This window comes from Oryza glaberrima, chromosome 1 (genome assembly GCF_000147395.1).
Source record: "Oryza glaberrima chromosome 1, OglaRS2, whole genome shotgun sequence".
Classification (NCBI taxonomy): Eukaryota; Viridiplantae; Streptophyta; class Magnoliopsida; order Poales; family Poaceae; genus Oryza; species Oryza glaberrima.
Genome location: NC_068326.1, coordinates 14709051 through 14781139, shown reverse-complemented (window position 1 = coordinate 14781139; position 72089 = coordinate 14709051). Strand labels below are relative to the sequence as shown.

The following is a 72089-nucleotide window of genomic DNA, read 5'->3' as shown; positions in this document are numbered from 1 at the left end:
TCCCAATTATGAGACAAACAAGTTTTGGGAAAGTATCACGGGTGCAACATTCTGTAGAAGGCTAGGCGATTGTCGGAGGCCCAGTAAATGGTACGGCTGGTAATCTTGTTGCGGGGTGACGGAATAGCCGACAAGGGCCGAAACTGCTAATCAGCGCATGGGTGCGCGCCTCCCCCACGCGTGGCGAAGCCACGTGGCGTGCACGGAGAGGGGGCTACAGATCCGCGCGCGCCTGTTACCTTTTACATTTTCCTTTCTTTTTGTTTTTTTTCTGGTTTTTCCTGGTTTTTTCTCTCTTTTTTTATACATTTTGTATATGTACCTGTACATATATAAACTTTATATAACTGACCGCGCGAGTGCGTGTCCAGCCGCCCCAACAAGGGCGAGCCGGAGAAAGCACGGTTGGACGGCGAGGCAAGGACGGCCCAATCAACTGGCCAGGCCGTTCATCACTCCAACCTGTATGCCCGGGACAACAAGGATCAGCGCACGTCGACGGTACAGCGCGCAATTGGAGTGGTTGACACTACAACAGAAACAGCCTCTAGAGACATTTTCAAAGCAACGGCTTGGGAAACCGTCTTTGCCAAAGCCCACCTCCCATCCCACCCTATTACTAGATACAGATAGAAGAGACAGATGAACGAAGCGTCTCTATAGTTAAATTAATCTGTTTGATGAAAATTTGATAGGACGGGGGTTAAAATCCGTTGACACGATCCTTATGACGGGTGTTGAAAATCCGTGTCAAACGCGTGCAGAAAGATTTTTTTTGGCGCCCGTTTGCTAAATTTGTTTATCTACGCGCGTTTTCTGATGATGAAGTTCGCGGGATTTTTTTCGTTCACTCGAAAAGTCGGAGGTGATTACAATCCAACTGAGGTACAAAACCAATCTATTATCCACTTCTTTCAATCTTTCAATACCCAATTCCTGGGAACGCCGCCCAGCCACCGCCCCCCGGCAGGGCTCCAGCCTGCCGTGCGCCTGTAGCGTTGCCGCGCCCCAGCGTCGGTCCGGCACGTGCATCCTACCGCCAGCACTGGCGCGCATATTCGTGCAGCCGTTGCCCAGCGCATCTCACTGGTTGCCCAGATCACATTTGCTCCACCTCCGTCGCAGACGTCCCTACAGCCGTCAGGCGTGCGTCCCGGCAGCGATCGTCCAGATCGTATCCTGCTGAAGCTGTCCAAGGTAATTACCGCTTCGCAAGCTGCAGCCGCCGGCATCATCACTTGTTTGATTTGTTAGTAGCAAGCAGGCGAGGCTACCACTTTGTTGTTTAATCGGCTACCACTTTGTTTTTTAATGGCTGCACAGTGTGCACAACAATTGTTTGATGATTGTTCTACACAAGCAAGTCCAGAAAGAGGTTGACGCACTGTTTTTTAATTATTGTAAATCAAGTTTTGATCAATTTAGATGTGAACGGCATTGATGCATCGGTATGCTAGCACCCAAAATTTGGTTGCCAAACAAATTCTCGTTAACCTGGGCACTAATCATGTAGATCTAATTTAATTAGTAACGTAACCTTGCCGTTAATCACATTCTACGTAAATGATCGAAGTATGTGTACAGAGATGGCGGTGTATTTCACCATCTCCCATTTCGTATGTGTACAGGTCTTTGCTTTTGTGGATTTGGGCAATTCGATCCCAGTCAACTACTATCGAGGTGATTTACCACTGCTCGTGTGACTATTATCTGGAAATTGTATACTGCATATGCTTTTGTGATCGAAGTTGTTTTCTTTAAGTAGTAAAGACTTAGGCAAAACTATTCATAGATATTTTGGTTGGCTAAAGTTATTCATAGACACAGATTGTGAGTTCCTGTTCATATTTATAGGAGGATTTGCACTAAACCATAGAAAGGATATGACTTAACAAAGAAGAAAAAAAAACAAAGATGAGAATTTGTTATGAAGGGTAAATTTTCCACTTATCAACTTGATATATGAAGATTTGTATGTTCTCATTTTGGCATTTTAACTGATATGCAACGGTTTTGTTATTAATAACATTCTAATCCATTTTTTTTAAATATAGTGTAAATGGCAACAAGGTCCCAAAGATTACAAGGCTTGGAGCTTTTGGAGAATGGTGTACAAGATCAAGAACTAGTCCCAAATGATCATTATGTTGAAGAACAGAACATAACAAACGCAGATTGGCGCACAAATTGCTATGAGTATCGTAAGATGTATTTGTTTATTCGCTTCAAAACTTTTGCTTACAGAATAACTTTGAAAATTTTACAGATCCTGATGGCCGCATTAAAAGACGTCGAGGACCAATTAAATTGGCAAATGTTGAAAATCTTCCAGAGGGTGTTAAGATTATTGTCAAACTGGATCGTTTCAACATACCTTGCTCCCAATCTGCTATAGTTCTTGGATCCTATTTAGGAACACTTGTCAGGAAGCCACATCTAGCTCCACTAAACATTCTTCAATGGAATCATAAACTTTATAAGAGAGTATATCATCCAAAAATGATTTCTGAAGTAGAGGTATTGCTCTTTAATTTTGACAGCTTTTTAAATCATATTCTTATGGTGATTACAATATAATTCCATTCACTCTTTTTTTTTCATATGCACTAGAGAAAGTTTGCAATTGATGGAAGAGCTAATAATTGGATTCTCCACCAGTTAGATGGCAAATGGAGGCAGTACAAGTCAAAACTTAAAAAGGGCTATTACAAGCCTAACTTACCTATGGAACGAGTATTGCAAACCGTGCCCAAAACTGTTGCTGAATCTCAATGGGCCACCCTAGTCTCTTACTGGTACTCAGAGGACTCTAAGGTAAATATATGTTGGGACTTTTTAGTGACTGAATGACCATCATTTTGATTTATATCAGCTCATTAATACTATATGTTGTATCATTAGAAAATCAGTGACAAAAACAAAGAGAATGCACAGAATATTAAGCATCCACACACATTAGGAAGAAAGAGTTTTGCAAGAAAGAGGAAAGAGCTAGTAAGATTTTAAGCAATTTTCATATATTAATTCACTATTGCTTCAATTTCCTCATGCACTAGAGATGTATAATCTGTAGAAAGTTAATGGAGTGGAGGTGGACCGAGCAACCTTCTTTGATGAATGCCATAAGACGAAAGATGGCAGATATGTTAACGATGCTACTGAAGAAAAAATGGTATGCCATATTGCTTTTTTTTAATAAACTCTTTGTAAAACAAAATACACTACATTAAGAGTTTACAATTTTTTCCAACGTAGAATGAAGTATATATGAAATTGGCTCAGAAAAGAGTGGATGGCCAAGAACTCAGTGAAGCTGATTTTGAACAAACTATGTTCGAAGTGTTTGGAAAGGATCATAGTGGTAGAGTTAGAGGCATGGGTCCAACCATTACTCCAACAAACTATTATGGTGGAAGATTTTCGAATATATCAGGAAGCAGTGAAGGGAGTAGCTCCAGTAATGTAAATGGTTTCATTAGTTTTATAGTATCATATTTGGCTGAGAAATATCCAGAGGATAATTTGATTTCTAGGTTGCCACCATCACTTGCTAGGGTCATTCCAAGACAAGAGGTATGACCACAAGATTACTATTTTTAAATGTTGTAACTTATATAGCCATAAGCTTCCAGAATAACAAATTCATGCATGTATCTTCAGGTTGATCAGAACCAAGGAAGTCAGCCACCAAATACTGCTACATCCTCTCTTCCATTTGATCAGAACCATGGAAATCAGCTACCAAATACTACTCCATCCTCTAGTACTAGAGCATCATCTCAGTCTTGCAGTGAAGAAGAGTGATTTACAATGTCAGTTGTACCATTCCGTACTACTTGCTGCATTAGAATATAATTATTTTTTGAGTTAATTTGTTTGAACCTATTGTTTCATTGTTATATCAGAAAATATGTTGGAAGTATTTTCGTTGTGAACAATGTATAGATATTGCTTTTGTTTTAATGACAAGCTACTGGCTCTAAAAGTCTTGTTAATGTGGTCTGATGGTAATTCAATCTGTTGGTATTGTTTTATTTATGGGTTTTCTAAATGAAAGGTGTATTGATTGTTGGTGTGTGACCAATAGCGGGGCTATAAATAATATGTCAATTTCATAAAGTGTAGATATGGGCACAACCGTGTCTATAGAAAGTAGAAATTGTCTCTAGGAAAGAAATAAGTAATAAATTCATTATGAATAGAGACGGTTGTGACCGTTTATAGAGGAAATGTAGTATAAGCTAGGCACAGAAACAACCGTGGCTAAGATCATCAAGTGTCTCTACATGATCAATCCAAAATTTTGTATTTCAAATTTGACACGGTCATAATTTAAATTAGAGACGGTTTTCCACGTGTCTACAAATTTGATTTGAATTTTGAGTTATATGTGTAGCGACGGTTCCAACCGTATCTAGATATACACACGGCTATTTAAACCGTCTCTAATCATTTGACACGGGAGCTATGGCAACGCCTCTGAGACGGGTACTAAAACCGTCCCTACCTCTACTAGAGACAGGTATAGCTGTCTATACCGCATATAAAACCCGTCTCTACAGGCTGTTTGTGCTGTAGTGTGATTGGGTTGCAAAGTTTTCTGATTGGCTTGAACACGAACGTTGCAATGGTGAAATTAGTTGATTGGGTTGTAACATGAAAATCATGGTGAACTTGGATGGTTGATTGGGTTGTTGCATACGAGAAAAGAATTGAAATTGGATGGCTCATTTGGCTCATTTGGTTGTGAAAAGGGTAAGAATTGCTTGATTGAGTCGTAAACAAAAAAACGATTTGTGAAGTTGGTTGATTGGATTGTAGAGATGTAAATTATGGTGAGAATTGCTTGCTTGATTGAGTTGTGAACAAAAAAAAACAAAATTAACTTCAAAAATTCGCTAGAAGGAGGGCTTGAACTTGTAGAGATGTAAATTATGGTGAGAATTGCTTGCTTGATTGAGTTGTGAAAAAAAAACAAAATTAACTTAAAAAATTCGCTAGAAGGAGGGCTTGAACTTGTAGAGATGTAAATTATGGTGAGAATTGCTTGCTTGATTGAGTTGTGAAAAAAAAACAAAATTAACTTAAAAAAATCGCTAGAAGGAGGGCTTGAACCTCCGACCTTGTGGTTAACAGCCACACGCTCTAACCAACTGAGCTATTCCAGCTTCTGTTTGTTAATTTTCTTAAACTCATAATTTTTCTCTAGCAGCCAGAGGATTATGGAGTATGCAATACAGATAAGGCGGTAAATTGAAGTGAAACCGATTTGTTCTTGCAAAGAACAAGGTGAAGAAAAATAAACTACTCTACCAGTGGTTGAAAATAACATCTAAAATATGTTTTAGAAATATGGTAACCATATGAATAGATTGGTATTAAAAAGTACTTCAATAAAACTATATATTTATTAATATTTTTATATGTATTGTAATAAAAAGTAGTGGTCAAAGTTGTTTTTTAAATTATTATCGGTGTAGAGGGAGTAGCAACATCACCTATTTTTTTAATCTCATCCATTCAAAAATCATCTCTCGTTCTTTTTTTTTTTTGCGGGGATCTCTCGTTCTTATTTTTATAGAAAACTCCAGAAGTACATAGGCAAAGCGTAGATATTGAGGAACGCGGCCAGCGTATACTGATTGTAGCAATCCAACGAAATAGAATATCAAAAAAACAACTAAATCAATTAGAGGATATCCAGTTGCCCAGTTTCTCTTTTATTGGAGAAGGATATCTGGTTTTATTTACACGGTGACGGTACTTAATACTATTTTGATCATCTCTATTTATTATTGATTGAGATGGAGAAACTGGGCTAGTGGACTGCTCGCGTAGGAAAAATCAAAAATAGAACTACGGAAGCACCACCTAGACCTAGTTGCATCTTTGCAACCACGGTTCAGGGACGAGCGCACCTAGCGGGAAGATCGCTAATTAGCGGCTAGTCATGCGTGGGAGGAGATGCACAGTCAGTTTCCATACGGTACGGAATAGTATGTACATATACGTATAAAAGATTTGTATCTATCTTTACCTATTATAAAAATTTAAAAAATTCAAGATGTTTTTGTCAGATTTTCGTCAGTCGGCGAGCAGTTCAGTTCGATCCCTTAGAGCACGCGATTTTTTTACTTTGGCATGATTTTATCCACGTCCGATTCAGTTTCTTGTTCACGCTGGTTTTTTTATTTTGGCAGCAACAGAACCAGGCAATAGGCCGCACATGATGGGACACGTAGATAGATGGACTGCGGGAGACAAAATCGTGGCCCATGTGAACATCTCAACAGAATCTACAAGAAAAAAAATTATATTTCTCTATGTCTATCTCTATTTATTATAAAAGTTAAAAATATTTTCATTCTACTATTATAAAAATTAAAGATGCATGTTTTCACTAATACTTTGATACGTCGTCCGTATTTGAGTCTGTTTTTTTAAGTTTATTCACTTTTGGAAATACATAAGAAGTCGTATAAGAAATTCTTTTAAAAATCTCGCATGCTAACTTGGGACGAAAGTCGGACTCCTAATTGATTTATAATTCTCCCCAGACCATACGAAAGCATCGTACAGGGTATGATCCTCATCCTAATAAGGATTCCAAATTAGATATCAATACTATCAAAATAAAAATCCCATATATACTTTTTAGAAAAAAATCTAACAATAATACTATTAAAATAGCCTTCACCTGTTGCAACGCACGTGCATTTATTCTAGTAAGTATAAACTTTATCCTGTTACATATAAAGTTTGTACGTGTAAATACTTGTACCCGTATATGTAAAAAAATTTATACGTCGTGAAATTTATACCCAATGAAAAACTTTCTACTTGAAATTTAAAAATTTCAATCCAAATTTTTGAAGCTTTCAACTTACTATATATGGAGTAGATTCAAAAACTTTCAATCAATTATTATTTATAATTTTTATTTTAAATGTCGTGAAGCACACTAATCACTATGCTTAAAGTTAATTACATATTTATGTTAACTAGCAAAATGCCCATGCGATGCAACGGGTAAAACAATTCTAATGATAATATACGTTTTTCATGCATAATCATATTAACGATAATGTTTGTATGGATTGTTTGTAGCTAAGACAATCAGAAAATTGGAACATCTTCAATGTAATGGCCCAACCTCAACAATAGCAACTTACCAATGCTTGCTTTACCTAAAATAATTGGATTATTTATGTGACACCATGCATATAATTTAAAATACTCTTCCAATGTCATTCTTGCAACTAATAATAGGATCAATCAAAACCTACACCGCCTCACATGGTCAAGTCTACACAAAATAGAGTCATTGTGCACTCTTCTCTAAATAACAATTAAAATATGTTTATTTTTTTAATATTATTTTCATATAATATGTTATCAAAAATAGTAGCTATACTTAAAAAATAGTCTGATAATTGCCTACAGAATATATATGCAGGGTCCTCAATACAGGAGATGACGAAACAAAAGCCGCGTAGGAGATGGAAAAAAAAATCGATGGATCATATCCGACCCAAGCGTCCATCAATTTAACTTTTTTTTTACAGTTTTTTCAGAGCGGCTTGTTTTTTCTATAAACAATGTTTTTTTTTCTTTGCGCGGTATTTTCAAACCATTTTTTTAGAAATGGCGCGTTTTTTCTGACAGTTTTTTCCTCGCATGTTTTTTTTGCTTTTTTACATATGAAGGAAATATTTTTTTCTCGCGCTTTTTTAATGGACAACGGAAACTTTTTTTTCTAGCGCGTTTTCTTATGCTCTTTTTTATGACTTTTTTCTCACGCGTTTTTATTTTCTCAGGCATTTTTTCTGACTTTATTTTTTAAATAGTTAGATTAGAATAGAGATAGAGAAGAGATGTATAAGGACTATTAAAACAAATAGATATCGAACTTTTTTTTTTGCCACGTCTTTTTTCCGGGGGGGTCCTGCCTGGCGCGTACGCGCTGCTGGCGCAGATTTTTTCCGGACTAAGGAGTAGTTAGACTAATCTAACAATATTAGATAGTTAGGATTTTCTTTTTTTCTACGAGATTTTTTTAACTAACAAATTGAAAAGAAATCTATATTTGAAGTCAAAATTTCAAACCCAGATTTGCAAACTTTCAACTCGAAAATTAAATTTTTTTAAGTTAAAATTTAAAAACTTTCAACTTTTCATCTCAAATTTAAAACTTTCAACTCAACTTTGAAAACTTTCAACCGAGATTTGAAAACTTTCAACTCAGATTTGAAAACTTTCAACTCGAGATTTGAAAACTTTCAAGTTCAGATTTGAAAATTTTCAACTTAGAATTGAAAAACTTTCAACTCAAAAACATGCCAAAGATTAAAAAAATAAGTGGGAAAGAAAGCGAAAAAAGTCGATAAAAAAAGGGGAAAAAGGGCGTTGGAGGAGGCGCGCGCCGGCGCTGGGCGTTGTGGGGCCGAAACTCGCGCCCGCTAGAAGTTAGCTTTCACGCTTTTTCCCACCCTTTTACTTTTTTTTTTCTCGCTAGAAGTTTTTTTCTCCCACTTTCTTAGGGAGCCCGACCTTTTTTAGATTTTTTTTTTATTTTTTACGTTTTTTTTTCTTTTCCCCTTTTATAGGAATCGGATCTTTTTTATTGTTTTCCCCCATTTTAGGGAAAAATCATATCTACATTTTTTTTCTTTTCGCCACTTCTTTTTTCCTTTTATTTTTTTTGTTTTTTGCCATTTTAGGAGGAATCGGATCTACAGCATGTCTTTTTTTTTCTTTTCGCCACTTTGTGAATCGGATTTTTTTTTGCTGGTTTTTTATTTTGACGGACGACGGAAACACTTTTTATTTTATTTTTTACTAGCAAAAATGCCCGTGCGTTGCAACGGGTGAATAAATTCTAATAATAATATACGTTTTTCATGCATAATCATGTCAATGATAATGTTTGTATTTTAATGAGCGGCTTGTTTTTTTATAAACGGTGTATTTTTTCTTGTGTGATTTTCTCAAACCATTTTTCAGAAATGGCGCATTTCTTTCTAACAGCTTCTTCCTAGCATGTTTTTTTTTGAATTTTTTTACTGACGACGAAAACCATATTTTTCTCCCTTTTTTGCTTTTCTTTTCTCACGCGTTTTTTGTTTGTTTGTTTTAATGTTCTTTTTTTTGCTTTTTTTCCAATACAGGAGAATATATGACGAAATAAAAGCCGTGTAATAGATGGCAAAAAATTGATGGATCCTATCCGACTCAAGCGTCCATCAATTTAGCTTTTTTTCTAACAATTTTTCAGAGCGATTTGTTTTTAATAGACGGTGTTTTTTTCTTGTGCGGTTTTTTCATATCATTTTTTAGAAATGGCGTATTTTTTCTTACAGTTTTTTCCTTACATGTTTTTTTTAAAAAAATTACCAAGGATGGAAATAATATTTCTCGCATGTTTTTTTAGGAAGATGGAAAACCTTTTTAGCATCGTTGTAAGCTTTTTTCTCACGCATTTTTTTGAACTGTTTTTATTTTTCTCGTGCATTTTCTCTTTTTAAATAGTTAGATTAGATTAGAGATAGAGAAGAGATATATACTGATTAGAAATCGGAATTTGTTTCGCCCTTTCCATTTTTTTCTCGCATGCATTTTTTATTTTGTACGAACCAGCATTTTATTTTTTACAAACCATTTTTTCGCCACTTTCTTAGGGAATCGAATGAACTTTTTTAGATGTTTTTTCAGATTTTTTTCGCCTGTATAGGAATCAGACTTTATTTTTCTGTTTTTAAAGGAATCGGATCTAGCCTTTATTTTTCACCACTTTTTTTTTGCCTTTTATAGGAATCGGATCTACGGTTTTTTTCCACTTAGGGGAAACAAAATTTTATTGTTGTTGTTTTTCTTTTTCTCCCTTTTTTTCTTTTTTTTTTGCAGTTTTTCTTTTTCTTTTTATGCACCTTTATGCCATTGTTCTCTCCCTTTTATTATTTTTTCTTTTTATGCACCTTTACTCAAATATAAATATAAAAATTACAGGGACTCAAATAGAAAAGTACAAACCCAAAAATTAAAATCATATAAAAATGGAATGCTTTCGACAGGTAGGTTCGTTTTTGCAAACATATCTTTAATCCGGCACATCAATTTTTTTTCACCAAGATGTATGGGATATCACGGTATAGATTGAAACCGACAGGAGTGTCCCTGTAATCTTGGAGTCAAACCAAGACGGAGAGGACTGGTGTGTTTTATTTTCCGTTTTTAAGGGGGAATCGGATCTAGAGTCGGACTTTTTTTCGTTTCTAAGAGGGAGTCGGACTTTTTTTAAAAAATATTTTTCGCTATTTATTTTGTTTTGACGGGAGTCGGACTTTTTTTTTCTTTCGGTTTTTTTTTATCGGACAGATTTTGCTTTTTTGCTCGGTTTTTTTACGTTTGGTTTTTCTTTTCTTTTCCGGTTTTTTCACCCGTTTTTTTACGGAGACATATATTGGTTTTTTTCTTTTTTTTGCCTGGTCTTTTTTACGTTTGTTTTTTCTTTTCTTTTCCGGTTTTTTATCGGATAGATTTGGTTTTTTTCGCCCGGTTTTTTCTCGGTTTTTTTGACGAACGATGAAAGCCCCTCTTATTTTTTTTTTTAGTAGTAGAGATAAGTAGTAGTAGAAAAAGCGAGATACGTTATTTCACATTTGCTGGTGGCACAGGTTCACTGCCCCATGGGTCTATCAGGCCGTATCCCCATTGGCCTTGCAGCGCAGCTGTGCCAACTAGCTTTTCCGGCAAGCGGTCAGCGTGCTTTTGCCATAGCGGGGTGAAGCACATCTAGGTGTGGGCACGTGCTTTTGGCCTAGAAAATACGCACATATCTAGCTGTAGGCACGTGCTTTTCCGGCAAGTGTCTGTTTTAGCTAGTGGGTAATTCGTATCCACCTCCAAACCGTTTCCGTATCACGTCCTCGGGTTTGGCTCCGAAAAACGCATAATCATCTTTTTCAGTAGTACTGATGAGGGTGTTAGGTCCCGATCTTCCGAAAGATATTGATAAATAATCGATTTGGACTGAAACGGTTTTTCAAAGAATGAATCCTAGCAAACAGGATGAAGATGGTGGCAGCTAAGGTTACAAGGGAAAACACACAACTAGACTAAAACACGCACTAAACCAGCAACAAGAACTTAAAGTTGGACTCAAAACTTAAAGTTGGACTCAAACTCAACACTACGGACTCTGAAAAGGATCATGCAAAGGCTAAACACGGTCTGGGTTAAGGAGAGACTAACGACTACAATTTTTTTTGGCTTTTCTGTAGACTCTAGGATAACGGTGAAATAAAAAACTAAACTAGGGTAAAAAATCTGAGCGAACCTGACGGTGATTGTAGAGATTTTTTTTTTGAATTCTCTTTGCTCTGAAATCATTAATAGGACTTCAAGCGGAATATTCGGAGCATCGGAGTTAATGTTGTTAATTTAATTTGTCAAGATTTGAATTAATAATAATCTTCCTCTTCCGCCTTTGGTCGTGAATCGTGCCCAATTCACTCCCCTCTCTGTCCGTGGTTTCGTTTTGCATGGCGAACCGTGTCCGTTTTCGTTCGCAGGTTCTGTTTCCGTTCCTTTCGTAAAACGGCACCGCATTTGTTTTCCTATTTGGGAGAGTCCTAATCCTATTCTCCCAATCCCTATTTTTCCTCCCCCTCTCCTTCTCCCTCTCGGCTTGCCGCCACCCCTCTCCCTCCTGTCGCGCGCCCCCGACCGAGTCCAACTCCCTCTCCCTCACTGCCGTGCCTCCCCTCTAGCCACACCTCTTTTATTCCACCCCTATATAAGCCATCATACCCCTGTTTCTTTATTTTCCAATTTTATTGGAGCTCTAGCCGACTCCTGTTGCCGCTGCCGCACCGTCGCCTGCCAGTGGCGCCTCCTTGTCGCTCTTGCATCGCCGATAATCCGTTTCTCCTCTCCATGTCATGGCTATCGCCATTACCTATCCGATTCTAATTTGTTCCTGTCCTAGGTTTTGATCTAACGTCGCCGTCGCCTCCGCGTGTTGCCACCGGACCGTTGTCGTCGTTTCCTCCTCGCTGATCGTCTTGGCTTGGTGAGGAACCTATCCGTAATATCCTGTTTTAGGTGTTGTTTCTCTTTAGCGTCGTGGTTGAAACCCTAGTTGTTTAGCCCGCAAAACCCTAGCATTGCTACCGCCCTAGCACCGCCGCTGCTACCGCCGTTGCCGTGTGCCTTGTGCCGCCGCTGCTGTTCGCCCTAGCCGCCGCTGCCGTGTGCCTGTGCTGCCGCTGCCGCCCCTCTACCGTGCCGTCGGCAGGGCAAAGCCGAGCCAAGCCCGCCGCCGCCGCTCTCCCACATCGTCGTCGTAGTTCATCGCTGAGCCAAAGCTCGGTAGCCGAGTTGCAAAGCCATAGGTGCATCCCTAAATTCCTACCGGCCTATCGTTTGCCGTATCGAGTCTCTACCGCAAGCCGTGTCTAGTTGTCCGTAGTCGTTCTGAGCCACTGGTTCCGTTCACCGGTTCGGTTGAATGTTTGGATGGTCCCGTGTCATGAAGAATTGACTCGTTGAGTCGTTAATTCGTGAGGCTTGCATACCGGAGGTTTATTTCCATTGATCTATTTATCTATGGGCAATAATATGTAATAATTGACTAAGGTTTTTCGGTTATTAGTAATAACACAGCTCATCCTGTAAAATTCATAACTAAATAATCCGATCTCCGTTTTAACCCATTCAAATTGCAGTGAATCCATTAAAATGTATAGAATCCATTAAAATTGGTTTCTTTTGCTGTTTTAGTAGCCTTATTGCTTGTATTTTTGTGTGCTTTGTTTGTCGTTTAGATTCCGTCAGTTTCGGTGATCCAATTTATTTCGAAGTGGTTGCCAAGGTTTAGTCAGCTCAAGAGCAAGGCAAGTCATACATACATCATTGATCATATTGATCCTATTTTACAAAACCCCCTGCTTTCTATTAAATTGCAATGTTTTAGAATGTCAAGTGGGATAGATGCCTATAGTACTCAGCCTGTTGAATATCTTATGGCATTGATAACTTAGGTTATAATTGACTAGATGATTGGTTTAGGAACTTATTCATGCTTAGATCAATTAGCTCACAATGGGATTCATTATAATTTAGTCCTTAATTATATTATGATGTATGTTGGTATTTCTTAACGACATTACTAGATATATAATTCCCAGCAATGGCGCCAGAAATACTCCTGGTATATTATGGTTACAGAGTTCATCCGCAAATGCATGGATATACCATTGTAGCGTTTCACCCGAGAGTATTCCAAGGTATCATATTTATTTAATCCACTGGGAAGATCATATTAGAGAAAACCGTACTAATAGTTTATATGTTACTTGTAATAATCATAGTCTGAGTAGGGGCTAATATAATCTATAGGGTAGAGTGACACGCAAGCATAGAACTACTCATTCTCATACTAAATTATCTAAGCTAACTGGAAAGAAAATAGAAAAGAATCTATTCCTATACTTCTAGTATACATAATATACATACTTTCTAGTTATATGATTAACTAGCTAATACCCTCTTTCCGATACCCTCCTAGTACTTTGAGAAGCCACCCCTGGCTGTCGAGTTCCTTACGACAGCCCGTCATGACCATACAACCGGGGTAAATACGGAGGAGTACCCTCCCCAGGAAATTAACTTAGGACTATATACACACGCGGAGGAATACCCATACTGAGCTGTCACCATCAGCGGCTGTGGGCCCCCGGTTTTACACACCGGAAACCCCATGTGTCTTACAATACCATTCCCTGGATTAGTAGATGGTACACACATGGCACAGTTATATATCTCAAGCTGACATTGTTATACGGGTTGAACTGTGCATTAATAATACAAGGGTAATCCCAAATGGGACCCAAATAGACCCAACATGGTCAGGTACATTACAAAATACCAAAAGAAGTAGACGAGATAGCGGAAGCGAAGAAGCGGCGGTCCAACATACTCCACAGGCATCGACTGGTGAACCTAGGTCCCGACTCCACTGTCTTCGACATCTCTTCATCAGCATTGTTTACGAACAGTCGACTCCACAACTCCTTTCTAAAAGATTTAGTTAAGCAAGGGTGAGTACCAACCGTACTCAGCAAGCCACCTCTACAGAATGCATTTAGTGCACACAGGGGTCCGAGGATGGCTTGGTTTATTTGCATAAAGCTAGATTTCACAAAGCATTTCACAAACCCATGACCTAGTAGTTTTAACTGAAAAACATCGTTAAGTTGAAGTTGTCATTAATCCGCGAGGGTTCATCCACCTTCCCCAAGCCTCGCTTGGTCCGGTTTACCCTCGCATCCAGTTTTCCACACTTCCAACATCAACATGACCTTCCCGCCCATCGGGCAAGGTCACACCACTTTCCTCATCTAAGCAAGATTAAAATCTATGAGGCTAGTCAAGTGTAGTACAAGTCCCGGCGCTCAATAACCGCGAGCACGGCTATTCAAATAGATTTGATTTACTCACACTACAGTAGATGTACGCTTTTAATCCCGCACTCCGCGGCTTGTCCAACACATGAGCCTAGTCCCAAGACATGAGACTTGCCACGGCCTGGTTTTTCAGTCATTCTCGCGTTTCGGCACCCACTCCAAGGACTATGGATCCCCATTGCACTCCCGACACAACACACCACCTCGAGCCAGCAGTGAGGAGAGTCCTGGCGCTCCCGGGATCACAATGGGTTATATTACATATAGGTTAGGTGCATTTTAGATTTTTGACGTCATAAACCAATCCACATCCCTTCACCTTATCTCACATCACACTTCAAAACCACCATGACAGGGGTGCCGCCCCACGAGGATATCTTAGTCCACCGGGTTTATACCCACTCGAGAAGTGCGGTCGTACTCTGATCGTTTCCTGCATAGCTTCTTGACTCGGTCCTTAACTGACCAGGGTCGGCGACTAGCCGTTTCCAGAACCACCCATATTCTATCCATGCCACCCCAAGTCGAAAACCATTTGTTTCAATATGTTTTTGGTTTTCGCAAAGGTTTTTATGCTACGGGTGGTGCTCATGTCTCCACCCGCCTTCTGGCAATCACTCTCGACGAGTGACCGCCACCAACACATCCATATCCAACTACTATGGAGTGTACAATCGTCTATGAATATAAGCAGTACTAAGCAACGTCAATAATTGACCACGCATAAATAATAGACTCAGGCAACAGGGATATAATAAAGGTAACAATATCAAGGACGGTTCACATACAACTTTAGGTACGCATTTTATAATTAGCATGCAACTTTATTTATAAACAAAACATTTATAAACTGGGTTCGATATACTCAAGGAGGGGAGCGTAGTGACTTGCCTTGCTTTTAGTAATCGATCTCTTCGAGAAATCCGCGATCGACGAATAGCCGGAATACTCGATACGCACTTAGTATGAGAAAATCATATAACAACCTCCAAATAAAGTGCCAAACAGTAGTTCCATTGGATAGATCCCGATTTTAGAAAAATTCCGGAAGTTGAACGGAATCAATCAGAGTCACGGTTGGAAATATATGAACTTCCGAAGTTTATACTGTAGAATTTATAGATCGAGGGGAAAAGGATACCCAAAATAGGATTCCTTTTATTTTCGGAAGAAATAATCCCCAAGGTTACCCTCTGGACATGAGGAGGTAGAATGAACTTATACTTGGGTGAGCTTGGGCTTCACCCAAAGGATACAGGAGGTCGGGTAGGGAAGTAGATCAAACTTCAAGAGAGAAGCTTGGGTTACAGAGGAAGGTAATATGAACTTTTGGTGGATACAGAGGCTGAAATTGGTCTCTGTCCGGAGGTATCAGAAGGACACGAAATAGACCTTTTGGTAGTAGACAGGGTCACGAGAGAAGTCAACACGGTGGGCTCCACTGGTGGGTCCCACGGTCCTTTTTCTCCTTTTCTTTTGTTTTCTCTCTCTCTCTTATCTACTCTCGGCTTCTCCTCCTCACGGCTCTCTTTCTCTCGATTCTTCCTCCTCTTCTCTCTGCTCTCTCACCGTCTCCCGCACGCCCCAGAGACGAAAGGCACCGACTATGGTGGGCTGCCGCAGGGCGCGCGCCGGGGAGGAGGAGACCGGGGAGGAAGGGAGCAGCGCCGGTTGGGAAGAGGAGGCCGGGGCGCCAGCGGCTTGGGCCGGGCGGCGCGGCAAGAGGCGGCACGGCGTCGCTCGGTGCGGCGGCGTTCGGCGCGCGGCGGCACGGCCGGCGTCCGGTCGCGGTGGCGCGGAGGAGAGGAGGAGGTGACGGTGCCGGGAGCCAGGGGCGATGGCGACGGCGGAGAAGAGGAGACTGCCTCGGCGCTGTCGGTCGGCGGCCGGCTGGAGAAGGGAAGGGGGCCGTCGGCGACGTCCGTGTGGGCCGATTCGGCCGCGCGCGGAGTGGGCGGCGCTTCACCCGGAGCGGCGGCGACCTGGATCGAGGCGACGAGGGGGGCGAAGTGACCATCGGTCACTAGGTTGCCCCGGAGCACGTGTCGGCGGTGGATGGGATGGACGGCGATGAAGTGGGCCAGGATGTCGACATCCGCTACAGAGGGAGGCTTGCAAGGTAAGCCTCGTTGAATCTCGTCTCCTAAATTTCGGTGTGGACTTGCTCTTTTCTTTCGGCGTGAACCCGTCTCACTGTCGCCGGTTTTCATGGGGGAGGGCTCCGGTGGACTGGGAGCATGCAGGTGTGCGGCCAAGGAGACCCAGGTGTGGAGCGGTTGTGGCGACGAGGGGGAACGCGTGCACGGCGTGCATCTCGGTGCACGGCGCGGCGCATGGGAACGGAGCACTGGAGCGGCTTCCTCGGCGTGCGTGAGTTGCAGGTCAGGTTGAGGCGGCGCACGGCACTGTACGTGCTGCTGCATGGTGCGGCGCGTCAGCCTGCCTGGCTCGGCATGCCACACAGCCTGGCTCGACATTTCGTCGAGCAGGTGGTGTGCATGTGCGTGCCGGCTGGGGAAAAGGAAGGGAAACAGACTTGGGTCACAAGGGGGAGAGGGAGTAGAAATAGACTTTTGATGTGCTGGGCTGAGAGGGAAAAGAAAAGCCCAGTTGTAATAGGAATATTCTGTAGAACTGCAAATGGAATTTGTGAAGGGGGGTTTGTAATTTGGAAACTGTAGATGGACTGTATATTCGGACATTTAACTTTGGGCTGAAATTTGTAACTGGGAGTTGGAACTATAAATGGACAGTTTAATTTGGGTAATTGGATTGGATTCAATTCGGCCGCTCAGTCACCCGAGTATTTAACTTAGGATGTCCTTTGCGGCTGCTTGAATGAAAAGACGATGATATCAACGGATTTTAGAAACGACGCTTGGCATAAGAATCCATGCGACACGGTAAGGTTTCAACGGTAGGGATGATACAGACGATAGGTCTAGGTGCGGCTTATGGCATATAAATCCATTTGTCGCGGTGGGTTCAAAGGTAGAATTAGAGTCGAGAATATACGAGTCGACGCACGACAATTAAATCCGTCGAGCGATTTTAGAGTTTCAAGCGAATGGCCGAACTCTAGGATTTTAAGTAGAAGGAATAGGGGAGAATGGAATCCGGGGAGAGCTGAGTTGAATAGACGGGACAGCTCAGGCTCGATTCTAGTGTTCAATTGGTCCGAGGAAGGAAGCGATGTTATGACAAAGGAAAGGGTTTCGGGGCTTTGATTAGCTTCACCGAAACGCTTGGCAAATTAGTCAGAGAGGAAAGAGGGCAAGGAAGGATGTCGATTGGAGAACATCCTTTAGGTGGATCGATTTAATCGCGGTATTCCAACAATTCAAGGAAACGACGGGGTATTACAATAACTTGGGAGGGTTGAAAGGACAGAGAACGGATATTACTCTGAGAGGCGGTTCTGGGGGAAATACTGAGTTCGAGCAATTCCAGACACTAGAACAAATTGGTTCGGGAGGGGTTCAATTGAGAAGGAGGATCGAACTACGGAATATGATTCCGGAGGAAATACAACAAGGATTGGATTCACAAGGATGGATTCATCGAGATCTTGGCACAAACAAACAGATGCACACAAATAACACAAATCCCATTATGCGGGTCGGCTAGGCCTTTCAAGGAGGAAGGCTAGACTTTTCCGTGAATTCTTTCGAAATAAACTCTTTTAAGATTTTAGGTCGTAAATACAGTTTTGCTAGTAAACTCCTTCTAGTCTTCATTTGTAAAATAATTCCCAAACACTTATAATTTCAAAATAGGGTTTTCAGAAGTTAATTAATATTAGCCCTCATTTGTAAAAATAGTTTTCTTGGGAAATATCTCTCAAGATATGTTTTCTAAATATTTAGTATTTATTTTTATTTACAGAAAAAATACCTCAAGTAGGTTCTATTTCAAAGAAATGGTTCCCAGAAAGACAAATGGCATTTACAAATATTTTCTTAATTAATATATTTCATAATCATGGTTCTTTTAGCAAAATAATATTTAAATCAAAAATAGATTTTGTTTCTAGATTTCCGTCCTCGTGATCCAAGCGCAACCGAAAAATGGGAGATAGAATCCAATAAAAGCCAGCATGATGGATTTTGGAAAAGATTTTTGATTAGCACAAAATTTTAATTTCGCAAATCAGGACAGAAATTTTCAGGGTGTTACAACGGCCCACCTCTCATCCGCAGCATATAACCCCAAATAATGATACCCAATAATCTAGACACCACGCTTAAACTACCAGATACTACTCTAATATCATCGTCATGAGATAGAGTAATTGCAATAGCAAACATTATACCCGTACCTATGCATCTCCCAGATAAGCTAGAAGCATAATCAGTCTAACATGAACATATAGTAAAGTTGGCATTCATATACTCGGAAAGTCTTTCAATACAAGAAATGTATAAAGAAGAGTATTCTAAATAAAGTACAAAGCTTACAAAAGAGAAGATGAGAGCTACTAGAGCCGTACCTGAACTCTTCAGAAGGCTTTCCGACTCCGATTTATATTCTATTCCTACTCCAATAGCTTAAGAATACTAGACTAAACTTAAGAGAATATGAGAGAGCTCTTGCTTGAAGTGTGTGAAGAAATGAAGAGAGTAATCTCCATAAATAGGCAGGTAATGACGGTTATGGCGGTTGGAAAAGTCGGTAATACCCTCCAACCGCCATAGAGAGGCAATTTGTCATGCCCAGAAATTTAACCCAAAATTTCAGACTATTTTGTGTATTAAATATCTGTCCAGGACCAGCCAGGGTACACAAAACGACAAGTAATATATAGTTCCAAACGTAAATAAAGCGTAAAATACTTACAGAAGAGGCTCTTAGTCCTCACACCGAAAGAGAACGACACCAGCGGAAAATGGTGATCCTAGCAGGGCTTCAGCTCCACTCCACAGGCAAAACTCAACTGGGGTCTGAGCCTTGGTCCTCTAACTTCATCTTCGGCTCAGAAGCACTACACTTCTGAAAAGGGGGAGCAATAGCAAGGCTGAGTTCAACCACCATACTCAGCAAGCCACACCAATGATGCAGACGTGCAAGGGGATACAAGGATGGTTTGTGGCTATTTGCATAAAGGTGGTTGTAAAACATTTATTGAGCAAAACGGTAAAACAGTTGACTAATTAAAGTAACATTAAATCTCCACTGATCAATGCTACACCACATTGAACAGGCCCAACCAACCGACCTGAACTACAATGCATTGGGTCGATTTATTAAGTGTGAGACTAATCACGGTGAATCTGGTCGATCGTCCATAACCGAGGGCACGGCTATTCGAATAGTTTTACTCTGGCCAGAGGTGCACAACTGTACCCACAAGACACAATGCACCGGCTTGTCACCACGTCATCATGCGCCCATGATGAACACGTCACCATGTCGAGTGATTGTGACAAGACCCTTCATATAACCTCCTCTGACCAATCGCACCACACCTCAGGTTTCACCCCCACCCCCAGCAGGCAACGGGCAGCCCCCCTCATGCCACGGTGAATCCGAAAGCTGATCAATCGAACACCCCGGCTGACCCAACTCCATCACGCCCACCCTAGCCTGGGAACGTTAGCCAAAGGAAATCTATACTTCAAGTTAGGTAGTTACCCATTCCCGCTTGTGGCAAACGATGTATGTCTTCCAGTGTATCCCGCGAACCGGTCCTTAATTGCCATGGGTGCGACCAGCAAAATAATGCACCCACAGCCCACCATTGAGTTGTATTTTAGTTGGATAATTACGGCCAATGAAACATGGCCGGATCTCTCGAGCACATAGCTCGTTCTGATACTAAAGTATCTAATACTGCAATTATCCCATCGACTGAGCTAGTGGTAATTAAGCATGGCTAAGCATATAGTTCTAGCTAGGTCATCATAGTAACACAAGCTAGTTGATTTAACACCCAAAGTCGACAAAGGACAGATATCAAATAATATGGCACAAGCAAGCAGATAGGTAAACCCTGATCCCATGTAATTAGCAAAACAATGCATGTTTATTTGCTAACGATAAAACATTTGTAAAGTAGGCTTAAAATGCTCAAGGGAAATGTGTGACTTGCCTTGCTTCTTCACTTTGATCTTCAAGAAAACAGTACATAAAAAGTAAACAAACATGTAGAGCTCAATTTTAGATGAATTTTGCAAGTAGAATGGCCTAATTTGGAGTTCGTATGAATTAGCTATGAATTTTAGAAGTTTTGAGCCATTTAAATGACTTTGTATAATTAAACCGAATTTATGATGTAATTATTAATTATTTTATCAAAGGAAAAGGCTCCTGCTGGTGTCATCAAAGGGCAGCGGCGCCGACGGGCGTGCCCCACATGCCAGCGGGCAAGGGAGCGGTCCACCGTGGACCGGGACCACAAGGGTGGTCCACCGCCTGGCCACGGGAACCGACGGCCTGGATCAGCCCTAGCCGATCGGGCTGCCACGGGGCGGCGCAGCTGGGACACAGGCACGGCACAAAGCCGACCCAGCCGAGCGACGACGTGCGGCCAGACGACCGCCGGCGAAGGCGGCATGTCGGGGCAGCGAGCACGGGGAGCTGTGGAGGAGGGGAAAAAGGAGGAGGCAGAGGAAGAGCTCACTGAGGGCTGCGGCGGCGAGACGACCACGGGGAGGCGACCGGTGGCGGAAAGGATGGCGGCGGCCGGCACGGGAGGCGATGGGAACAGCGTTTCGATGACACCCGACCACGGCGGAGCCGCAGCCGAGGGTTGGCAAGACTTGGGGAAAATATTGGAGCGGTTAGGGAAGGAAATGGGCGACCGAGGTGGCGAGACAACCATACCGTAGATGAAGCTCGAGCGAAACTCACCGGGTTGCGGGGCGGTCGGAGCTCCGATGGGTTCTGGCGGAAACAGAAGGGCGGCCGAGGTGTGGTGGGGTGTGGCGATGCTTTTGGTGGCAGCGGCACGGCCGAGCGAGGCGGCTCTCGCCTGCGGGGAGCGGCTAGAGATGGTGGTGGCTCGGATTGGTGGTGGCGGCGGGGTTTTGGCGGCGGTTTGGGGAGGGGAAGTGGTGGCCGGGCTTCGGCTCAGCGCGGCGGAGCCAATGGTGGTGGTGGCGCGGCGAGGGGTGGACGGGGACGGCGGCGAGAGGTGGTTGGAGACGACTGTGGCTCAGGTGCACGGTAAAAGGGGATTTTCGGTGGTGGTTTGGGGAATAGAGGTGTGGGCCGAGGTGCGGCGCGTGACGACGAAGCCGTCGGTGGTGGCGGTGCAGTGCAGCGACGACGGGAGCGGCGGCGGCGCATGGCTGGAGAGCTCCGGCAGGCGTGGCGAGCTCGGGGTGGAGGGGGAAAATGGAGAGGGAGGTGAAGGGAGTGTTTATATAGGCTTGGGAGGGTGAAAGGGAGCTGGGACGAGGCGGATTTGGGCGGCAATGGCCGGTGGAGTGGTGCGCCGACGTGGGCTTGAATCGGCGCCGATTTTCGTGGGGTGAGTGGGGGAAGTGGTGGAGGACGAGAAGGGGACGCGATTCCCACACCTGAGCACGCAAGGGGGCAACGGGGTGGCCTGAAAATGGAAGAGGGAGTGGGCGGCATGGCGGCGTTTGTGGCAAGCTAGAGGTAGGGGATGACCCCGACAGGTGGGCCCCACATGTCGGTGGCTCGGGAGAGAGGAGGGAGCCAATGGGGAGGTGAAGCGAACTTTTGCAAGGGCAGGCCAAGGGAGAGAGAAGCCGGCCCGAGAGAGGGAGGAGGCGCGCGGGCTGCGGGGAGGAGATGGGAGAAGGACTGGGCCGGGCCCAAGGAAGGAGGGGAGGGATTTTATTTGCTTTTCTTTTTATTTAGTTGATTAAATGATATTTGAGACATTAAAATTAGATATTGAGCTCCGAAAATTCACGGAAAAATCCGGAGAGTATATTAGGGCACAGAGAATATTACAAAATATTTCCAGTCAAGATTTTTAAAGGAAAATTTTTATTCTCCCACTATTTCACTTGATTAATTTGCTTTAGATTTTAATATAATTTCTAGAAATTATTTATTAATTGATTTTTAATCCCGAATGAAAATCAGGGCGTTACACAATCCACACCATTCCCTCAAAACCCTGCATCCAACGGCGCCGAGGAGGGTTCGGGCGAGAACCCCTGGTTCGGCCGAACCATGGGCTGGCCCAATCCAGCCCATTTTTGGCTAGCGGCCTCCTCTTGTGCTCTTCTTCGCAGACTTGTGAATTTTGGCCCAATTCGTCGTGTCATTTCTGAGTTCTTGGCCCATTCATACATAAGTCTGTTTCTCGACATCGTCCGATTGACTAATCATCTGATTTGATGTCGATTCTCCTCCACTTATTGGTTATTCTCTGCAAAAGATTAGTAATCCTAATACTAGTGGAAAATTATTATTCTAACTCAAATATGCATTGCAAGCATAACTAGTTCTCCTCTATTTTAGTAATATTGACGGTCGAAACTGATCGCTAACAACCGTAAAAAATGTACTACTATGGTTATGGTTAAATTAAATTAAAATATGCTTTAATGGTGGGTTGTGGGTACATGCATGAGTTTGGAAGTCGTGCCCATGACAATTAAGGACCGGTTCTCAGGAACCCCTGGAAGATATACTCGTACTTACCATAGGCCAGATGGGCTCCAGGCTAAATCTAGAGTATAACTTAATCTAGATAACATACCATGGCAAGGGTAGAGGCGATGGTGCAGTTCAAACCTGGATATTGGTCTCTGCTATAGCCGGATTTACCTAGGCACGAGAGGGGACTGCCCGACTTGGCATAAGGAGGGGGTAAAACCTGAGGTGGGTATGTTTGGTTACGGAGAGTTATATGACGGGTTTTGTCACGATTTCCCCCCTTGCAGTATCTCGGTGGTACTTTCGGGCATGATAACATGTGTGGAATCATTTCTTGTGGGTAAAATTGTAGACCTCTGATCAGAGTGAAAACTATTCGAATAGTTATGCCCGCGGTTATTGGGCGGTCAACCAGCTCACCGCGATTAGTCTCACTATAATAATTTGACTTATAGAACTGGTGTAGTTCAGGTGGTTTTGGTTGGGCCTATTGCAACGTGGATTTAGCGTTGGACAGTGATGATTTAAAACTGCTTAATTACATATATTGTTTTTTACTTCTTCAAATTATGATTTTTAAATGCTGCTTTTACTGCAAGTTATCCTATGAGTCATTCCTTTGTCAATACCTTGCATCATACCTTCCCGTTGGTATGATTTGTTGAGTACGGTGGTTGGTACTCAGTCTTGTTTTATTTTTCCCCTACCCCGAAAACAGAGATTGGTTCAGATGGTGAGTTCTTTGAGGATTGAGCTTGTTCCGGACGTCGTGGATTGCCTACCGATTATGGAGGAAGCTTTGCTTTGGTCGTGAAGATTAAGTCTAGTTTATTTTGTTTTTCCACTGCGTATGAGTTTTATTTTGTTATTTTTGTAAGACGTGGAACGGTATAAAATTGTCATTTGTATACTCTGGCTGGTCCTGGACAGAGATTTAATACAAATTATGCTTGAAATTCAGGATAGCGAATTTCCGGGCATGACATTTTCACTTCTCTACGAAACCCCATCACTTGTGTTATCGGATTGAATTGCTTTATCTTTCTCTTGCTAGTTCTTCGATTGCTTGCATGAATAAATAAAGTTCATTGTGAGGTTGATCGTGCTTCGTAACGAACACAATCATCTTTCCAGAGTTGGTGTATCAATCATTTACACACAACACTTAAAAAAGATTGTAGTCAGGTCGTCAAACTTCATCTTGATCCAATTGAAATTACCCACTATAGTAAAAAAAATAAGGACACCCAAGGTATCCATTGGAGTAAATTACACTCACGGTACATGAACTTGTGTGTGGTGGGTGCAAATAGATACAACAACTTGCAAATTGCTCACTTTGATATAATAACTTGGCTAGTTGGTGCGAACCAAGCCAAAATGATCCATACAAGTAAAATTGTTCTAAATTAGCGCACAGTAATGACATAACAGCATATACGTATAACTATGATTTGGAGATCTTATTTTGAATCCAAATAAAAAGAGGTATTTTTAATTATTTTGTTTTTTCATTGGTCTAAATCTTGAAAGTATCATGCGAATAATAGTAATAATATGTGTCAGTATAAAATTTTGATGTGTAACAACAATTGCACCAGTAGTATGTATCATATTAGATCAATTTTACTTTTGTGGATCGGTTTGGCCCAAATTTGCACGAACTAGCCAAGTTATTGTACCGGAATAAGCAATTTGTAAGTTATTGTACCCATTTGCACCCACCATACAAGTTTGTGTACCATGAACGTAATTTACAATATTTGGAAAACAATGATTCTATTTGGAAATTGAATGTTTTGCAAAAATTCCATAATTAAAAGTACAATTACAAAACAAACATAACAGCATATTTGTAGAATAGATCCTATGAAATCCTTCTGATATAAAAGAGCATATAGAAAATTATCTAAAAAATGAGCATATAGAAAAGAATGAGAATCCCAAAGGCACCATAAACCGGTATACCAGTGCACACATAGTACTTTCAGCTGTTTATTTCACCCTACCTGGAAAAATGTATCAAATACAACAGATGAAAAATTTTAACGAGACAGAAATAACATGGAGCACTTAGAACAAGAGGTACTTTTATTACATCATGAAACGCTGAAACCAACAAGGATAGAATCTGTCCACAACAGACGACTTTCACACACATAGTTCTACTATCATATACCATATATGAGATTACATATAAAACTTCACCAACAAAATTATTTAGTATTATTGCAAACTACTACATAAGGGTGTTTGGGGCTCCATCAAATAAGGGATGGTAATTATGGCTCTGATACATCTTGATCTTTATCGGTTTCTTTGGCTGGGAACATTGAGCAGTTCGGCACATAGTACAGGTATCGCCTGAGACCATCTCGGATTTTCGTCAGCTTCCCTGTGCTCAAGGTATAGGAGAGGAGTCTTTCTGCTGCGAAATGACAAAGGAAAACAAGCCCTCTCTCCAAGTCAAGAGATTGAATGTCGTAATGACAAGACAAGAATCCATCAAAATGCTCATCAAGAAAGATATCCTGCCCAAATGCATCGCTCATGCTGAGACGGTGCTTCAAATTCCAGTCACCGTGAGGATAGCCGTCTCGAGCCCAGACTAGAAGCGTGAGACCACCGGTGTCGGGCTGCACATAGTGTAGCACCCCTGATTTATGTCCAAGATACCCAGTGAGACAATCAACCATGGGGGAGGTGGGCTTATACCCTGGTAGATCAAATATCCAATGAGATGGCTGCTCTGTATTGTGAAATGCATCGATTACCAAGACTCGACAACTTGATGTCTGAAGAAACAGCTTTCCACCAAGAAGGACGTGTGGCTGACAATCGACACTAATCTGATTCGAAGGTTCCCACTTATCATCCATAAACCACGTGGAATTTCTTGATGAAAATATCGCAACTTTAGATATACAAGCCCATCTTTCCACTGGGTTACGTTTCTCTTCAAAGTTGAAGACATAGAAGTACGGGGATCATGATGGATCGAAAGCTAATTTGGTTGCATAACTGTGACCTTCTGGTTCTATAAGAGTTTCAGGTAACTCCATCCACTGACGTGTTGCTGGGTTGCACACCACAAAGTGTGCAACGGATGGAGAAGAAGTATTGCGCCCATATTTGCATAGAACCAGTCCATTGCAAGAATCCGTTAGTTCTAGCCACTCATAACGTGGCAAGAAACTAAGAGAAGTATCAAATGATCCATCATCTGGGCAGAGGCTAGCAACCTCGATGGCAGAGCTATCACTTTTTTGGTAGAGAAAACCAGTAAGGGGTTTGGGAAGCTTGTCGCAGTAATGTGGATTAGAGGAGAAAGAAAGCCACCCTGTGCAGGTACATTTAGCCCGGCAGAACGACTTGTATGGAAGACGAGAGAGGACATCAAAGGTCAGATCATCTGGTAGCTTATTACCACTTCCAAAATCACCGGAATCAGCGTCCATCTATCTTGTGAAGTTGAAACCCAAAAGTAAAGATTTACTTATCTAACAAGGCAAAAAAGTATCAATAACTCAAAATTCCTATGATTTATTTCAGAAATGAATAAAACTACAAAGCACCTTTTCTCATCTAGACAGATTCATGTTACTAGTTTATCCTAAACTAATAGCTTGTTGTGACATAATTCAAATCCATCATATGTCTATTACACCTAACAAACGGCATTCATAAGATGTGAAAAAACGAATTAACCAGGCGATGTTGCTCTATAAACAATGAGAATTGTTTTCAAGTTCCGCCATTATTTATTTGAGACCTCTAACCATCCAACATTAGTCAAGTGCCAACTAACATTTCATTCGTACTTGCCACATGAATTGTGCCAAGTGAGTATCAAATAAATTGCCCCAAGCAAAAACTGGATCCTTCCTTAACGGATCCGTCAGTTTCCCAAATAAGTAAGGAGCTGATGGACCATCCACTTAATGAAGTCTGTACGGTGGGGTTTCACTGACATATCATTATGCCATTAGTCACAGTTTCAGAAGAACCTAATTAGATAAGGTGCGATAGTTTAATAAACCAAACCAACAAGTCAATTTGTCGTAAACAATGGAAATAGATCTGCAACTCTGCACATGCATAAGTAACAACACATTCCACATAAATTTTGGCCTGTTCCTTGTGAAAAGTACCAGACAAAAGTTATGAAAATCGAGACAATATTGTTAATAAAAAAGAAACTTGACTGGTGGGGGACACCCCCACAGGTTTTCATTAACAAGAAAAAGCCTCAACCAAACTAGCCAAGAAAAGCCATGAACCCTGGCTCCCCACACGTGGACTCGTCCCCTATAGATCGGTCCATAACCCATGTTTTTACGAGGGACCAAAGTGAGCTCTTTTAACTAGGCCTTCAATTTGCTAGCGTGGGGAGTCGAACCCAGGACCTAGAGGTGCTACTTAAGTCTTATAACCGCTAGGGTACATGCCCTTTCGTGACAATATGGTTTACAACAATATGACTAAATTATAATTACTCTTTATGAAACTTAACGGGACGGCTATTTTGCACTGATGAAAACAACATGAACACTTCACATAATACAGAACCACGTTGAATTTACTAGCAAAGTTTATTTCGAATCAGGACTAGTTTTTGTTTTCTTGAAGGAGTGGCAGGAGCTCTGCCATTTTATATTAGAAGGAGAACAGAAAAAGAAACAGACTCAAGATTTTTGGGTACAGAAGCAGCAAGAGAGTAGTTACGGTGTAATAGAACCACCAACCACCACCAGGTCCTTGCAAAAACCCACAATACTATTAGCTATTTGATTTCAATCAATTCTTACATGTATAGTTCAAGTTATCATGTGGGTGCCTTGTTTATTATTCAGTTATGTTTTCTTTTGTTTGTTTGCTGATGCATGCATCATGGTCTGGTTAGCTCATAATGGATGCAACACCATTGAAACATAGTTTGCTTCTCAACCAAACAACTAGATTGCTTATAATAAATAAGCACAAGGGCTTGTGGTGAATCTCTCAATTTGTCAGTTAATTCAGTATCTTATCTTCAGGCCATCTTGGCCTGTGTGTATCCATAGGCTGCTAGAGACTAGATTGCTAAATATGTGTATTCACCCGACGCGCTGCAAAAAATAAAAAATAAAAATAAAAATAAAATCATGCACTACTAATAAATCCCACGCTACTAGGATCTTAGCAGTAAGTGCATCAATCCAATAAAAACTTCATCACTTCACTAGAAACTTCAAACACGCCCAAGGCAAATCTACCCTATTTGCATCTATTCTTGTCCTTCCAAATACCAAGATTCACTCAGGGGAAGGTTTGGTTTGATTAACTTACAAGCAAATAACCAGAAGTAGTCAAGATTCGTCGCTTATTCCGTCATTTAAGGCAAGCAAATTTCAGGGGGGCACAATTTCTTTCCTGTGGTAAGAAAGAAGGGAACAGTCGATGAGTGGATCGGAGAAAAGGAGGATATAGTAAAGATAAAGAGAAATATCGTACCCTTTGGGTAATATGCAGGAGGCAGCAGCGTGGCACCGCCGTCGACGTCGGCGGCGCGGTGATGGGGGATGTGTTTCTGTCTATGTGTGGAAGTCCCACGGTGGGGCTATAGGAGGCGCAAGGCACCGAGGGTAGAATTATAGAAAGACTTCCTTGTACACAGCTTCTCCCCTGGGCACCTCAATTTATACTAGAGGAGAAACACTCTCATATACAGTATGTATTTATCTTTGATATATTGAATTAAACAATGAGAAAACTCGAATTTCTCATGAGATACTCATAAATCTGGTATATAGGGTAACCAGAAAACCATCTCCTGATTTATGCTAGGATTAGACCATATCAGACAACGAGATGATCCGAGTTTCTCCTTAAAATTCTGGAACGAAAGAGAGTCCACGATTAATAAGGAAGTGAGAAAAGCCAAATAGTGGACAACCGAAAATGATAAATACCGTCTGGGTTCTTCAAATCTGTGTGTCGCCCACTGAAAATAATAAACATTCATTTTGCGTGGTGTATACGCATACGACGTCCACTATGATATTCATAAATTATGTTTACACAGTGTATGCCACCTAGCATGGATGCTAAATGTCCGTCCACGTGGTGCATTTGGGTGTGCCGCCACTGGAAATAATAAATGCTGACTAGGGATGTTATACAGCTAAAAATAAATAATAAATGATGTTCAAGCGGTCTATAGAGGTGTGAACTTTACCAAAAATAATAAATATTGTTTAGGTGATTGTATACACGTGAATCGTCCGCTCTAAGTGACAAATGCCATTTGAGTGACGCAAATTCGTGTTCCATTCACCAAATTTCAAACGTCTTATTGTGGGTAACACCATAGCCTACGTATGGTAAGGTAATATGATGCCACCGAAGACAGGTGGTAGTCTCCTTTCATGGCTGGCTTTTCAAAGTATATAGATGCTTATGGAGAGCGTTTATTTTCTTTTTGGTAAAAAAAATCAATGTCATTAACTATCTTTAATATTTTCCTACTTTGGGTTAGTGGTAGATTTGCCTAGAGAAAGTCAAGATCAACTTGGGGGAGAAGATCCAAGTTGTTATTAGTATCAAATTCTTTTATAGAAGTCCACGCAAAAAAAAAAACTTTTATAGAAGAACCCCTGAGATTCATTATATATTACAGGATTTTCAAACCGCAGCAACACTCATGTGAATATTATTTTTGCCTAATATATTTGAACTCTAAATGAAATGAAATGCCTTGATTGGGATGTCTTTGCCTGCAGATGGTGGCCTGCTAATACAGGACCATTTGGCATTTTGGCCCATGCTGTGGAGACCTGATTAGTTCCACGTAGAGTTTAGATAGGTTGGAGTCTACATATAAATTAATACATTGGTAATATATTATATCCAGTTAACTTATTTACATGAAGCGATGAGGAAAGTTCAAATGGGCTGGGAAGAGTTAGGCTCAAGAGAAGATGTAATGTTAAAAGGAAGAAGGTCAAAGTTTGTCATAACATGTTCAAAAAGAATAACCATAATTAATCCAAACCAGTTTATTATCGGAGAAATGTGTGGAGAGGTGACTGTGAGGGCGATCTAGTGGCGACTTCGGCGATCCTGCCGGCATGGTCCCTTCTCAACGATGACAGATCTCTCCTATGCAGTCAGAATGGATTTCTCCAAGGAGTCTTCATTCGCATAGAAGGTTCCTGTTTCTCGTACACGGTACATTTCTCTCCAAGTTTTTCTTTCCAAAATTCATCCAAGATGGTGGTTTGTTTCTCCCAGTTCAACTTTCAGTTGACGAAGCAATCCGTAGCCTTGGATCTTTTCTTCTGTTTAGGGGGGGGGGGGGGGAAGCAGGATGCACTTCAAGGTCACAGAGAATGGGTGGTAAGTATGTGCTTCTCTTGTTCTTATCCGTTACCTTCTACTTCTCCCTATCCAATCTGATTTGCTCCTCTCAACTCTTCCACCAACAGCAACGCCCGTGAGCTAAGAAGATCATCCTGTTCGTCTCCACCGCGACCCGAGTCTCCTCTTCCAGAGGTCTCTTTCGCCGTTGGCGCACTCCAAGAAAGCATGTGATTACATGGCAGAACTTTCTGTTTAAGTTCTGTTTAGCCTTGGATAAGTGCTTCAGTTTTATAGTGGTTAATAAGAATATTTGCTTGCGTATTTATCTTTTGAGATCTTATTCATGCAAACAATTTAAATTGTTCTTCCATAATTGGAGGGTTCTGGATTGGTATAAGAAATATACTCAGTAGGTTAATTATTGAGAACAACAATGAGTGGACTCTTGTCACTTCGAAACCTAGAAAGTATCAGCCTCAGAATTCTTTGCTTCGTCCTGGGTTTTCTTTCGCCGATGCTGTGAGTACTAAACAATCAGGCCATGTTAACCCTCCCATGGTTTCAGTTAGTTGAGCGTTTTAGATACTTCATGAAAAAATTGACAGATGCCAGTCCCAAAGCTTCCATCCCTGGTAGAGTACGTGACTGTGAAAGATCGTTGCCGTTTTGATGTGCCAAATCTTACTTCTGTCACTACTACAAAAACACAAATAGGTGTCGTCATTATAGGTGCCGGCGCACAAAAAACCGGCACCTATAATACCTTCCCCGCCCGTGCACCCACCTTCACGCGCCACATATTTAAAAACCGGCACCTTTATGTCCAAATAGGTGCCGGTTTTTAAATAAAACCGGCACCTAAAACCTGTGTCAGAGAAAGGTGCCGGTTCTAGACTTAAAACCGGCACCTTTAATCTTCTCCCTCCCACACTAGCCGTTAGCGGGCTCCACACATAGGTGTCGGTTTTGGGTTGAGAACCGGCACCTTTGTCTTAAAACTAGCACCTTTGTTTTAATAGTGCTTTTCATGTTCGGCGGTGGGCCCTACACAAAGATGCCGGTTCTTGGTATGACAAGAGAAAGGTATCGGTTCTCAACCCAAAACCGGTACCTTTAATATTCTCTCTTCCACATTAGTCATTGGTGGGTACTATATATAGGTGCTGGTTTTTTAAATGATAAGACAAAGGTGCCGATTTTTAGTGTAGAAACAGCACTTTTGTTCCAGTAAAAGGGGCGCACTCTGCAGCCGCTGGACAATGCCACGTTAGAGTGGTACAGTACGCGCGCCGTGCAATTTTGCGAAAAAATCCTCCTGTTTGCACGTAATTCGATCGCAGTCCCTCACTAACAGTCCCTCTTAGCTGATTTTATACGTTTAGGCCCTTGTTTAATCTGTATATTTCATGCGAAGAAGGATAAAACACCTGGTTAGGACCGGTCTGTAAAACTTGAAATTATAGGGGCTTTATTGCAAAACGGAGGACACTAACCCCGCCCCTCCCGCCGCCGCCCGCTCGCCCCGCCGCCTTGCGCCGCCTCCGCCGCCGTCGCCCGCTCACCCCGCCGCCTCCGCCGCCGTCGCCCGCTCGCGGCGCCGCTTCCGCCTTCCACTCGCGCCGCCGCCGTCGCGTCGGCGTCTGCGAGCGCCTCCCCCAATCCTAGCCGCCGCCGCTCACGCCCTCTCCTCCCTCTCCTTCTCCCTCTCTCACCGCCACCGCTCCGCGCCGCCGTCCCCGCCTCCGCCTCGCGCCGCCGCCGTCCTCATCTCCGCCTCCGTCCCGCACCGCCGCCGGAAGGACCAGCTGCCGGCCATCTCCTACTGCCTTACCAGCCCTCCCATGGCGTCCGTGCCCATTCCCTCGCTCATCCTCTCTCTCTCTCTCTCTCTCTCTCTCTGTGTGCTGCATTCCAGAAGTGGATCGATGGATCGATCTCCATGGTTGGCTGCTTGACGGAGCCTTCATTTTTCCTTTTTTGGCAGCGGAGGCCATCCTACTCGGATTCCAGCGCGCTCGTCCCCCAGATGGGCGGTGGGAATGTACGTTCCCTCCCGGCCCTTGCCGCTGCCGCCGCTGCTTCGGAATGATGAGATACCAATTTAGCTATTTCTTGTGTTTTTCCTTGTGTTTTTCTTGGAATGCCTCTCCGTGATTAGATGCCAATTTAGCTTATTTCTTTAAATTACAGGAAGGAATTGCCAACAGAGCTGTTGGAGAAACACGTATCATCTCTTTACAATTTTACTTCTGGAACATCTGTAAATATCAACATTTTTATCATTCTTAATGTACATAGAAATGAACCTGGCCAGCAGTAGAAGTCACTGCTTATACATTTTTTCAGTTCAACAAGGATCAACTTCTGATGAGAGGTATGCTTGAATGAATCATAAACATCAGCAATTAGTAGTTCAGTACAACATACTTCCCCTATGTAGATAGGTGTTCCATATTCCCTTAATTGTATTGGTTGTAACTAATTATATATAACCTTAAAATTTGGGTGTCCGTTCCGTTGTGCTATAGACTGATGTAGTGCTGTGATATCGAAATGCTGGATTTTTTTTGCTCAAATTGTAATCTGGTTATGCAAGGAAAGCTTCGGAGTAGTGTTACTCGAGATGTTAACCGGTAGACGATCAATGGACAAGAAGCGGCCTGCTGGGTTTGGGTATGTATTCAAAGGATGGATTGATCCAAACAGCACATCTCCTGCAAAACTCGGTACTGATCTTACAGTTGTTGTCAGAAGTTTGGAGCAGGATGCACTTCAAGGTCACAGAGAATGGGTGGTAAGTATGTGCTTCTCTTGTTCTTATCCGTTACCTTCTACTTCTCCCTATCCAATCTGATTTGCTCCTCTCAACTCTTCCACCAACAGCAACGCCCGTGAGCTAAGAAGATCATCCTGTTCGTCTCCACCGCGACCCGAGTCTCCTCTTCCAGAGGTCTCTTTCGCCGTTGGCGCACTCCAAGAAAGCATGTGATTTCTTCACCCCAACGCCTATTTGTTTGATTACATGGCAGAACTGCCTTATGTCTCTAAAAATGAATGAAGAGTCTAAGAACAAAATATTAACCGGAGAAGTGCAACCTCTAGTAAATATCCACTAGTTTACTGTATTCTTTTTCTTTAGCATAACTGTTGATTGGACCGACTGTCCAATGCTCTAACCAAAAGGCACAACAGAAAGCATCATCGGGAAAAAAAAAGAAACAAGAGTAAGCACACACATGTAGAATGGGAACATATTGTGAAAATTATTTCACTCTAAAACTTACATGAAAAATTCAGGATTATGGCCTTTGTTAATTGTGTGTGTAGTGCTATATTTTCTAGTTAATGAATGCAAATATAGTGTGATTTATGTATAAACAAATCTTATACTAATGGCAGCAAGAGACCAAAAGCTGGACAGCTAGCTGGTGCAGACCTGACCTTGTGATCTGTCCCCTTCCGACTGGGTGGATGTGGATCTTGGAGATAGAAGAGGAGCGGTTTCTTCAGTCCATGGATGTCATCTTTTGATGCATTCTCTGCCCCATGCTGCATCTCTGGTACGCCTTCCTTTTGCCTTCCCTGCGCAAAATTTGCTTCTTTCCGCGATTTGGGGTTCGCCGTGGGCGACTGGTGATGCTGGGACAACAGGAAAGGAAGCTCCTTTCTGCATTCTGTGTGAAGTTTAGTGTTCTGTGGTTAACTGGGCGGTTGTTTCTAGTAGCTTTCTGATGCAAGAATGGGGGCAAAATTTTTCACCGTTGGTTTTCTATTGGGGTGTCGTGTTGCTGATTCCTGGCATTAGGTTCATATGCTCCAGTTGTAGAGGAGCAAATTTGCTCCCAACTGTGGACACGACTCGTTTGTGTTTTGCACTGCTTACTACATATGTAATTATGTATGGGGAATTAATGAGATCCTAGCTTTGTTGTATTATCGTGGTTTAGTTGTAAGATCATTTGTATCTTAGTGGTACAGAGCCATTTTGCTTTTCTTGAAGCAAATGTTTGTCATGTTAATTTTCACACACTGTAAGTTGTGATCTAATTTCCCCCAAAGAATTGATGTTCTTGTGCATTACAAGTTGCACGCAGAATATTTCCTTGTTGTTAATGAGGAGGTGTTTTTTTTTTCTCCTGATTTCAGATGTCAAGGAACATAGTTGCCTGAAGCCAATTATTCTTATTGTTCTGGTGGATCACAGCAACACTATATACAATTGTTTTATTTCCACTTTTCATTAACCACCTGACAATGTATTTTTTTCTCCCTATGAACTGGGAACATGGTCCTATTTTTTTCAAGTAATCCCTGCCTTGATGTGGTATGGCCTATGAAATATGCTATGGGCGTTTAGTGCTTGTTTGGAAAAATAGTCTTGATTTTATTCATCCATTTCTTCAAATGACAGGCACAGTAGTGTGTAGTATCAAAAAGCTACAATACGCACATAACTCGAGGATATGGATGTGAATTATATGCAAATGTCTAGAGTTTACACTTACAATTTTCTGGACTGATTTTAGACTTGTGAATTTCTGACCTAAGGATACATGTGCAAATTAATGTTCACAATTTAGACTTAGGAATTTTTGGACTTAAAAATTGTAGACTAACAATCTTTTGACTTAGGAATTTTAAACTAGTCATATTTTGAGTTAGGTTATATATGCAAATGTTTAGGATTTAAAGATAGGAATTTTTGGACTTACGAATTTTGACTTAGGCTTGTAGTTTTTATATATTGTGATGAATGGCTTATAGGTTTTTATTTGTTGTGATGAATGTGAATATGAATGAATGTGCTATATGGATATGGGGCTATAGGGATGAATTTGGGTTTATATGGAATTGGGGTTGTATGGACGAATTTACTGCAATTTTTATTTTTTTTTGACCCAACAAATAGGTGTCGGTTTTTAGGCTTAAACCGGCACCTATTAGGACCATGAAGGTGCCGGTTTTAAATTAAAAACCGGCACCTATTTTAACAGCCACGTGGTAATTTGGCTTAGAACCGGCACCTATTAGGACCATATAGGTACCGGTTTTGAGGTCAAAACCGGCACCTATTTGACAACCACGTGGCAATTTGGCTTAGAACCGGCACCTATTAAGACCATAAAGGTGCCGGTTTTGACCTCAAAACCGGCACCTATTATCTAATAGGTGCCGGTTCTAGAACCAGCACTGATGACAAGTGTCATCAGTGCCGCCTCCTTTGTGCCGGTTCGGAAAACCGGCACCTATTAGGGTTTCTGAACCGGCACCTTTTACCCTTTCTATAGTAGTGTGTGTTTCATATGCTATAAGTTCTTCATGTTCGTTCAGATAATAGGAAAGTTCAAAATCCCTAGATTGAGAAAAAAAAAAGGAGCAAATCTTTTGTGGCCAGTGTCTAGGGCGGGATCATACGTTTTCTAATTGTTCTTATCCTGTTTGATGCAAAAGGTCTTTTGCTTACGGCCAGCAAGGCCCATTATTAGTGTGTGGCCCAAAAGAAGAAGGTCCATAAAATATGGGGGAAAAAGTACATTGAAGGTCTTTCAACTTGTTAGCGAGATAAAAAACGTCCTCGAACCGCAAAACCAGATATACGAGGTCCCTTAACTATACAAAACCGGTCACCCGAAGTCCCAGGGCAGTATTGACGCCGGATTTGTCTTACGTGGCGGCTGAGTCAGCGTGGGACCCACGTGGGTCCCACATGTCATGATGCCACGTAGGACAATCTCTTTCCCTTCTTCTCTCCCTTCCTCTCTCTTTCACTTTTCTCCTCGCGTCTGGTGGCTGTTGACAGGCGATGCGGCGCCGACTTGGTGTGGGAGAGGAGGAGGTCCGGCGGCCAGCGACCAGCGACCGGCAGGGGAGAAGAGCAGTGGCGAGGCGGCTCCTGGGGCAGGCTGCCGTTGGCGCTCGACGTGGCTGGCGGCGGAGGCGTAGGCATGTTTGTTGCTTCCTGTGCTGCCGCCACGGGCGCCGCGTTGTCGGCGACCGGGCACATTCTTGCATGCTTGCTCCTCGCTGGAGAGAGCAGAAGGGACAGCTCGGCCAGGGGAGGCTTGTGGAAGGCCGCCGCTATCGTTGCCGCCTTCTGGAAGTGAAGACTCGAGCAGAAGGTGAGCTGCGTGTATGGCGAGAAAGATCTGGTGCCGCCTCCTCCTAGCTGCACATCCAATTGCATCGGCAAGCGAAGATTAATTAGCATGCTTAAACAGCTAATGAATCATAACTCCAAGGAGAGAGGGAAGAAACCATGAAGCTATGATAGAGAAAGAGCGGAGCAGGAAGTAGGCGCTCGCGGCCTCCCGGCTCCCCCCGTGGCGGCGGCAGCGGCTCATGGCCTTGACTCGCCGACGTCCACGCTGAGCTTCTCGGACAGTGCGGCACTCGCCACCGTGCTGGAGGCGCACGGCACCACCGCGGCGGCCGCGCGCGCCGCCATGCAGCCTATGCAGGCGTACGACGAGGCGTGCAAGGAGCAGCACTGGGGCGACGTCGACGCCGCCGACGTGGGCTTCTCCGCCGGAGCGGGGTTCACGGGCCTAGTCGTCGACGGCTCCTTGAACCAGATCCAGAGGCCGGCGGGAAGAGATGCGGAAGCCGACAGAGAGTTCCAGTAGACCGAGGAGGAGAAGAACTACTGGAACAGCATACCTCCACCGCCCCCGCCACCGCCGCCTACTGGCTGCCGCTCCCCATCCGCCGGCCGCTGCGTGCTCGTCGTCCTGCCGCCACCGCCGCTCCGTGCCTCCGGTCCGCTCTGCACTTCGCCACGCGCTCGCCCGCCACCGCTCGACTTAGCCAGCCGCCGTGGGCTCGCACGCCGCCTCCGCTCCGCTCCGCCAGCCGCCACGCACTCGCGCGGCCGCCGCCGGCCCGCGTCGCCTGTCGCTAGCCCAGAGAGAGGAAAAGTGAGAGAGAGAGAGGAGGAAGGGAAAGAGGGGAGGGTGATGATGTGGTTTGACGGTCGTTATCGATCAGTTTCGACCGTCAATACTACCAAAATAGAGGAGAACTAGTGATGCTTGCAATGCATATATTTGTTAGAATAATAATATTTCACTAGTATTAGGTATACTAACCTTTTGCAGAGAATGATAATAAAGTGGAGGAGAACCGACATCAACTCAGACGATAAATCAATCGGACGATGTCGAGAACCAGACTTGTGCATGAATAGGCCAAGAACGCAGACTTGACACGATGAATCAGGTCAAAATTCGCAAGTCTACAAAGTGAAGCAGCGGAGGAGACAACGAACCAAATTGTGGGCTTGTTGGGCCGGCCCAACCAGGGGGTTCGGCCAAACCTCCTGTGGCGCCAATGGATGCAGGGTTTGGATGGACGGCTGGGATTGATCCCCAATGGCAGTTGGAGGGTATTACCGACCATTCCAACCGTCATTACCTGCCTATAAAAGGAGCTCCTCTTCTCACTTCACACACACACCTCAAGCAATAGCTCTCTCATTTCTCTCAAGTTTAGTTTAGTAGTATCTAGCTGGTGGAATAGAAATAGAGTAGGAGTCAGGAGTCCGAAAACCTTCGGAAGAGTTCGGATATGGCTTTAGTAGCTTTCCTCTTCTCTTTTGTAAGCTTTGTACTTTTATTAGAATACTCTTCTATATACATTTATGGTATTGAAATACTTTCCGAGTATATGAGTACCTACTTTACATTATGTTCATGTTATACTGAATATACGGTTAGCTTATCTGGGAGATGCTTATGTCATGACCGAGATGCTTAGTTGGAGGGTATAATGTTTGCTTATGCAATTACTCTATGTCATGACCATGATATTAGAGTAGTATCTGGTAGTTTAGGCGTGGTATCTAGATTACGGGATATCATTATTTGGGGTTATATATTGCGGATGAGAGGTGGGCCGCTGATGGTGACAGCTCAGTACGGGTATTCCTCCGCGCCGGTATATAATCCTAAGTTAATTTCCTAGGGAGGGTATTCCTCCGTATTAATTTAGCCCCGGTTGTATGGTCATGACGGGCTGTCGTAAGGAACTCGGCAGTCAGGGGTTGCTTCTCGAAGTACCAGGAGGGCATCGGATAGACGGTATTAGCTAGTATATCAGTTAACTAGAATGTATGTATACTATGTATATTAGAAGTATAGGAATAGATTTTCTTTCTCTTTTCTTTCCACCTAGCTTAGATAATTTATTATGAGAATTGAGTTATTAATGCTTGTGTGTCACTCTACCTTTGGATTATCTTAACCCTTGCTTAGAATATGATTAGTACAAGTAATATATAAATTATTAGTTGAGTTCTTTCTACATGATCTTCCCATAGGATAAAATAAATACGATACCCTTGGAATACTCTCGGGTGAAATGCTACAATGGTATATCCGTGCGCTTGCGGATGAACTCTGTAACCATAATATATTTCTGCGCCATTGCTAGGAATTATATTTCTAGTAATGTTGTTAAGAAATACCAATAAGCATTTCTGGCGCCGTTGCCGGGGAAGATTCATAATAGAGATTGCTTGAACTAATACTTTATATTTACCTCTGTATAATCATTTCCTTTGCAGGCTAACCTTGGTTGTTTTCACTTGTTGTGAAAACAGGGTAGTGCATGACTGGTTTCAACCTGCTGGAAAACTTCAGACCGCGAGTCGTTGCTCCGCAAAAAACTCTACTGACAGAGAAACTGTTAGTGATATGCCCTAGAGGCAATCATAGAGATGATTATATCACATACTATGTTTACATATTTATCCGACATTGTTCCTTGAAATAGATAACTCATTATTGGTTAATGAATATGTGATTGTTTCATGAGACTCTTTATGTTGTTTGTTACTATTTCTAAAGGATCCCTGATCAAATATCATATGTGGAACAAATACGATTAGATGATCAGCACATGTATTAATTGATGATCATGTCTCATGGATCATGGTATAGAGATACCAAATTAATAATGTGGACACATGTTAGTAAACATGTTGTTGGATAGACCCAACATGAGACACTACAAGAGCCATATGTGTTGTGTCATCAGTGATCTCATTTAGTGTTGGTGTTGAATCCTTAGACCTGAGATTATCATGGTTCCCAACATGTGTAGTAGCTTACTTAGGGACTGCTAAACGCTACTCCGTAATTGGATAGTTATAAAATTAGTTTTCGGGTATGCTATGAAACATGTAGTGAGATATGAATAATCAAGATGGGATTTGCCCCTCCTATGGAGAGATATCTCTGGGCCCCTCGATGTTGTAGATCATGGAAGTGCATGGCCATGCCAAAGGTGATTGAGGAGTCAATCACAAGTTATATAATCTATCAACAGGTTCGAGTGAATGATTGAGCTATTAGAGGATGGCATATATCTAGCCTTGAGCTTAATCGATATCGTGAGGCAAAGGGGTTCATACAAGTAAACACTAGAGGTTCACCCGATATGATCTTTATGTATGCCCGGTGGGTCAATACGTTCTGCTAGGGGCCGCTGTTGACGCGTGGACCGAAAATGAGTTTTTGGGTTACAGCCGAGTGTACATGAACCTACAGGGTCGCACGCTTAATAGGCCAGAATAAGGGGATTGGATGGAGATCCAATATGAGCTTAATTCGGATAGGGATTCGAATAGGAGTCCTACGGGCCTTGGAGGCCCGAGTGATAGATCCTATATATTCGTGAGGGGTGTGACCGGCGGAGATATTGCATCATGTGAGAAACCATAGCCGTCACTCCCCTCCCTGAGCAAAACTCTAGCTGCGCGCGGGTGCTAGCACATCTGCGCGTGGCGTTCCATCCCTGTACGTGTGGATACCGGTAGAGGCGCCGTTGGTTTGCGGTGCTGATCGGCGTGGGAATACGGCAAAGAGAACGCACGAGGAGGAGAAGGTCGAGCCGGTGCGATCGACTAGTTCCTCTACATCGACGCGCGCTACTTCGCGAGAATTCCTTCGACTTCTTAGCGCCTTTTTCCGCTGCGCAGCGTGTCAATTGGTAACGATCTATGATCTAATACTTGCATGGTTCCTGGTTTACGCGATAGAAAATTTTGATTTATGCTATCGTAGCCTACGCGTATCCCAACAGTGGTATCAAAGCCGCCTTGTATAGTTTGTAATCTAGATCATTGCATATAGTTGATATGCAGGTGTAGTAGATGAGATCTATTATGTTATATATGAGTTCTTAGGTGATCGGAACATGAGATGAACCGATAGCCTCATGGGTTGATGAGATCAATCGGTATGTGTGTTGGTGACTTCACTGGAATGTCTAGTACTCACCAAGGCCGAGCACGATTGTGTTCATCGGATAGTCTGATGTCCACTGGAACCGCACGCCAATGAGAGAAACGAGCCAATGAGATTGACTTGGTTTCGGCATAATTTGATTACGCCGTTAAGGTTTTCACATGGCGAATCGTAGATGAGATCTATAAGATCTAGGGACCGCCGTGTGCGTTGCCCCTTAGATTTCATTTGGGGTTTTATATCTATCTTACTTTATTGCTGTTATATATTTGATATGACATGGTAGGATAGATTCCTTCAGAAAAATTAAGTGTAACTTATGCTCTTCCAATAATTGCACCTATTACGGTTGTGATCATAAGTGATGGGTTTGCCATAGCAAAGTGTTACTTTTTATCATGATAAGATAGGATAGATGTCGGACATCTATATGCAGAGATTATTGGTTTACTTGATAAGGTTATCAAAACGGTTTTGGGGCATAGGTTGGGTTGGACATGAAGATGTCACCCCAACAGCACAAGAGTCACATATGATGGATTAGTAAGGTGTTGCTTACCTATTTTGATAGTTGTCTAGCTATGATGCCAAAGCTCACTAGACACTAAAATGAGGATCTTGACTCACTAAGTTACTAGAGGGAATTTTGTTTCACAATACATAGTGGGAGTATCTTTTGTTAAATTGTTTAATGAAAGGTTAAATGTAGACATGGTGCTGATTTTGCATACATATATTTCTATTGTAGATCATGGCAGCTCCTGCACCATCCAGTTTTAACTTGCGGTCTATTCTTGAGAAAGAGAAGTTGACTGGAACAAACTTCATGGATTGGCATCGCAACCTGAGAATTGTTCTCTGGCAAGAGCACAAAGAGTTTGTGCTTACACAGCCTTTTCTAGCTGACTTGCCCAACAATGCTCATGCTGCTGAACGTAGGGAGCATGAAAAGCGATGCAATGATTATCTTGATATAAGCTGTCTCATGCTTGCTACTATGTCCCCTGAGCTTCAAAGGCAATATGAGGCATTGGATGCTCATACGATAATCACGGGACTACGTAACATGTTTGAGGACCAAGCAAGAGCTGAGAGGTTTAATACCTCAAAGTCCTTGTTTGCGTGCAGGCTTACAGAAGGTAATCCAGTGAGCCCATATGTGATCAAAATGATTGGTTACACCGAGAGTCTGGATAAGCTTGGTTTTCCCCTTAGTCGAGAGTTGGCTACTGATTTGATTCTCCAGTCGCTCCCTCCCAGCTTTGAGCTGTTCATAATGAATTTCAACATGAACAACCTGAACAGGACCTTGGCAGAATTGCATGGGATGCTAAAGACTGCCGAGGAAAGCATTAAGAAAAACTCCAACCATGTGATGGTTATGCATAAGCGCAAGCCCAACAATAAGAAGAGTAGTCAAAAGAGAAAGCTAAACTCTAATGAGATCACGAGCACTAGCAACTCTAAGACCAAGGTTCAAAAGACAGGGCCCGCTAAGGATGCAGAGTGCTTCTTTTGCAAGGAGACAGGTCATTGGAAGAGAAACCGTAAGAAATACCTAGAGCAGCTCAAGCATAAGCAGCAGGATGGAAAGAGTTCCACCTCAGGTATTAATGTTATAGAAATTAATCTTGCTACTTCCTCTGCTGATTCTTGGGTATTTGATACCGGGTCAGTTGCTCACATATGCAAATCGTTGCAGGGGCTGAAAAGAAGTATGAGCTTAGCAAGAGGCGAAGTGGATATTCGTGTGGGCAATGGAGCAAGAGTTGCTGCATGTTGTTGCGGTCGGCACTATGCCATTATCTTTACTGTCAGGATTAGTTTTGGAGTTAAATAATTGTTATTGCATTCCAGCTTTGTGTAAGAACGTTATCTCTACTTCTTGTTTGCAAGCAGAGGGTTATGGTTTTATATCTGTGGACAATGGCTGTTCAGTCTATTATAATGACATTTTTTATTTCCATGCACCCATGATGAATGGCTTATACATTGTGAATCTTGATGGATGTTTAGTCTATAACATTAATGCAAAAAGGCAACGTCCTAATGGATATACTAAGGGCATGTACAACGGTCTTTATTAGTGGGCTCTCTCTATTATCATGCAAGTAATTTTGATGACATGGAAGAAAGAGAAAGGAGGAAAGAGAAATATGGTTATTATGCATGACAACGGTTCAGAGTCGACTCTTAGTATTTATTAGAGTAAATTTTGTTGCATGGTGGTGAAAGAAAGGAAAGAAGAGTTTGAAAAAAATATTTTGATACATTAATGGTAGAGACCATATTGTCTCAACTGTTATAGAATGTTAGTCTCTATAGAGCGTTGAGCTCATACTTGTCTCTACCTTTGTATATGCCCTAATATCCTACATGTCAGTAACAAGTTAGCCACCATCTCTGAACTTTTGCTACAATTACTACAAGTGAAAAACACGAATCTTTTTATTTGTGGTGATCATAGTAACGCTTATACTCTACGTATCAGTGACCAATTAGATTTAACCTTTCAGGTTTTGCAGGGTGTTGATGCTTATAAAAGTGGTATCTCAATTGACTTCATCAATTTCCAGCTACTAATTAATGATCAAATCACGAGGAATTACAGTACATGTCACGATCCCTCCAAGTTGATCCACATTAAGTAAAGTTCCAAATTGATAAACATTTATTTGATCTTCATCTACAGCAATCGAGCAGACATCAGTTTTCTTTCTTTTTCCTTTCTTTTTCTGCAATGGAAGCGAGCACAGTTAGTCAGTCACCTTGTCAGTGCCAAAAGATATTGTAGAGTTCCCTGTCCTGACAATAGGCAATCTATATAGCTTTGAGCCAACGATGAAGAGACTCTATGAATGAAGCATTTGTATGACCCTACTGATCACTCCATGGCCACCATTATTCCGATAAGGGAGGGGCCAGACCGGGAGCAGAACAGCTGGTGGTGGTGGTTTGGTTAGCTAGGATATCACTTACCAGTGTGTGAGGGTATAGAATTGGAGGCGGCAAAGGCATGCCAGAGAAGGCGTATCTAAGTCCAGGAGCTAGAAGGACGGTGGAGGCCAGCACAAGCGAAGAAGGCATAACAGGGAAGAGAAGGGGCAAGATTGTGATGAGGATTGCAGTAGGGTGTGAGCAAGTGACCTTTTTTGTTTTCCGCAATGTACTCCTTCTGTTCTTTTTTATTTGATGTCAAACTAACGTCAAATATTAAATGATGGAGGTGTAGGACTAGAATTCCCGAAAATTCTCATTTTGGCCCTATTTCAAAACTTATTTCAAAATAGGTCCCTGCAGAAAACTATCACAAAAAATGGACTCCAATCTCTAACACCTCAGCGCAAATGCGGTTGGCGCTGAGTACTTGACAGCCATCAAGCAGGGCCAACGTGGGTGAACCAGCCAAGTGATAGTTCTCAGCAAGGACCATTTTTGAAATAAGTTTTGAAAAAGAGCGAAAATGTGAAATTTTCGGCTAGAATTCTATCCTCACACACATGTCTTATAGAATATATTTTAGAAAAACCTGAGGTTCAGTTTCTGGGGGCATATCACTTAAAAAAAACCACTCCTATCTTTCAAGTACGGTAAAATTTCTCAAGAGTTAAAGAAGCTCATGCGTGCAAGGGGTCCTTTCTTTCTAGTAGCTTAATTATGTACATATAAGTTTATGAAACAATATTTTACTACTGACTCCTTGGCATACTTATTTATTGAAGGGTGAATAGCTAATTTAGTCCCTCAAGTTTCACCGAAGACTTAATTTGGTCCTTCATGTTTCATTTTGTACACATAGGTCCTCTAAGTATTTGATTTAGCTTAAAATCATCCTTGGGCCCACTTAATATGCCATATGGCTATTTCTAGTCAACATTTATGTTAGAAAATGTCCCTTTTGCTCTTAATTTTTATACAACTATACACTAGAAAAAGAAAACCAAGATAAATAATAAGCATTGCATATGTACTTTCTATTATTTCAACATGTGCAAATGAAACTTGAGCCTAATGGCTATCGTATACACTTGCAAGTACATAATTTATTTTCGTTTTACATAAATTACTATGCACAGTCTATAAAAGAAATTTATTGCACGCATTTTTTTCTCTTATATATGTCAATGAGGGGGTATAAGTGTTATTTATCAAGAGAGTTGCTGGTTATGTTTAGCCATGTGACATTAAGTGGGTTAAAGGATAAGTTTGAACTAAATTAAAAAATTGAAGGATTAATATGGACAGACTGAAATATTAAGGACTAAACTAAGTGTCGGATGAAACTTAGAGGACCACTTTAGCTATTTACCCTTTATTGAAACAACTGAACCTGCATCCTTCTAGTTTTATATATCATTTTATACAAGGATAGTACACGGAGTAATTAAGGTGTGTATTACAATTACATCATTTTATACAAGGATAGTACATGGAGTAACTATGACATTAGATCAAATAATGGTAGCAAAACATTTGTATTCAACCAAAACAAATAAGTAAAAATAAGACAAACACAAATAGAAAAGAACATAAATTACAAACAATTAATGGCAGAGGAGATTGCTTGGGCCCTATCTATATATGATCTATCTATCTATCTATCTATTATATACTAAAAGTTCATTAAACATCCTATAAACACGCTCCTAACCACCACATGTCATCCTACAAACCCTCATAAACCATCATGTGGCATTCTAATAAATTAGAGAAAATTTTAGAAATTTTAATAAAAATATAAAACATCTAACCCTTAATTTTCACTAAAATAGATGAACCCATCGTTTTGAGCCATTAAAAAGAAAATCTAACCGGTGCCGTTCCGTCCCCCCTCTCCTCACCGAACACACGCGCGCGATACCTCAGTCTGTAGCCACGTAACGCAGCTCCTGCCCTCCGTCTCCCCTTTTATCTCCAAGGTTGTTAAGATACAGAACATTTATAATTTGTTAAAAATTGTGAGTTAGAGATATGCAGCCGGCTGTGCATGACATCTCGCTGTGCACCATATGCTACCTATTATATGAGTGCTCTCGGTGAGTAAACGATCTTTACACTGTTGTTTGGAAAATGCTTCTCTTCGAACGTCCGATCAAATGAAAAACATCGGACGTTTATGGTCAGCTCAGTCCGTGCTTGCTAATTTCTCCTTTCTCTCTATTGACGTCAAGAAAATGCTATAGATCAGCAGCCTGGTACTGTCGTACTGTAACATGCATGCATATACCTAGCTGTTTCTTTTCATTCTTTTCTCCTCTCTTTAAATATTTTTTCTTCTAAATTACTTATCCGATCTACGAACCGACCACACCATTGTATTTGTTGCAATTAAATCTATACAACAAGATATCACATGATTATATTATGTCAAAAGAAAAGCGTATGTTTCAAACCGTTAAAACAAAATGTTTCATACGTGATAGTGATATGTTTCAATATATGTCTTCGGTATGTTTCACAAAATTCCTGAAACTACCTACTACTACTCTCTCTCCACCTCATGCATGCATATATGCATGTATTTTAGCAAGCTTCAAAATGATTTTTCTCTTAAATTGCCTATTCAATCTAAGATCCGATCACACCATTGTATTCGTTGTAATTAAATCTTTACAACAAGATATCGCTTGATTATACTTTGATAAAAGAAAAACATGTGTTTTAATCAGTTAATACTTGTTGTTTCATGTGTGACAGCAACATGTTTCAATGTGTATCTTCACCATGTTTCATAAAATATTTAAATGTTTCAGTTAATGATTTTTTTTGTTTCACCATATATATAACATAATATTTTACTTGTTGGTCAACTGCAACATTTGACCATCTGATTTTTTTTTTCAATTTAAAAATGTTTCACCTAATGTACTCATGATGTTTCACTATGTATGAATCAAATGTTGCAGTGAGTTGAAACATCCTTTCACTATTCGCTGAAACATTATTTTCATATAAGGCGAAACGGCGTCCAATAAAACATTTTTGATCTACTCAGTGAAACAATTCCGATATACTTGGTGCAACAGCGTGCAACATTTAAAAATAATTCAATAATAAGCTAAATTTTTTCATCGGATTATATTCATGTGTGGTCTTGTTTTAAAGATTTAATTGTAACGAATTTAATGGTGTAATCGGATCATGATTTGGATAAATATTTTGAGAGAAAAAATAGTTTAAAATTCATTTGATGCATGCATGATGGATGACTGGTGCACCTGTGCATGGATCGGACGGTTGCGGAGGCGTCCGATTTTTCGTCTCGCGCCGTACGTCCGACACGTAGGGCTCTCCCTATTGTTTACTTGGATCAACGGTTTAAGGCCCATATTGGTTATGTTTTGGTGCTAGAGAATTATCACATGTTGGACCCGTATTTTTTGAATTTATTATATACACATATAATTTTCTTTGGGTATCCCACAAATTAAAGGAAACACTAAAAACTTTTCCACCGCAAAGAAAAATATAAGTTTAGAATTTTTTAACATAAATCGATAGACCCATATTATTATAATAGATTGTTAGGCATCAACAACGAAAAATATCTGATCATTCATTTTCCGTTAAACATCCAACCATTGTATTGCATTGATTTTCCATTGAATATCCAACCATCGATTTTCAATTAAATCCGTGAACCATTACTTTATTAGGTCGTTGGATTTATTTTTAAAGAGAAAAAACCATTGAAGCCCCTCCATGCACACATGCGGTACTCCTCCCCTCTCCTTCTATGCTATGCTACATATTAGTTAGGGTCAAAACAATGATTTTGATAATAAATTTTAAGAAACTATAAATTATAAATCATATAAATATAGTTTGTTTGTACTTACGTCCTTCAAAATTAAATTAAAATTTTAATATCCACTATATTTTAACTTGTAAAAAAATATTTTTGGTTGTATCTTAACCTTTTGCATGTCATCTAAACAATCTTCCACGGATCTGCAAACACCGGCCTCCATCCATCCGCAGATCCACCCCGCCATCCTCCTCCCCTATTTAATGGAGGCCTCCCCTTCCCCTGCACTTCATGTTTTTATGTTACATGTAGTATTAGTTAGGATCAAAACAAGTTTGTGATAATAAATTAGAAAAACAACTATAAACATTAAATCACATATCCAATTTTTTATCCACTTACATCACTATATCTCTTAAGATTAAATAAGTTATTTTGGGTCATGTCCTGATTTTTTGCATGCCACTAAAAGAATAATTAAAGAATTTGGTGATACGATCCTAGAAAAAATATTGTGGTATGTCAAAAAAGATATTACATGTTTAATTTTTTTAAAAAAGTAAAGATCAAACGTCATATTTTTGGATGTGTGTCAACGTTTAAATGACAAGAAATAAAGGACAGAGAGTATCATAAATATTTGTTAGAAATAACGAATATCAAACATTTTATTTGAGACCTATACAAACAATACTTCCCACTCATCCCCTGTATCAATCAAACATTACCAACCATACCTACCAATCAAAGTTACTATTGGTAATAAGGTGTTTGTACATCATCTCAACTATATATATTTGAGATCTGGTGTTTACGTGTACCTTCAAGCAATTGAGGAAAAAAAACATTTGACCGTATAGACTATATTATCATATAGTATCACTTTATAAGTAGCTAAATCAGAGCTAAAACTTCACGAAAGAAAATAATAGCATTTACAATATTTACTCCCTAAATACCTCATATATATATGTAGCAAAGAGCTAAATCTGATTGTGAGTAATATTTATAATATTTACTCCCTATGTTTTTAAATAGTGAAGCCATGAAATGATATGATCTATCTTGAAAAGCATGCCACCTCGCAATGAAATTAGAGGAATTTCACACTAAAAGTCCATCAAATATCCTCTAAAGTCCTCTAATATATAACTACTCGGCGATGCCTAATAGTAATTTCAATAAAAGAAATCCTCAAAAGTCCACTGGATTATTCTAATAAATTATCAATGAGAGTCCGCTAGTATAATAAATCCTCAATGAGAGTCCACTGGATTATTCTAATAAATCCTCAGTGAGAGTACGCTAGTCAGTTTTGAGGTTTTTTCAGACTCCTGATCGCTCGCTAACTTACATGACTCCATGACTAGCTATAAAAACTGACTATGCAACTAACCTGCCATCCCACGTGAATAGTCCGATATATAACTTCACCAGAAATAAAAGATAACTTGGCCTTATTTAGACAACTATTTCTGTGTTTATAGAACATTGTGTTTGGAACTTTTTTTTGGCCGTAGCTCTGTGAGCAAAGATCGGGATTTTATTCCATTATCTAGAAAAATACAACTATATATATCTTACCTTCTCAAACCTCAAGTCCTTTGATGCTTCCTAAAACCTTTTTTTTTATTTTTTTTTTATTCTGAGGGGTCCCTAAGCAACATGAGCTTACTATACCTTACTATATGTCTAGATTCCAAAGAAACTATTTTCAGGCCCTAAACTTATAATTGACACTCTTTGTACAAAAGGCTGTTCTGTTCTAATTAGTGAATCGGGCCCCATACTGATGATTGTTGAATTTATTAACACAGTATGCTTGTCTGGACATTTTCCCCATGAGAAGTTCTTCTATACTCCTCAAATAAAAAATCTGCACGCAAATTAAAGCACATCAAGGGTGGGGATTAAAAGTGGAGTAACCGAGTAATCCTCATTAGTGAGGGTCATTTTTGTCCACACAAACTTGAGCCCATGCCCATATGCAGCCCAACTTGGTTCCATTGATCGGTCGATCGATTTACAGTAGAAGACCGGCAGTTCGCTCATGACACTACGCCGTGACGGCCGCGATCTCTAGTGAGCGACACCGTCTCCCTTCCTCTGGCGAGCAGCACCGCCGCCCCTTCCTCCATCCGGCCCCTTCCGCCTCTGATCTGGCGTCCAAAATTGCGCTCCCTACCGGCTGTGCCGAGCGGCTCCACGTTCCAATACTTGTTTGAAGTCTAGGGTTAACAAAACAAGGTATAATCATCTACCCAGTGTCAGGAGTCTGCTTGATATCTGAATGCATTGCTACTGAGATTACTTGATTGTCATTGTGGTTAAGATACAGTGTTAGTGTTTGGGTTGTGTGGCTGGTGACAGCGTGTGTGGGCTGGGCTGCGTCCCGGTGCTTATGCTTTGGGCCGTCGTGTTGGTCTAGCGGTCGGTCCATTTGTGCAAGGCGTGATTCCTATGTAAAGACTAGCTGTCACCTCCCTGGAGATCATGGATGAGAATATCAAATATTTCCTCGACTACTTCCTTGTGTTCTTCCTGTTCTTCCCTTCCTACCTCCAAATTCTCTCCAAATCTCCACTCGATCTTAGTGCGACTCCAAATCACCACTGAGATCGTGACAATTTGGTATTAGAGCAGTCAATCCGTGTGAGACCTGGCGAGGAGGAAGTCGCAACCCACCTTGACAGAGAGGATGGCAGCGGTGGAAGCAAAGGTGGAGTCATTGACGGGGTGGAGAAGTGGATTCCGGCGGTAGATGCAGGCATTAAGGAGCTGCGTCAATCGGTGGAGCAGGTGGCCGCAAGGGTGACCTAACTGGAATCCAAGTCAACAGCGTCGCCGAATCCAGAGACGCCACAGCCTGGAGGGCACAGCGTTGCTGATAATCACCAGGGGGGAGCACTTGGGGCATCAATGCCACAAGGGCAAGCCCTGGTCAAGAGTAAGCATCAATTCCCGAACTCACCAGTGCATTTTGATTTGGGGGAAAGTTCTGATAGAGGGATGGGGAGTTCATTTGGGGGAACCAAATCTGGGGGAAATCGTTTGCCTAAGACAAATTTTCCTAAGTTTGATGGGGATAATACAAAATTGTGGAAAACCAACTGTGAAAAATACTTTAGCATGTATCATGTTCCCTTTGACACTTGGTCCTCCTTTGCCACTGTCGCGTCCCAAATCGACCCTAAAATACATCCTCTAAATTATGCCTAGAATAATTAAAATGCTTGTGAAAGCCTTCAAAAATTAAAATGTGCAAAGTTAAAAGTCAAATAAGGCTTGGAGGATTTTTGTATATTTCCTAAAAGCCTAAAATGTGTAAATAAATTTTAGTGGAATTTTCAGAGCACAAATAATAATTATTAAGAAATAAACAAAGTTAAAAAGGTTTTATAAAAAGAAAACCCTAAAAATCACCCTCTCCCCTCTAATGGGCCGAATTCGGCCCATCTCCCTCCCCCTCTCTCCTCTCCCCCACGGCCTACTCGGCCCTCCCCGCGCGCGCGCCGCTGACGGGCGGGCCCGCCCGCCACCCTCGCTGACGGGTGGGGCCCACCCGTCATCCCCTTCCTCCCGCCGCCCCCGCCGCCTCGCCCGCGCCTAGTGCCGCCGCCACCGCGAATCCCGCCGCCTCCCGCCGTCCCCGCGCACAATAAAGTGGGGGGAATTATTCCCCGGGATCCCCTCCCCCTTTCCCCCCATTTTTCCCTCCCTCTCTCCCTCGGATTTGTTTGGAAACCTCTCCCCTAACCTCGCCGGCGCCATTAATGGCGGCCGGGTCTCCCGCGCCCATTTCCCCCTCCTCCGGCCGCCCTCTCTCACTCCCAACCCTATATAAACCCTCCCCGAGCTCCCCACCACCGTTTCCGCCACTCACCGCCCTCTCTCCTCGCCGGAATCAAGCTCGCGCCGTCGCTCTCTCTCTCCGCCGTCGCCGCCGAGCTCCGGTCCGCCGCCGTCGCCGCCCCGGACCACCTCCCACCTCGGCGCCGCCTCCTTCGGCTTCGCCGCATCCTCGCCGACCTCGTCCACCCCTCCGTTTCGCTCGCCGACCGCCGGAGCGCCGTCGACCCCATCCACCCGAGCCGCGCCGCCGCCTTCCTCCGCTCCGGTTGCCGTTTCCGTCGTCGCCGTCGACCCGGGGTGAGCCATGGACCGCCGCTTCGTTTCCCCCTTTCCCTCCCCTCTCTCGGCCGCCGCTCCGCCATGCCTATGGCCGCCGCCGGCGACCATAAGGGCGCGGGCGCACCGCCTCCCGCCGGCCGCGCCGACGTGGCCGCCTCCGGGAGCGCCTAGCGGCTGCCGCGTGGGGCCCGGCCGTCAGCCGCCCGCGCCCTCGGGTGCGGCTGACGCGTGGGGCCCACGGCGCCGGCTGGTGTGAGCCGGGTGCACCCGGTCCACCGTGGTCCGTGAGGCTGCCGCGTGGGTCCCACTCCCGTGGACCCGGTCCGCGCGCCCTCTCTCCCGGCTGACGCAATAAATATATTTTTAAATTAAAATTTAAATGAAGAAATTCGTAAATATTCATTTAAAGAGCATATAAACTTCAAATGGCCATAGCTTGGCCATTTGAACTAGGAATTGGACCGTTCAAGTCTCTAATTTTTCCTTAAGAAGTCAAGAACCCATTTTTGTGCTTTGTTCCTGCTTGTTATATGGAGTTTATTAGAGTAAAAGCCCTTTTATTTTCCGTTGGTCGTGTAGACGCTGCAGCTTCGGAAGATCCGCTCTTCGTGGAGGTTGAAGCCGACGTTTGAGAAAGCGAGCAAGGCAAGTCACATCATCCTTTAACATATTGAATCCCAGTTTATAAAGTTATTTTGATTTAAATTATTGCATTACCGCTTTATTTAAATTCCCGCGTTATCACTGTTTTATTTAGCCATGCCTATTTACCTTTGTTATGAACTTATTATTGTTCTTGTTATTATTACCTTGTTCACCCTAGGATAAACAAAACCCCAACTAGTGGACATTTTATTCATGCTTCCACTAGTATGAATTTAGGTAGATGCTTCGCTGTTTAATAGGACAACATAGGGTGGTTTTATAACTCTAGACTTTGGGAATATTCATATCACTTGGACACCATGGAATGGTTGGATTATTGTGGAATTGGATTCACACCTCTCCCTCTATTCAAAACCCTCAAAATGGTTTTAGGCTGGGCTCGGGGTGCATGGTTTTGATGGTAGCACCTCGGCCATATAAGGACCGGTCTTCGGGCCTCTGTTGCAAAGCACTACCGTACTTCCACATGTCTAATGGGTAAGGCTTAGTTTGTGGCTCAGTCTGGTTATAAACAAAAGTACACGGATGGAGATGGACGAAGTTGGGGGTCGATGGACATCTCTAGGACAAATGAAGGCTACACGGGCTGCGGCCCGGTAGTCGAGATGTCATAGCACAGGGCTGGTGTCCTGCTGCTAGGGGCTCAATTCTGCCTGCCTGTCCGGGGGTTCCGGCCGTAGGTGGGTTGGGTCGGTACTCTTGTCTATGGCTAGGATGGGTTGGAAACTATGTCATGTCTTCCGTCCATATGCCGTGGTGGTATGTGGCACGTGGTTGCACGTGAGGAAGACGTGTCTTGTGGGTAAAGATGTACACCTCTGATCAGAGTAAAACCTATTCGAATAGCCGCGCCCTCGGTTATGGGCAAGCCTAGCAATGTACCCAAGTTAGTGTTTTTAATTCTTAAAACCTGCTTAATAACTAAAATATGGAATGGTTGGCCTGGGTTGGCTTGGGACGAGCTGGGACCCAGGGTCGGGTTGCCAGTTCGGTCTGAATCATCGTAGGCCTTGGGTTAAGGCAGGTTCGTGTGGGTTCACGGCCTTGTTTAATAATATTAAATAGTTCTAGGATCGTGTTTTAAATTTAGCTTTGAGCAACTAAGGGTCTTTTAAATGCTGTTTATTACAAAACCTAACCCCTATACTATAACTCCATTGTACTCCTTTGCATTTATGCTGTACTTGTGGGTGTGTCTTGTTGAGTACGGTGGTTGTACTCAGTCTTGCTCAATTTTTCCCAAACCCAGAAGAGGAGCCCCTGGATGATGAAGGCTTTGGTGTCTAGCTCGTGCCTGCCGTCAAGCGCCTGTGGTCGTCGCCTTAGTCTTCCGCTGTTTTTCGTTGTCTTTGAGTGTGCTGGGCCGTCGCTTCCCATGTAATAATTAACTATTTACGCTTCCGCTTATTAAACTCTGAATTGTATCAACTTCTGGTGTACCTTGCTAGACAGCCACACTGCATTTTACTGGTAATGCAGCCTTGTGGTTGCAGACTTATGAGGAATTGCATTGTGTTGAGAGTTGGGCAGAGTTATGTGTTGCAGTCCATAGCAAATTTGGGAAGGATGAGTATCTAGAGCATCTAGAAGAGTTAGAGAATTTGACTCGGTCTGGTGGTGTAGATGACTACTATAGCAAGTTTGAAGAGTTAATGCATCGAGTGTTAGTGTATAACAAAGCTTATGATGACACCATCTTTGTGACAAAATTTGTTGGGGCGTTGAAAACTGAGATTAAAGCAGCTATCAAGTTGCATAAGCCTCGTTCTGTTGATGCTGCTCTTTCTTTGGCAAAAACGCAGGAGGAGTTGCTTGGAGAGTTGAACAAGAAGACTTACTCGAAGACAACCTACAAGGAACCTTATAAGCCAGTGATTAAGGCTCCATTCCCAGGGAAGGGAATCTTGGGTGCAGCACCTGAAAAGCAGAAAAAGCTTGAAGAGAAACCCAAGTGGGAAGAAAGGTTTGACTCTTTGAAGGCTGCTAGAAGGGCAAGAGGTGAATGTTTCAAGTGTGGGGAGAAGTATGGACCAGGCCACAAATGTCCAAGATCTGTTCAACTGCATGTTGTGGAGGAGATTTGGGATATCTTTCAATTGGCAGATGACAAGCAAAAGGAAGAAGGTCTAGAAAGTGATGATGAGGAATTAGTTCTTTCAGAGTGTGCAGCAACTGGGACAATGGGAAAAAGTACAATTCGATTTTTGGGGTTGATTCAGAAGCAACAGCTGCTAATCTTAGTTGACTCTGGGAGTTCAAGTAACTTCCTAGCAAATCATGTGGTTGAAAAGCTTGGACTGCGGACAGAAAAGGTGGTAGCAACCCAAGTGACAATAGCAGATGGTGGTAGGATGGTGTGTGACAAGTTTGTCCATGCTGTGGAGTGGTGGTGTCAGCGAAAAACATTCATCACTGACTTCAAAGTGCTGGGATTAGGAGGTTATGATATGATCCTCGGTATGGAATGGCTGGAGGCTTTCAGTCCCATGTGGGTTGATTGAAAAAGGAAAACACTAAGATTCACCTACCAGGAGCAGAGACAAACTCTCAAGGGTGTTGAAAATCAGTTGAGCATGGGAGGGAGTTTAACAGCTAAACAGTTGCAAGGGTTGCACAAGGAAGGGGCCATAGCACAGATTGTTCACCTTTGTGTTGTAGAGGAAAAGGCAACAAATGAACAACCAGTTCCTTCAGAAATTCAGCAGGTGTTAGCAGAGTTTGAGGGCAGGTTTCAGGAGAACAAAAACTCTGCCACCACATAGGGAAATTGATCACAGAATACCTTTGTTGCCCAATGACAAGGCAGTGTCTAAAAAGCCTTATAGATATGCACCTCACCAAAAGGATGAAATTGAGAAACAAATAGCACAAATGCTGAAACAAGGGATTATACAGGCTAGCACAAGTCCATTTGCTTCACCAGTACTTTTAGTAAAAAAGAAGGATGGGACATGGAGGTTTTGTGTTGACTACCGAGGGCTGAATGACATCACTGTAAAAAATAAGTACCCCATGCCGGTGGAAGATGAGTTATTGGATGAACTAGCTGAAGCCAAGTGGTTCACAAAGTTAGATCTCAGGTCTAGGTATCACCAAATCAGGTTAATAGAAGCTGATGAAGTAAAAACAACTTTTAAAACCCATCAAGGACACTATGAGTTTAAGGTAATGCCTTTTGGATTGACAAATGCACCAGCAACCTTTCAGAGACTTATGAATAGTATCTTTGCAGCGGTTATCAGGAAGTTTGTCTTAGTATTTGTGGATGACATCTTGATATATAGCAAATCTTTAGAGGATCATGTTGACCACTTGTGGCAAGTCTTCACTCTGTTGCAGCAGCACCAGTTGTTTGTTAAGGCTAGCAAATGCTCTTTTGCCCAGCAGCACCTGGATTATCTAGGACACGTGATTGGTGTAAATGGGGTAGCTACAGATCCAGACAAGGTCAGAGCAGTTCAGCAATGGCTAGAGCCTAAGAATGTGAAGCAGCTTAGAGGATTTTTAGGGCCGGCAGGGTACTACAGGAAATTTATAAAAGGATTTGGAGTGTTGGCCAAACCTCTTATAGAATTGCTGAAAAAGGATGTTGCTTATAAATGGGAGTTCTCACAGCAGCAGTCTTTTGATTTTGTCAAACAGGCTTTAGTCCAAGCACCAGTTCTAGCCTTACCTAACTTCAATCTTCAATTTGTTGTGGAAACAGATGCAAGTGAAAAGGGGATTGGGGCTGTACTGATGTAGCAAGGCCACCCAATTGCATACATTAGCAAGGCATTGGGGGTGAAAGCTCATGGAATGTCCACATATGAGAAGGAGTGTATGGCAATTTTGATGGCAGTCAGTAAATGGAGATCCTACTTGCAGCATGCAGAATTCATAATACAGACAGACCATAAGAGTTTGACACATTTGGGGGAACAACAGCTTTGCACAAATATGCAGCAAAAGGCTTTTGTCAAACTTATGGGTCTGCAGTATGTTATTAAATACAAAAAGGGCTCAGAGAACCAAGTGGCCGATGCATTCTCTAGGAGGGATAATGAAGAAAATCTGACAATCTCCATTAGTACACCAAGGTGGATGGAAATAGTGACAGAAGGTTATCTCAATGACCCACATACCAAGCAGTTGCTGGCCTCCCTAAGTGTAACTCCTGAAGGCATTGATGGGTACTAGTTGGTTAATGGTGTCATTAGATTCAAAGGGAGAATTTGGCTTGGTCATCATCCTGAGGCTCAATAGGCTGTACTCTTGGCTTTGCACAATAGTGGTGTGGGTGGACACTCAGGAATGACAGCCACTTATCAAAGAGTCAAGAGTCTCTTCGCATGGAATGGATTGAAGAAAGCAGTCCAAGGTTATGTGGCTTAGTGTGATGTTTGTCAACAGGCCAAAGTGGAACATTGCAAGACTCTCAGGTTATTGCAACCACTGCTAGTGCCACTTCAAGCTTGGACCACAGTGTCGATGGATTTTATCGAAGGACTACCTAAGTCAGGGGGCTATGATGCAATTATGGTGGTAGTGGATAAATTTACCAAGTTTGCAAAATTTATTCCATTATCCCATCCATTCACTGCTTATTCAGTAGCACAGGCCTTCATACAACAAATTTATGATTTTTTGGGATGCCACAAATGATAATTTCAGATAGAGACAGTTGTTTTACAAGTGCATTATGGCAGGAACTCTTTAAACTGGCTGATGTTAAATTGAACATGAGTTCGTCTTACCACCCACAAACTGATGGACAAATGGAAAGATTAAATCAGTGTCTTGAGGCATTCATTCGTTGTACAGTACATGCAGCTCCTCATAAGTGGTCACAGTGGCTGTCCCAGGCACAACACTGGTATAACACCTCATATCATAGTTCACTCAACAAAACTCCTTATGAAGTTCTTTTTGCTAGGAAACCTACACGTTTTGGTATTGTGGATATGGGTAGCACTACTGTTCCAGATGTCCAAGTGTGGTTGCAAGAACGCGCTCAAATGAATGAAGTTCTCCATCAGCAACTCCAGCGAACTCAGCAACGCATGAAGAGCCAGGCTGACAAGAAGCGGTCAGAACGACAGTTTTTTGTGGGAGATCAGGTTTATTTGAAGCTAAAACCTTTTGCTCAGATGTCAGTGGCCAAACGTTTTTGTCAGAAGCTCAGTTTCCGCTTTTTTGGCCCGTATACAATCTTGGAAAGAATTGGTAAAGTGGCCTACAGACTTGACTTACCAGCTGACAGCCAAATTCATCCAGTTGTTCATGTCTCACTGCTTAAGGGAGCGGTCAAACCAGACACAATGGTAAGTCCTGTGTTGCCCATGCAGGTTGTTGAGGCTGATCAGTCTATTCAGCCTGAAGCTGTCCTTCACCGGCATCTGGTGAAACGAGGTAAATCAGTAGTACCCTATGCTTTGATGAATTAGCAACCTGGGAGAACATTTGTCAGTTGAAGCTGCGTTTTCCGGAAGCTCCAGCTTGGGGGCAAGCTGGCTCATAAGAGGGGAGGAAATGTCAGGAGTCTGCTTGATATTTGAATGCATTGCTACTAAGATTACTTGATTGTCATTGTGGTTGAGATACAATGTTAGTGTTTGGGTTGTGTGGCTAGTGACAGCGTGTGTGGGCTGGGCTGCGTCCCGGTGCTTGTGCTTTGGGTCGCCGTGTTGGTCTAGCGGTCGGTCCATTTGTGCAAGGCGTGATTCCTATGTAAAGACTAGCTGTCACCTCCCTGGAGATCATGGATGAGAATATCAAATATTTCCTCGACTACTTCCTTGTGTTCTTCCTGTTCTTCCCTTCCTACCTCCAAATTCTCTCCAAATCTCCACTCGATCTTAGTGCGACTCCAAATCACCACTGAGATCGTGACACCTAGAAACATAAGAAGAGGTGAAACCAGCAACCGCCGACGGAGTATGGTTGATACGGTCAAAGATGCAAGCGTTAAGCTTCTTCTAGTTCATCCAGCCGCATGTTTGTCTTCACTCTGTAAGGACATAAATCGTTCAAAGAGACAAAGAATGGACCAACCAAACAATGGTTCTTGGTGAGCACCCAAAACTGTTCGGATTTGACAATGTGGTGCTACAGTAAACATTTGTTAATGACGGATCAATTAGGCTTAATAAATTCATCTCGTAGTTTCCTAGTGGAATCTGTAATTTGTTTTGTTATTAGACTACGTTTAATACTTCAAATATGTGTCCGTATATCCGATGTGACATGCAGGGGCAAATTTTTTTGCAAACTAAACAAGCCCTTAGAAGGTAGATCATATTATAAATATTGGTTGTAATGTTTGTCATGGTTATGGATACCACATACCCAATAGTAATCGACTACAGTGGCGTATCTAGGATTTTAGGTATGGGTGGTCCAACTTATATTATATAATATTTTAAATACAGTAGATATAGAATTTGCCAATATATAATTTAGAAAAGTTCATCATGAAATATTAGTCACAAAATCTGACTTAAAAAATCTTACTACTCGGCTACAAATGTTTCAAGAAGATTGTTCTTCTGCCACAACCAAGGAAGAAGGTGATTGGAAAGCAATCTTCATCTTATTTGCTCTATGTCCATCTTTCTTCATATTTAATCTGCAATACACATTGCATTCATGGTAAGGTGAGAAGGGTAAAAAAGAAAGAAACCTAATCAGCTAGTTAATCTCCTAATGGACCTGACCTGCAGCATGCAAACTCTAGCGTGCTGGCACCCTTGCCGTCCGCCGCGGCAACCATGCATGCATGGGCTTCGCCCTTGCCGTCCACAACTCCGTCGTCGCCATTCACCAGGGTCCCTAGCCGGCAGCCGCAAGATGCAAGCGTGCGATCGCGTGAGGGAGAGGAAACAACACAAACGCGTGAGGGACTCCTATCTGTAGATGAACCGATTGACCAACTTATGCACAGGAGTTTTCTTATCTTCTTTTTTCACCATAAATAGGTTTTGGGCTGGTGATTTTTTGGGTAGTCCGGGGACCACCCGGACCACCCCTTGGATACGCCATTGATCGACTATGCTCGGCGGGGCCCACCATATACCAAGTCTTATACGGAATCATACCTCGTATATAGGAGTTCCGGATAAGTAAGGACAAGTAGAGTTCTATTTGGAAACTACAAGGACTACTCGAATCGCGTATCCATACTTGTCTCCCTAGTTCTACTTGAATAAGGGGATATCTATGGATATAAATACAAGACCCCCTAGGAGGAAGGGAGAGACAACGTACACACAAGCTAACACACGCTGCCAGACATTGATATCAGAAATTAGCCTAGACAAACCCAATCTGGTGCCTGCGGAGGTTGTAAAAGGGATCTAGCGTCATCTCTGAACTCAACGAGTTCGTATTCGAGGAGTAAGACTACCCTATCATCGGCTACCTGTTGGTGATCCATGCCACCAAGTCAATGACAATGCTATCCCAATTATTCTACTTGTGTGATCCAGATGAATAAAGCGTAACACCGGCTTCACCCAACAGGAGTAGGGCTATTACCTGTCAAATAAGGGGCCTGAACCTGTATAAAAATCATTCTCTCCATCTCTTTTACCTCAATCTCGCATATACCCTGGTATCAACGATCTCCATACTATCTAAATACCATAGTCGTGACCTCAAATATCGACAATGTTGTGTAGCACAAAGAATATCCAGATCATATGCAGATATGGGCCTACACTCTTCAAAGGCTTCAAGGGTACCATCTCACATCAAATATCCTATATTTCTTTTCATAGCTTGTTATACAATAAGCACGTCTTGCTTAATCTCACAGCCCTTTCGAAAACTGATTGAGATTCACCCCTGACCATTCCTTTGTAAAGATACCTCCTCTCTGTAAATATTTTTTATGCAATAATTCTGTACATATATCCATAGGCTATTTTCCAACATGAAAATTCATTTGCTCAAAAATCTGATGTCCATATTTTCTAGTCTCCAGAAAAGCTAATCATTTCCATCTCCAAAATGTAAAGATCCAAGCCCATCCTTGAGCATGTGTAGGATGAGCAATCACACAACACCCAAAATATTAGGGCCCTAAAAAGTTTATGTTTTAACACAAGCCAATTAATCCTAATATGACTCATGATCTTCTCCCCCCCTCTTTTTTTTAGATTCTGCTATTTTTCCTCCACTGATTCGGCTAGAATAATATATTTTTTGCTTGTCTCTGATAAGTGTTCAAAGATAATCATGAGTATCTCAAAGAGCTGTAACTCATGACTACAATGTGAACATGTGTTCGAGGCATTAACGCTTACATTTTTCTGTTTTGTAGGGAAAATTGAATCACTGCATCATGACATGATTCTTAATCCTACTTAGGCATATCGCAATCACTTTTGTCACCGGGTGAATCTCCTCTGCATATCTGTAGTTTAATAGCAGAGCATATAGTATGTTAGATTGATAGATGGTTATTGTGACGTGGTAATGGCTAATGATACCCTAGGCAAACAAGAAATTATTAAGATCCCCCTTTAAGATATATGGTAGTCTTTTGAAGAATCCAACCCCTTTAAATTATCTTGAATAGTACATTTATCTCTTGTTTACAATTTTTTTGCCACTAATCTGCAATCTAGGATAAATTAGGAGAACTCTGAGACATCGTGTCAAAACAATATCTCATAAGTTTTAGAGTTAATAATTAAGATGGATTGTATCATGGGCATGCTTGTTGTAAGTGAGTCAGTTCTCCATCAAGCAAAAGAAGAAACAAATGAATTTTATGAGCTCTTTGTGTCAATTTTTCGTCCTTACTCTAGAAGAATACATAGCAACCAGTGGCTGCTATGGAAAATTAGTTGTTGGGGCAGGCGACAATGAAGGTGTTCAATAGCATGGATTGAAGATCTAGCAATAGGGAATGTGCAAGTTGACATTCTATGTTTCTCCTAAATACTTGTTCAACTTGATGCGTGTTTAGGTGCGAAATTATTGTAGTAATTGATTTGTGTCTTTGTGCATCTTTGATGCAGAGGCTGGTTCATTCATTGTCTTTAAAAAACAAGGCAAATTAAATCTCGGAAGCTTAGATCAACCACCGTTCTTCTTTCATCTCATTGGCTATTCTAAACTAATTTAATGAATTTTATCTTACTTATCAGTAGCACATCTGCAATCAAACTGGGTAGCTGAAAGGGCCAGTTGAAAGATCGTTGGGGGCTCAAGAAACGACTGGATGATTCGCCCTAGGGCAAGTGGCTTGATGAGCTGCTCTCCGTGCTGTGGGCACTTCGTACCACACTGACAAGGTTCACCAAGTTATTGTTGGATCCACCAAAACGACCAAACAATGATACACGGTTGATTACCGAATGTCCTCATCAAATCAAAACAAGACACAGTGAAAGCAAGAATTGTTGTGTCACTAGCCCTGATTAAGATTTCCTTTCCTACTTTATGCAATAGCTTCTCTTTCCATCCTTTTCTGCTATGTACTCAAAGATTGTGGTGTATGAATACCACCAGACTCATTTATTTGTAATTGAAAGCATCAGAGTCACCCGAAAAGCAGGACATAAGTAAATTGCCTCTGATGGATGTATTGTTACTAAAATAGACCATTTTCTTTTCTCTATATTTAGCATCTGATTAGAGCACTCCTCATACTAGATGGTTCACACATGGTGCTATTGGACAGATGTCACATAATTTACTTACAGCCAGCTGATACAACTTCATTAAAATAAGTGAATCATATGAAACAAAAAAAAAACTAGATAGTTTACACATGGTGCCGCTGAACAGATTTTGATGCATTTAGTAATTCCACCACCTCAGTTTTGATTAAGAGCATAGACAGACAATGACTCAGCACATAGCAAGAAGAAAGATGCCTTGGCAAAGACCACGTAGCAGAACTATATTCTATGTGTATTATTTATTCACCTTTACTCATAATAAACTGTTCTAACCCATTTCATGATCAGCTGGACCAATTATTTTTTTGTCATATCATTGTCAGAGAAAATATTTACAAGACACGTGCAAAACCCCATCACTTCCTCCCAATGGTTCAGAAAACAACCAAAAAACAAAAATAAAAAAAACTAGAACACTAGCAACATGACCTCTATGACGCAGCAGCCTCAACAGGCACCAAACCTCTTGCTCCAACTAGATACCAAAGTTCATTCTTCCGAAGTCGGCATTAGAACCATAGATATTAGGTATGGCACCAATGAACACACAACCATTCGTATGATTCCACAACATCTATGCGCTCAATATGATCAACATATTTATGTCGTGCTTCCAACTGGTCGGGATCACCAAGTGGATCCTCAGCCACTAATCACAAAACATAGTATCCTCCACTCTTGGCAAGAGATCTGGCAAATCAAAGTGATGAAGAGGGAGAACCAAACTTGCCTAGAGAAGACACATTTTACCAAACTATGTTGGATTGTCTTCTGCTCATGGGCACTTATCTAGGTGATATATGCACCTATTGTGCGCCTGACCAAAGAAAGAATTGCCACTTCTTTTATGTCAAGATTTCGAAATAAGGTTCCATGGCTTAGAGGAGACTGCCCTATAGGAAAGAGCCTTGTAAGCCTACTTAGCTTAATACATTCCATTTTCTGAGAACCTCCACTGATGATCATCTTCTACATAAGGTTGCTCCTGCACTTCCAAAATATGATCCCATATATCCAAGAACTCTGTGAGGGTAGCGACTGTGAGTCGCCGTCTAATATCTAGGTTATCAACCAGCGCATCTCCTAGCGGCCACCTCTTAGGTATAGAGCAAAAGGATAACGAGCCAATCCAGCAAAATATCTCCCTTCAATCCAATTGTCAGTCCAGAATAAGGTTGAGAGGCCGCTTCCAACAATAGTAAACATGGCAACTGAAAACAAATTCCATTGCAGCATGGACATGTAAAGAAAAATCAGCCCATGGATTATTAGGTTGTGTTGGCTGGATCAATTGTTCATATTAGTTCACAAAAACCCATCTTCTGCATCATGTGAAACCCTTTGCACCAATTTCACATAAAATGGGTCATCTCGTGGTATGCAATAGGAATATTATCGGCAATAATTCACCTAGATACGACGGAAGCACTTTAGGACAGAGAAATAATGTTTGAAAGATCTGTCTTCAATCTATTTGCAAAAACCTTTAAACATTAGTTTGTACAAATCACTACAAAGGCTAATTATTGGCCTAAGATCATTGAATCTTTCAAGCTGTTTGGTCTTTATTAGGATCAGGACTAACATTGTTCAATTCCTTCATGCTGGCACTTTACTACTATTCAGAACAACAAATTTCAGAGTTTATCCTAAAAAATTGATTTCATTCCATCTAAGAGACTGGGAAAAGCAATTCCAGGCTTTGAATGCCATCGGCAACTGTATTTCACTACTTGCTCCATAAAAGGAGCCAACAGGGGGTTTCATTCATATCTACAATTGCTATTATCTTGATGCAAGAGAGATCCTCTGCCAAATTTGTGCATGCATGAGAACTGAACAAGTTCTTATTAGGAATATAACTTTTCTTCCTTTCCCTCTGTCACAAACCCAGGTTCTCCTTTTGAACTTTTTCGTAGTATTATTTCTTTTCCCTTTTGATCTAGGCTAAAGCATGGAAAAAAACACTATATATTGCAATCTTCTAGGCATTCCAGCTCATATTTTAGAATTTGTTCTGTCCTCATGGTTTCTCAGAAAATATTGCAATAGTACGTATATAGTACGAATATATATACTTTAAAAACTTATATTTAGAATTATTGCCTTGGTAAGTCCGAAATGCCAAAAAGAAAAGTTATGAATAATTAAACTGGAGGGAGATGTGTTCCTTTTCTTTTTATTGAATGACTAAGTGGAGTACCTAGTAACTATGTATAAAATGATCATTAGGAAATATGATGTTTGTCTGAGCTGCCAAAAAAAATTTGTCTTAGATATATCTTTTTTTTTTTGGGGGGGGGGGGGGGGGGGAAGGAGAGCATTATTGCTGCAGATAATTAATAACAAATCAAACCGCACTCTGCCTTTACCCTTTTGCAACCTGCGCAAGTTCATGAGCTACCCTATTACACTCTCTTTTGCCATACATTTGCAATTCCTAAACAAAAGACATTGCCATCTTCATCTCGCATAGCAGTGACTCTTCTATTTTTTCAAGTCTAAAATACTGTATTTTGATAGAAAACTGTATACTGTGACAGATTTGAAACATGCTACAATTTGTTTTGTGTACCAGGAACCTATGGTGATTTACCAAAAGTTTGATGAAGTATATTGAACACTTTGCGAAGGACTCTATGATGGTAATTTGGATTTTTTTTTTATGAAATGAAGCCACTCGGTCAAAGAAAATGTATTAAAACGAATTAGGAATAGAGGAGAGAGGTCAACACACTAAACAACTAAAGATAGCAATTAAAGTCTGTGCATATTACCTATGTGGTATTTTATCCCTGCAAAAAAAACTATATGGTATTGAACTTTGCTTTGGCTTCATGGTGGATCTGAGGTAGAATAAAATCATTAACTCAATGAACAAGACATATATATTAACAAACTGGTAAGCAATATTTAGCAGGCTCCTTATTGTACATACAATAAGCTGGTAAGAAATATGCCAATAATCAACAGATTCCTTACTGTTTAGATTCAGTATATTTACAATAAAAGCTATATTGTTTTTGTTTTCTCATTTTAGTTACTTTTGACCATCCTTACTCAATTAACTATGATTATTTAGCTAATTTTTACACAACTAAGGTTTTGTTGTAAAATTAGAATCAAAAGAATATGCCACCATATTTCACAAACTATTGGTAAATTAAAGTATCACAACAGATTTTAGTACAGAACTAAAATATATGGATCTATTTTACAGTACTACAAATGAGTTTGGATAATCCAGTGATTAATTATTGATGATCGTGTTACACTTTAAAATCAAGATAGTAGAATGAGAAAACAAATGATGTTTTTGCATATGCTATTAAAAGTGTATATGCTGAAATAGGTTGCTGGAATAGGTTGGGATGGTGTTGGAATACGTCATTGGAGTTTAAACAAATGCTACATTCCCAGCGTTCTTCTTTCTCTCATCAGGGTTTCATAGAATTGTTCCTTGCTGCTTGGAATATTTGGAAGGAGAGAAATGTTCTGATTTTTCAAGGCATTGAGCCCTCTGTGACTAGTTGGTTGGCCAATCTCAAGTCAGATCTGGGCCTTCATTTAATTAGGTTCAGGGAAAGTGATCGTCCTTTACTACAATAATGGATTGATCATTTGTAATCTTCTATTTTCTTTTCTTGCTCCCTTTGTTCTTCTTTTCCCTATGTAAATATTTTCTTTTTTTAATATAATATATATCGTGGGGGCCTCCCTCACTGTTTTTTGGTCAAAAAAAAAGTGTATATGCTGATAAAGTAAGTATGAAGATATGATATCATGAATTTGCATTCAATCTCATAGAATTTTGGCATACTTGTTGCGAAATTAAGTTAGCAAGAAATATTATATGTATTGGCACTTTCCTTTTTTCTGTCATTTCTTTTTTCAAGGAGAATATACATTTGTACTAAGGAAAAGACCACAGTTAATCAACAGTTTGGACTTACATGAAAGGAATACTTAAGATGATGCTTACCAAATTATATAACATGGAAAAGTATTTTAAACATCACACAAATAAACATAGACATACTAGTTTTCATAACCCTCATAAATACATTGAACAAAGTCACTTAGGAAAAAAACATACTGAGAACACAACTGATGGGACTATGATATTACTTATTACAGACATGCGCAGGAACATAAAACACTACCAAACAAGGAGACCTATTACATGTTGCACTCATAAATTACTAGACTGTTTTCTCTGATCAAATTATTGCATAAACTAGTAGCTTTCTTCATTTGGCCATCAGCTCTATAGTTTCCCTCCATTTTATAGCTCACAAAAGCCTTTGTCATCTCAAATTAATCAGCCTCTGGAAGATGGACCTGAGGACATGTTTTTCTTGTCCTTTTTGCTATGGGCACTCATGTGACCACCATATGCTTGTGGTGTACTAAATGTGGCATTAGGACAGTGCCTGCATGTGTAAACCCTTTCATTAACGACCCCAGAGCGATCAGCTGGAACTTGCACACTTTTTGTACCACCTATTGGTTCAGGTTGTTCCCTTGGGACATATGGTGGGCCAAAAGATTCAACATGGGATGATGATCCAGATTGCAAGCGTTGCTGTTGACTTATGGTGCCAGATATGAAGGGCTGAATGTTTTGAAGTGGAAAAGGATAGACAGATGGCATGGAGTTTACCTCAGAGACAAGCAAGCTTGTAGCAGAATTTTCAAAGATTGGACCATTATCCAAGACTCCAGTAGTGTTAAGATGTGCATGAACAACAGCGAAAGGATCTCCCTGGAGCAAGGAGGTGACTGGTGGGGATTCAGTAGACATGATGTGTGCTTGCTCAGATGAGTCAAAGTAGGTCCCCATAGGGGTTGTCAGGAAGTTCTGTTGGTGGGGAAGCTGAAATGGTGGAGGTGCTAGTGCCATATTTGGATTGTACGAAGAGTAGTTATGGCTTGGCAAGATTGTTGTTTCTTGTGGTCCAGAGATGATGGGCGGGGTAGTAGAAGAGTTATGGCCAATATACTCACCTAACCCTTGTACGGCTGTGGTGCCTCTTAGAGCTTCATGCAGGGGGGAAAGGTAGGCTTCCTTTCTGCTAGATCCATCATTCTTGGGGAAGGAACCATTTGGATCCATGGCTCCTACCTAGAGCTTTTTACAAATAGAAGGCTATTCAAAATTGGGAGTTATATGCTATAGGCTTCTGATTAGGAATGATTTATAATGGGGCTATTTATGGTGGGATTCTATGAAGAAGATTAAATGTGTTTTTGTCCTTATGTAAAATTTCATTTATACAAATTATATCCAGCAGATATGATAATTAATAACAACATCTAGAAGATATGTTTACATATAATAACTGATGAAATCTTCAAAGATTTAATTACCATAAGCTCTTGCAATTAAAATTGTACTATGTCGACATAGTAATACTGTGATGAAAACTAAAAGAGTAGGTAATGTTGTATTAAGTTGCTAATGCAAGTCTGGATGCATGCAAAGAATGTATCTCCAACTAACTTTGTAGCATTATTGCAATATAACTAAATTCAGATGCCACAACATCATCATCATAGTTTTAGAATGTTGAATGAAGCCTTCATGCCTCTCATCTACTATCTACCCCAACTGGAAGATCACTATTTTTCCGTTGTATCAGAATATTGTGGCTCAGATAAGTACAGTGCAAATAAAAATTACTGACATGCCAACCCCGATGCCCAAATGCACGGACATAAACAAAACAAAAAAAGAGCTCCTTCTCGTGTTTGCTCCGATCAATTCACCATATGTTCTCCTCCGCCGCCGCAACTACCTTCTCTTTGCCACCAATTGCTGCAATCTGCATCATCTCCCGGAAATCAACTAAATGGTCAGAGACCTAGCTTCTAAACAGGTTCTGCCGAAATCAGATTGTGTATCCCCTCCATACATTCTATTGGATTTTATCACTTCATTGTTCCTCCCGTTGTTGAGACATGGTTATTTCCAAGACATTAATTAAATTCTTTTCGCCATGCTTTTGGTATTCCATCTAGCAATCACAATTTTTTCTTGGATTGGCATGCTATGCTGAATTAATGATCCTCAGCTCGACATTTCTCTTGTTCCATTGAACCAGCAATTCATATACACGAACATATATATCAACTAGGTTCGGTCACTCGATCGATTGGGTTCAGAGAGCCCACATTCTTTTGATCTTGTTCTTCTTAGTAGAAGTCACCAGACTAGTATTAATCTTCATGAGTTTTGCCCAGAATATTTTTCAAGACAATTTTACACACATATGTACTCAATAAACATAGGCAAAATTTGCTACAGGACATTAAAAAAATAAGTAATTAGCTGTGAGACATCACAAAGATATAAATTTTCCCGAGAACACTTTAAAAGTGTGGTAATTTGCTGCAGGACACTAGATGCATTAAAATATAATATCGATCCGATTGATAAGAGAGAAAGCATAAAATATGACAATTTTGCCCTTATCTTCTCCCCAGTCCTCCATTGAATCCCCAATCCATCCCTGACATGCCAACTCCAAACCCCATCACCCCATTGGCAGACAGCGGTTGCCGTGGAGCCTAGAGCCGCCGCGCTACATGCAGGAAGGCAGGCGGAGGCTAGGAGGGGCGCGGCCGCCGGGTTCCTGGGCGGCGGCGCGGCCGCCGGGTTCCTGGGCGGCGACGCGGCAGGCGGCAAGCTAGCAGGCAGTGGCAAGCTGTTCTGGGGCGCAGGCGCATCAGGTGCACAGTAGAGGCAGGGGCGCTTTTGTCGTTGAAATCCATGGGAACTCATGTATCTATGGTGATTGTGTTGTTGAACTGAATGCTCCTTAATCTCTGTATCCTTTCCATCATCTATGGGACTCTACTCATCTCTGCACGCCCCTAGCAAACTCCGATCTCGACGGCCAGGGGTGCAGGCACAGCGCAGGGAGAGGCAGAGGCAGCCAGACAAGGGGTGCAGGGCGCAGCAGCAGTGCAAGTGTAGCAGCAACTCAGCAACAGGCGAGTCAAGCAGAAGCAGTCATCCCTGCACCGCGTCGGGGATGGTCGCGAGGAGCTTCTTGTTATGCTTGCTCTCGGCGGTCACGTCCCTGAGCTCGCGCAGCGCGTTGAGGTGAGCAGCAAAACTTTGTGGTGCCACGAAGGCGGGAGACGAGCTCGGTGCGCTAAGCGGGGGGCTTGTGGGGGGCCGAGGCCGGTGCCGACGGCATGCCACATGACTGCGCCGTCAACTATGTCCGAGCGCCTGTCTACCATGGGCAAGCCAATGGAGCTCGGAAGAAACCGAAAGAAGGGAAAAGAAGATAAGGGAAAAATTGTTATTATATGTAATTTCTCTCTCATCAATTGGGTGGATATTATATTTTAATGTGTTCAGTGTCCTGCAGCAAATTACCCTATTTTTAAAGTGTCTTCGGACAAATTCACGTCTTTGCGGTGTCCCACAGCTAATTATATATTTTTTGAGTGTCCTGTAGCAAATTTTACCATAAACATATCACAAAGATTCATGTACATTCCAAAAATAAATATTAAAACCATTAACATGAAGGTTGTCATGCAGCATTGCTTTCATTAAACTCTGGTCTAGCTAGTTATTTCCAAATTATCACTCCTACAGTTTTTCCTTTGAAAAGTTATTATATCAAAAAAGGAAACATGTAATAGCGATTAATCAGCTATATCAATCTGCGCTTTATACAACGTTGGAAGAAGTGTTACCTAAGATCTTCTAAATCAAGCCTACATCAGCAAATCATGATTGACTCTTTAGTTTGGAGTTCTTTCCTTTCTCAGCTATTATTTGCGAGCTAAATTTCTGATTTTACACAGATCTATATGCAACTGTTATATAATTATAAATGAATTAGTAGTGTGTTTGTACTTCATAGCTTTGTATCTCATTATATTCCGGCTGGAACATGTGGGATATGAATTACTTGTGTGTACTGCGCCATAAACTAACCGCAACTAACAACTTGTTGTAACTCCTGAGATATTTAATTTGGTTGCCACCGAATTTCAGATCTATTTGAAATTAATTCTTCAAATTGTCATTCTACATGGGATCATCTCCAATATTATAGCAAGATCTCACTTTGTGATGTGGCAAGATTTTTTTTAACAAAAAGAGAGATTTATAAATTGATGAAAATCAAGTGGGAGTCCTAGTTTTGTCTCCCCCTTTCATGATACAAACTAATTAAGTAACTAACAAATCTTCTCCGAGGTATACTCAAGCAATTAGTAAATATACATGCAAAAATATATCCATCAGGCATGAGAAATCTCTCTCTCTCTCTCTCTCTCTCTCTCTGATTTCAACTGGGCTAAAGGTTAACTATCATAAATCATGTATGATTCCCTTAAATGTTCCATCTGCTAAGGCTGAATCACTTGCGGGTCTCTTTGGATGTTCTATTGGTTATCTACCCTTCACCAATCTAGGCGTACCTTTGGGAACTACCAAACCAAAAGTGATGGAATTTGCACCTTTGATTCATAGAATTGAGAGGAGATAATTTGCTACTACAACATTTCTTTCTTATGGAGATAGGTTGACTCTGGTAAATTCAGTCCTTTCTTCCCTACCCACATATTATATGTTTTCTTTATCTATTCCACAACCAGTTATAGATGCAATTGATAAATCTAGGAGACACTGCTTGTGGAGAGGTTCAGATTTCAACTCAACCAAAAAATCTCTGTTTTTTCGGAGCTTAGTCGGTCAACCTAAGGAAAAAGGTGGGTTAGGAGTCATTGATCTGAGAATGCATAATAATGCTCTCTTAATGAAGAATTTGCATTAGTTTTATAATAGATATCTTTTGCCTTGGGTTAAACTTATATGGGAGAAATATTATGTTGGCAAAACCCCTCATGCTGTCATACCTATGGGATCTTTCTGGTGGAGAGATGTTCTGTAATTTGTTGATGTGTTCAGAGAAATTGCTAAATGTAGTGTCAGAGATGGGAAAACATGTCTGTTCTGGGATGATTTTTCGAATGATGATCTTAGAGTACTAGAGCATGTTCTTTTGCAATCAGTAGAAAGGATACAGTCTTTGTAGTTGCTCAAAAAGATATATCACACAACTTTGTGCTTCCGATGTCAGAGCAGGCTTACCATGAATATCTCAATCTCTCATGTGAAGGGATTTCTACTATTTTTTCACAAGATATTGATGTTTGGACATATATTTGGGGTAATGAAACTTTTTCCTCTCAGATAATCTATGACATAAATTTGTTGGCAATTCAGCCGCTAGTTTATATTAATTGCATATGGTGTAGCAAATGTGTGATGAAAATAAAAGTATTTGGTTGGCTACTCTTGATTGATCGGTTAAATACTAGAGATATGCTGGATTGAAAACATTGTGCTCCTGAGGGAAGTGATCGAAATTGGGGTCATTTAACTCTTTGCCACTTTTAAGATGTGTCCTATGTCCACTGAATGTGAGAGAAGATTTTGTTCATCTTTTCTTTGGTTGCCCATTTAGTAACAGTGCTGGAATTTCCTAAACATTCAATGGAACATGACTTTTAATTTTGCACAGATGGTGCAACAGGAAATGAATAATTACAGTTATTCTCATTTTGTGGAGAAAATACTTTATGCTGCTTGGCACATTAATTTGGAAGCAAAGAAATGGCACAATCTCAATTCTAACATAATTACCCTAATATAGCTGGCTCTTTGGTGTTGCCCCACTTGAATAAAAAGCATTCCATATTTCTTTCGCTCTTGGCGTAGATCTTTGGTTATCCTTCGTAGTAATAATATCTCGGAGTTTGCATATCTCCTACCGACAGATATCCTAAGGGCACGCTTACGCATCTCTTGACCCATCCACATGACCTGCTTGGCTAACTAAAAGAAGCTTCTAGGAGCATGTATGCATATAAGAACGGATGCCGAGTCAAGGGTGGCCAGCTTCGACCTTTGCTTTGAACTCTCTTGGTGAAATCTTTTTAAGAGGGATCTTCTCCTTCTTCTTCATAGATTGAATCATGTAGAAAAAGATGTATTACAAACTTCAATAGACTCCTTGTTTTTTTTTTTTGCTTTTTCCTTCTTAAATAAAGTTCTTTTACACTGTAGGGTCTTCCCCTACAGTGTTTTGGTAAAAAAAAAAAAGAGAATAGTATGAGCAGGGGTTAGATAATGATTCACAGCGATGAACCACCGATTCAAACATGCTCTTGAAGAACACGATCAGATATATCATATGATTAACTAGCTCCAGCC

At 41.6% G+C, this 72089-nt stretch overlaps 1 long non-coding RNA gene, 1 other non-coding gene and 1 pseudogene across 6 annotated transcripts; 1 reads left to right on the top strand and 2 right to left on the bottom strand.

Moving 5' to 3' along the window:
* Positions 1-5094: 5094 nt before the first annotated feature.
* Positions 5095-5168, bottom strand: TRNAN-GUU (transfer RNA asparagine (anticodon GUU)). The gene has a single exon. It is a non-coding gene; the product is annotated as a tRNA-Asn (tRNA).
* Positions 5169-25324: 20156 nt separating this feature from the next.
* On the bottom strand, positions 25325-26500 carry LOC127772360 (uncharacterized; annotated as a pseudogene).
* A 5433-nt stretch (positions 26501-31933) lies between these two features.
* On the top strand, positions 31934-34978 carry LOC127762418 (uncharacterized). 5 transcript variants are annotated; one of them, XR_008015530.1, is made up of 7 exons: positions 31935-32229; positions 32368-32643; positions 32730-32757; positions 32980-33177; positions 33267-33368; positions 33783-33943; positions 34530-34978. It is a non-coding gene; the product is annotated as an uncharacterized LOC127762418 (long non-coding RNA). The 5 variants fall into 5 exon arrangements; XR_008015529.1 differs by having other exon boundaries at positions 32985-33177; positions 34530-34977; XR_008015532.1 differs by having other exon boundaries at positions 31934-32229; positions 32368-32757; positions 32985-33177; positions 33267-33333.
* Positions 34979-72089: the final 37111 nt, after the last annotated feature.